The sequence below is a fragment of the Triticum aestivum genome, chromosome 3A (genome assembly GCF_018294505.1).
Source record: "Triticum aestivum cultivar Chinese Spring chromosome 3A, IWGSC CS RefSeq v2.1, whole genome shotgun sequence".
NCBI classification, from domain to species: Eukaryota; Viridiplantae; Streptophyta; class Magnoliopsida; order Poales; family Poaceae; genus Triticum; species Triticum aestivum.
Window position 1 is genome coordinate 645139707 of NC_057800.1, and position 72089 is coordinate 645211795.

At 44.5% G+C, this 72089-nt stretch overlaps 1 protein-coding gene and 1 long non-coding RNA gene across 3 annotated transcripts; both read left to right on the forward strand.

The window, feature by feature from the left end:
• The first annotated feature begins 22861 nt into the window (after window positions 1-22861).
• On the forward strand, window positions 22862-27694 carry LOC123062860 (uncharacterized). Of its 2 annotated transcripts, none has more exons than XR_006429920.1 (3): window positions 22862-24884; window positions 24988-27139; window positions 27322-27694. It is a non-coding gene; the product is annotated as an uncharacterized lncRNA (long non-coding RNA). The 2 variants fall into 2 exon arrangements; XR_006429921.1 differs by having other exon boundaries at window positions 22862-24708; window positions 24815-27139.
• An 8167-nt stretch (window positions 27695-35861) lies between these two features.
• Window positions 35862-41334, forward strand: LOC123062861 (probable inactive receptor kinase At2g26730). The gene is made up of 2 exons (XM_044486544.1): window positions 35862-37401; window positions 40209-41334. Exons 1-2 carry the CDS (start codon window positions 35985-35987, stop codon window positions 40889-40891), a joined length of 2100 nt encoding a protein of 699 aa, XP_044342479.1. The 5' UTR covers window positions 35862-35984; the 3' UTR covers window positions 40892-41334.
• The last annotated feature ends 30755 nt before the right edge of the window (window positions 41335-72089 follow it).

The following is a 72089-nucleotide window of genomic DNA, read 5'->3' on the forward strand; positions in this document are numbered from 1 at the left end:
AGATAAACCATTCTTGTGTGATCCTTGTGTAATGTTAGTGTCCTTCACTAGTTTGGACAACTTTAAACTTACTAATTTTCTCATTTCAGAGATGAAACTAAACTTATCTCTAGAAGTAAGAGGATTGGGTCATGTCTGGATTTAAGAAATCGCCTGTTATTCCAATCTACAGGTAGCTGCAACTCCAGATGCTATGCTGGGATATTTGGATTTCTCCCTTGCAGGAGATGGCGATCTTCCCCTCCGTCAGAAATTTCCAGTTCCCTTGATGGTGGTAATGGTATGCCTAAGATCCTTCTAGAGAAACTGAGCTTTTTTAGATCTTTCAAACTGCACTAGCATAAAAAAAAGGTGCTGTTCATGCTCTGAAACTTTTTCTTGTGGCTAGAATGAATGCCAGCTATTTAAAGCACCCTAATGTAAGTCCAGCTTTGAGTTCCCCTGTTGACCTTGGTTAGTTTCAGGCTACAGCATGAGGGTGTTGCATACTCTCCCTCTTTGTAGTATGCTGTTGAAGGAGAACCAGTGTGAACCTTATTGGACACCAATAACAGAAAATGGAGCAAAGGTCATATCATTTATCGTTGGTCCTGAGCATTTCTCATTTTCCTGTAATCATCATGTCCTTTATTTATTCATGATGCTTATTACACGATTTGGCGCAAACAGATTACCGGTGACATTCTCTTATGTCCTGCAGGCGACTCAGCGGGCCAGGCTAGCTCTTCCTCCTTCGTTATTCGTTATACTGCTACCGGGCAGCCTGCTCCTGGTGCTCCCATCATGGTGGTGTACGCCCAGCCTGCATGATCCATGATGCTGAACGTCTTTTGCTTCTTCTTTTCTTTTGCGTAAAAGCTACTCCCTCCGTAAATAAATATTAGAGCGTTTAGTCGTTTAGATCATTAGTTTATAGTCTAAACACTCTTATACTCCGTATTTTTTTACAGAAGGAGTACTACTCTGTCCCATGATATAAGAACATTTTTTATTCTTTGTTAGTTTAGAAAATGTTATTATATTATGAGACGAAGGGAGTATGTCAGACGTCTTGACGAACGAAGCTTGCAACTTGCAAGCGTTGGGGATCGAACAAGTCTCCGGCCAGCAGCGACGACTCGCTTGCCGCTAGCGTTCGTGCGCTACGCCTACGCGGTGCATCCGCGATTGGCCGTTCTCTGCCACTGACATCCATAGATAGATAGATATCCGCTCCCCTTGCTTACTTACAAGCTGTGCGGATTTCTTGCTAGATAAGCTTTCTTCATGCTTATGAAATCCATTGTTACATGTTTATTTTGCTGAAATTCTGCCAACATCCACCAACACTCTACTTAGAGCATCCTTGAAAGCACCCCCCCCCCACCCCCCCACCACCCCAAAAAATCGGCCTTATCTGTCCGGACGGACAATCGAGACAAAAATAGGCAGCCAAACATGGAGAGGGCACCTACTGCACGATGTGCATATGAACTTGCGTTTCAAAAGGTGTATTTTAAACATGTTTTAAATGTCAAAAGAAAATTTCACGCATATATCTTTGCAGTATATGTGCGCAGCACAAAGTTCCGTGAGGAAAATCTCTTTTAGTTTTGCCTCGCAAAAAAGAAAAATTCCAATGCTTCTAAATAGTGTTTTAGGACATTTTTTTGGTCTTTTTTGCACAAGCCAAAGGAATACTTATTTTTCCGCAAAACTTTCTGTGTGCGCACATAATGTGAAGATGTATGCGTGAGACTTTTTTTAGAATTTTTTAGCATTTAGAGAAAAGTTTTCCAAAGTGAGTTCATATTGCCTATGGGTTCATGCATACACTTCTTGCCAAACTGCCTCAAGCCCAGCTTAAATATGGAACAAATATGCGGCTATCCGGCACATTGGCCCGAACAAGGTCGACCATATGCATGTACAAGTAAATATCCTTGCCGCGTCACCCAGAAAGCCACTTCGGACTGTCAAACATTGTAATATGTAGTACCGTACGTGTTGTAACGTGACATGAAACATCTTGGGCATGGAGGTAGGGTAGTTAGGCTGGTATCTTATTTTCTGTAATCCTGGCTAGCCTCTCCCTCTCGACTTCCTTCCCAAGATGTAACTCCTGTCGATCTCAACTGTATGCGCTTTCCAAGGAGGTGTTCCTCTGGCCAATATAACACGTACGGCGTCCCCTCGATAGGATAAGATGCTTTCAGCTCTCGCACATGGTATACAGAGCCTTCTTCTTCCTATCATCTAGCTTTCCTGATCTCCATTAGTGCCCTAGCCATGTCTTCCTCCGGTTTCTCCCAGCCAAACCTCAATGGTCAGGTTACAGAGAGACTCACCCGCACCAATTACATCTTGTGGCGAGCCCAAATCATGTCACAAATGTGATCCCGTCCCCCGCGTCGCCTCCACGGCGGCACGGGCGGATCTAGATCGAGCGCCGCCTCCAACCCTCTCTGGCCCCCTACCTCCCCTCGCCGCGGCCGAAGGAGGCCGCCGGGCTAAGCCCGGGCGGCGGACGGCGGCGGGGCCTCTCTGCTGCGGCAGGATCTCGCGGTGGGGGAGGCTCGCCTCCTGGTGGCGCGGCGCGGCGGCTATGGGGTGTGGCGTCCACAAGGCTGCGTCTCCGGCGGGTGGTGGCCACGGCGACGTCGTCGGCAGGCTCCGGGGCTGCGGTCCTGCAGATCCTTCTAGGTGAGTCGGGGCGGGGTGGCGGCTCCGCTTCCCTGCCTTCTGGTCGTTCCTCCGATCCAGTTCTTGCTGGTGGTCTTGGTGCTGCGTCAAGGGGGCGCCTGATCCGGCTGCTCTTCGGCCGGATCTGGTCCGTCCGTGTCTGCCGGAGGGTTGGTCCTCGTGGCCTCGGCTGCGGCAGCTGGGCGAAAGTGCGTTGTGGTGGACCTTGTGTGGCGATGGCGTGGTGGCTGTGCAGGGTGTGCGCGGGTCAGCGGAGGTGCGGGCCGGCTTCGGCCGGCTGCGCGAGGTTGTTCATCGGGTCTACTCCGAGCGCAAGCTTTGCCCGGCTATGGCCGGCAGGCGGTGGCGGCGTTTTTGGGCGCCGTTTCCCTTCTTGAAGGCACCGTCGTGGAGTTCTTTGACCCGGTCCATCCTCGGATCTCGTTCTTCATGCGAAAGCCTAGACCCATCCGGGTCGGGCAACGACGTCGTCTCAATGGCGTTTCCCTCTTTAGGGCGTTGCTTTGAAGATCGGTGATTCTTCCCCGCCCTTCTCTTGGGCTGGACGTGCACGGCTCACGGTTGGCAGGTGCCCAACTGGTGATGCGAGTGGTTGGTGTTGCGACGCGTGTGGCGACGATGATGATGGCATGTGGAGCTAGGTCGCGGCCTGTCCTTCTGATGTCGGCGGTCCGGTCCGCCAACGAGTTTGCCTATGCTTGTTTCTCACTGTGACAGAGAAGTCGGAACTGCATGCGGCGGGGCCCCTGCGGCAACGATGACTCCATGAGGGTGGTTTGAGCGGACGGTGCTCTTCGGAGGTTGTGCTGGGCTAGGTCGGTGCGAGGCGTGCAACTTTCTCCAGTGAAGCATTTCAACAAAATCGGAGCTGCCGGTCCTTGACGTCGGCGGTCGATTGTTTGGCTAGGGCTGACAAGGTCGTCGTGTGTCGTTCGTTCGAAGGGGTCTGGACAGATCGTTTGCGGCAGAGTCGGAGTCGCTTGCTCGGGGAGAGGTGATGACGATGACAATGCATGCAGCCTCGACGGTGCCCTCTTCTCGGCGGTGTGTGTCGTCTTGTTGGTGCCAGGTCGGCCGGGGTGCCCTTTCTTGTGGGCGTGTTGTACGGTTTTCGCCCAGTTTTCCTTTAATTAACCGGACAACTCTCTTCTTCTTAATCAATGAAAATGGCAAACCTTTTGCCTCGTTTCAAAAAAAATCATGTCACAGATGCAAGCACTTGGTTTTGTTCCTTCAAAGCCTGACACCTCGTTATTTATTTATAACAAGTCAAATACATCCATATTTGTTCTCATATATGTTGATGATATCATTGTCACAAGCTCATCTGATGAGGCAATAGCAGGACTCATGAAGGATTTGAGTACAAAGTTTGCTCTCAAGGATCTAGGGGTTCTACATTATTTCCTAGGGATTGAGGTGAAGTAGCATAAGGATGGACTTCATCTTTCTCAGGAGAAATATGTAGCAGCTCTGGTAAAATAAGGCTGGTTTGCAAGGTTGTAAACTCACACCCACTCCTTTATCCAGTACATAAAAAGTATCTCTGACCGAAGGAGAACTTCCGAGTCCAGAGAATAGCATCAAATACAGAAGTTTAGTAGCTGCACTCTAGTATTTGACACTCACTAGACCTAATATCTCTTTTGCTGTTAACAAAGTATGCCGGTTCCTTCATGCACCCACTACAGTTCATTTGGCTCGGATTGGGCATCATGTTTCATTTGACTTGAGCCATTCGTATAGTCAGATATGTGAAAATACCTTGAGCATTGGTTTGAATTTCAGCAAGTCATCTTCTACTCTTATCAGTGCCTTTTCTGACTCGGATTGGGCATTGAGGGAGTCCTGGATTGGGGTGTGTCCGGATAGCCGGACTATACCTTCGGCCGGACTCTTGGACTATGAAGATACAAGATTGAAGACTTCGTCCCGTGTCCGGAAGGGACTTTTCTTGGCGTGGAAGGCAAGCTTGGCGATATGGATATGTAGATCTCCTACCATTGTAACCGACTCTGTGTAACCCTAGCCCTCTCCGGTGTCTATATAAACCAGAGGGTTTTAGTTCGTAGGACAAACAACAATCATACCATAGGCTAGCCTCTAGGGTTTAGCCTCTCTGATCTCGTGGTAGATCTACTCTTGTACTACCCATATCATCAATATCAATCAAGCAGGACGTAGGGTTTTACCTTCATCAAGAGGGCCCGAACCTGGGTAAAACATTGTGTCCCCTGCCTCCTGTTACCATCCGGTCTAGACGCACAGTTCGGGACCCCCTACCCGAGATCCGCCGGTTTTGACACCGACATTGGTGCTTTCATTGAGAGTTCCTCTATGTCGTCACTTTTAGGCCCGATGGCTTCTCCGATCATCAACATCGATGCGATCCAGGGTGAGACTTTTCTTCCCGGACAGATCTTCGTATTCGGCGGCTTTGCACTGCGGGCCAATTCGCTTGGCCATCTGGAGCAGATCGAAAGCTATGCCCCTGACCATGAGGTCAGATTTGGAAGTTTGAACTACACGTCCGACATCCGCGGAGACTTGATCTTCGACGGATTCGAGCCATAGCCGAGCGCGCCGCACTGTCACGATGGGCATGATCTAGCTCTGCCACCCAACAGTGCCCTGGAGGCCGCACCCGCATCAGCTTCGACCCTTAATTCGGAGCCAATTGCACCAATCGAGGATGGGTGGTTGGACACCGCCTCGGGGGCTGCAATCTCTATGGCGATCAAGCTGAACACCAGCCCTATTCTCTACGAAGCCCGTGACTCCAAGGAGTCGGACTCCTCTCCAGACTCCGAGCCCTCCGCGCCCCTACCGATCGAACCCGATTGGGCGCCGATCATGGAGTTCACCGCCGCGGACATCTTTCAGCACTCGCCCTTCGGCGATATTCTAAATTCACTAAAGTCTCTCTCCTTGTCAAGAGAGCCCTGGCCGGACTATGGTCAGCAGGGTTGGGATGCGGATGATGAAGAAATTCAAAGCCCACCCACCACCCACTTCGTAGCCACTGTCGATGATTTAACCGACATGCTCGACTTCAAACCTCGAAGACATCGACGGTATGGACGCCGATGCAGGAGACGATTAAGAACCAGCGCCTATAGGGCACTGGAAAGCCACCTCGTCGTATGATATATACATGGTGGACACCCCAAAAGAAGGCAATGGCGATGGAACAGCGGAGGATGACCCCTCCAAGAAGCAGCCTAAGCGCCGGCGTCAGCGGCGCCGCTCTAAATCCCGCCAAAGCAAAAACGGTGATTCTGGCACGGGAGATAATAACACCCCGGACAGTGCCGAAGACAACCACCTCCAGCAAGATTCAGCACAGGAGGATGGAGAAGCCAGCCCTCATGAGAGAGCGGCAGACAGAGAGGTCGAGGACGATAATTATATGCCTCCCTCCGAAGACGAGGCAAGCCTCGACGACGACGAATTTGTCGTGCCGGAGGATCCCGTCGAACAAGAGTGTTTCAAACGCAGGCTTATGGCCACGGCGAGCAGCCTCAAGAAAAAACAGCAACAGCTTAGAGCTGATCAAGATTTGCTAGCCGACAGATGGACTGAAGTCCTTGCGGCCGAAGAGTATGAACTCGAACGCCCCTCCAAGAGCTACCCAAAGCGCAGGTTGCTACCCCAATTAGAGGAGGAAGCACCTAAACCTACATCACCAGCGCATGATGCGGCCGACCGGCCACCCCGTGGCCGCGACAGAGAGGCCTCTCGGCCCTCCACTCAAGCCGCACCCCGGCGCCGCTCAAAAAATACCAAGGCACGGGAAAATGCGCCAGACCTGCGAGATATATTGGAGGACAAGGCAAGGCAAACAAGATCGATCTACGGATCGCGTGGGCGCCCCACGGCACGAGACGGTAATCGTCACTCCGGATACAGTAAATCCGGCCGGGCCGAACACAGTAGACAAAGCTCGTTTGAGCTGCGTCGTGATATAGCCCAATACAGAGGCGCCGCACACCCACTATGCTTCACAGATGAAGTAATGGATCATCAAATCCCCGAGGGTTTCAAACCCGTGAACATCGAATCATACGATGGCACAACAGATCCTGCGGTATGGATCGAGGACTATCTCCTTCATATCCACATGGCCCGCGGTGATGACCTACACGCCATCAAATACCTCCCACTCAAGCTTAAAGGACCAGCTCGGCATTGGCTTAACAGCTTGCCAGCAGAATCAATTGGTTGTTGGGAGGACCTGGAAGCCGCATTCCTCGACAATTTCCAGGGCACTTATGTGCGACCACCAGACGCCGATGACCTAAGCCACATAATTCAGCAGCCAGAGGAATCGGCCAGACAATTCTGGACACGGTTCCTAACCAAGAAAAATCAAATCGTCGACTGTCCGGACGCAGAGGCCCTAGCAGCCTTCAAGCATAACATCCGCGACGAGTGGCTTGCACGGCACCTAGGACAGGAAAAGCCGAAATCTATGGCAGCCCTCACGACACTTATGACCCGCTTTTGCGCGGGAGAAGACAGCTGGCTAGCTCGCAGCAATAACATGACCAAGAGCCCTGGTAATTCGGATACCAAGGACAGCAGTGGCAGGTCGCGTCGCAACAAGCAAAAGCGCCGCATTAACGGCGACAATGCTGAGGATACGACAGTTAATGCCGGATTCAGAGGCTCTAAACCCGGTCAGCGGAAAAAGCCATTCAAAAGAAATACTCCGGGCCCGTCCAGTTTGGACCGAATACTCGACCGCTCATGCCAGATACATGGCACCCCCGAAAAACCAGCCAATCACACCAACAGGGATTGTTGGGTGTTCAAGCAGGCAGGCAAGTTAAATGCCGAAAGCAGAGACAAGGGGCTGCATAGCGATGACGAGGAGGAGCCCCGGCCGCCGAACAACAGTGGACAGAAAGGTTTTCCCCCACAAGTGCGGACGGTGAACATGATATACGCAACCCACGTCCCCAAGAGGGAGCGGAAGCGTGCGCTAAGGGACGTATACGCGATGGAGCCAGTCGCCCCAAAGTTCAACCCATGGTCTTCCTGCCCGATCACTTTTGATCGAAGGGACCACCCCACTAGCATCCGTCATGGCGGATTCGCCGCATTGGTTCTAGACCCAATTATTGACGGATTTCACCTCACTAGAGTCCTTATGGACGGCGGCAGCAGCCTGAACCTGCTTTACCAGGATACAGTGCGGAAAATGGGCATCGATCCCTCGAGGATTAAACCCACTAAAACGACCTTTAAAGGCGTCATACCAGGTGTAGAGGCCAACTGTACAGGCTCAGTTACACTTGAAGTGGTCTTCGGATCTCCGGATAATTTCCGAAGCGAGGAGTTAATCTTCGACATAGTCCCGTTCCGCAGTGGCTATCACGCACTGCTCGGGCGAACCGCATTTGCCAAGTTCAATGCGGTGCCGCACTACGCATACCTCAAGCTCAAGATGCCAGGCCCTCGAGGAGTCATCACGGTCAATGGAAACACCGAACGCTCTCTCCGAACGGAGGAGCATACGGCGGCTATCGCAGCGGAAGTACAAAGCAGCCTCTCAAGGCAATTCTCCAGTCCGGCCATTAAACGTCTGGACACCGTCAAGCGCGCCCGGAGTAACCTACAACAAGACCGCCTGGCACGTTCCGAGCAAGCGTAGCAATGCGGCCCCAACCCCAGCCCTCGCGAACTTGCGAAACCAGTGTTGCGCGTACATAACTACGCTCTGGAAATACCATGGGCACAGGGGGAGGGGCACCATCACGGCACGCCCGAAACGCGGCTTAAACCGCACTAGGGGCTGCCGATTTCTTAATTTTCTCTTATTTTCAGGACTCCATTCTTCGGAAGGCTTGTCCGGCAGTACAATTGCCGCACAAACGATACAACCAGGGAAGCAGAAAGCTACGCCGCACTATGGAACTCTAAGGTGGTCTCTATAACGAGCAGTATACCTGTTTCACATACCATTCCGCAGCTCGCCCCTGGAAAGGACATGTTAAATAGTCCCATCTTTTGCTTATTGCACTATTTGTATCGTTCTGCTTTGATCGCAGCTTTTTTAAATAAACAATGCATAGCTTCCGTCTATTATTGCATTACTCTTTTTTACGAATATATGTTCATTAATGACATGTTGCACCCGTACACTTTGGTACGGCCAATACGCCAGGGGCTTAAGTACCCCACAATACGGTGTGAGAAGTCCGAACACTTTCACAAGTGCGGCACCCCGAACTTATAGCATTATATGCATCGGCTCCGAATCATGTCTTGGGTCAATAGTTGGGTTTGCCCGGCTCCTATGTTTTGGTACCTTACGTTCCGTTATATCGGCTAAGGTAGCACTAGGAGAACTACTGCGATTGTGCCCCAGTTGAGCTGGGCTAAGCACCTCAGTAGAGAAAGCTAAAACTGACCGTCATGATGAGGCGAGAGCTGGTCGCTGTTCGAGAGGTTTTCGAGTCCCTAAAGACTTATGCCGCTTAGAGCGAGGAGTCGGCTTTGTCCGGCCTAGGCGTGGATAGCGCCCCGAACTCGGTCTTCCGAACACTAGGGGCTTCGCCGAAATTTAAAATTATAGAATTCTATGGCTAAGTGAGAGTGTTCAAGCATTATAGTCCGATTGCCTTGTTCGTTGTGTTGAGCGCCTCCCTCGAAGGACCCAAGAATGGGAAAAAGAGCGCTCATGTTTATCCCGAACACCCCAGCACTCGTGGCATGGGGGCAGAAGCCGACGACTCGCCATCTCTCAAATTTGATAAACGGCCGCACAGAAGGTAATATTTTAAATTCAAAAGCGTTGCTTAGCGCATATGAACAAGTTTTCAGCGTACAGGATCACAAATGCGAGTTTACTCAAAAATTACATCTTTGGAGCATTCATCCGCTATAAGGCGGGCACCCTTCAGGACGCCCTCATAATACGCTTCCGGGACGCGATGCTCCTTGCCCGGCGGCGGCCCGTCCTTCACCAGCTTCTCCGCATCCATCTTGCCCCAGTGCACTTTAGCACGGGCAAGCGCCCTACGGGCACCTTCGATGCAGACGGAGCGCTTGATTACTTCAAGCCGTGGACAGGCATCCACCAGCCGCCTCACCAGCCCGAAGTAGCTCCCAGGCAGAGCCTCTCCAGGCCAAAGCCGAACTATGAGGCCCTTTATGGCCTGTTCGGCCACCTTGTGGAGCTCGACCATTTGCTTCAGCTGGTCGCTCAAAGGCACCAGGTGTCCGGCCTCAGCATACTGAGACCAGAACACCTTCTCCGTCGAGCTCCCCTCCTCGGCTCGGTAGTAGGCGGCGGCATCAGACGCACTGCGGGGCAAATCTGCGAATGCTCCTGGAGAGCTCCGGACTCGGGTAAGTAACAAGTAATTCACTTTCACGTGCTTGCTTTGCATAATGAATGCCTTACCCGCCGCTATCTTCTTCATCGCTTCAATTTCTTGGAGGGCTTTCTGGGCTTCGGCCTTGGCAGACTTCGCGCTTTCGAGGGCTGCCGCAAGCTCGGACGCTTGCGTCTTTGAGTCAAGCTCCAAACTCTCGTGTTTTTTCACGAGAGCCTGGAGCTCTTTCTGCACCTCCTCCACCCGCGCCTCCTGCTTCCCTCTCTCTGTGCGCTCCGCGGCCGCTCTGTTTTCGGCCTCGGACAGCGCTTTCTTAAGGGTTGCCACCTCGGTCGTGGCCCCTATAATAGCACGTTGATCCTGTCATTTTTTGCAACCACATCTTCTCTATATACTTGCGCAAGGTATTACTTACCTTCCTTCTCCTCGAGTTGCCTCTTGGCATGGCCGAGCTCGTTCTCGGACCGCGCGAGGTTTTGCTTCAGCGTATCCACCTCCGCAGTCAGTGCGGCGGAGGCCAGCAGCGAAGCCTGCATACGCATATTGACTTGATTATGTTAGACTCCTGCGAATGTTATTAGATCCTCTATTCGGCTTTTCTTTCCGAACGCTGAACAGAGCATCAGGGGCTACTGTCTATGCGGTAATATTTTTACATATTCTTTACTTACCTCAAAGCCTGTTAGAAGGCTGGCACAGGCTTCAGTCAGTCCGCTCTTGGCGGACTGAACCTTCTGGATCACCGCACTCATAATAGTGCGGTGCTCCTCGTCGATGGAGGCGCCGTTAAGCACCTCCAGCAAATTGTCCGGTGCCTCCGGTTGGATGGAGGTCACCGGCTCGTTAGGCTTGCTCCTCTTGGAAGGAGGCTGCCTACCGGAGTCCGGAACCGTTGAAGGTTCCGGCGCGGTGTCCGGCTCAAGGCCGGACTCGGAGCCCTTGGGGGTTTTATCCCCTTTGCGCCTGGAGTCCGGGAGGTCGCCTTGCGGCGCCTCCAGGACCACCTCCTCCTGGCTTGGAACCTGTTGGGACAGCACCTCGGCGTCGTCCGTAGGGTGGGGGGAGGTAGCCGTCGGAAGCGAATTCACATCCGACGAATCCAGGGAACCGCTCGACGACACGTCGAGCCGGTCTTTGGGTGGACTGCATAAACATGTTCGACGTAAGGAAAAGCTGTGCAATGGAGGAATACTATGAATCACTCTGGTATCCGGATACTTACGATTTCGCCAGGGGCTTGGCCCTGAGCGGCCACTCCTCTTCGCCGTCGTCGGCGTTGGTGGAGTAGTCCGGAGGAAGGGTTTTCCCCTTCTTGGACCCTTCGGCCTCCCCAGTTGGGGCGGCCTTCCTTTTCTTCCCTTCCCCCGCTGGAGGGGGAGAGGTCTCTTCTTCCTCCTCCTCGTCTTCACGGGAGGAGTGCGTCTTGGAGTCGTCGGATGATGAATCCGACACCTCCAGGCGCCGGGCACTCTTTCGAGTCCCCGTGGCCTTCTTCTTGGCCTTCTTCTCCGGCACCACATAGGGTGCCGGAACCAGCAGCTTCGCCAAGCGAGCGTCCGCTGGGCCTTCGGGCAAAGGAGCCGGACAGTTGATCTGTCCGGACGTCTCCTGCCAATCCTGTCAAAGGTAAGGGAGCTTAGATCCCGCATGGAGTCAAACTATGAAAAACTAATACCCTGTAAAAGGTAAAAACAGCTTACCGCACTAGCGTGACGCTGCGTGCTGAATCCGCGATCCTCGGTAGCGGATGCGGGGGCCTCGGCGCCCTTGAAAAGCACCTTCCAGGCATCTTCGTACGTCGTGTCGAAGAGCCTGCTCAGAGTTCGGTGCTGCGCCGGGTCGAACTCCCACAGGTTGAAAGCCCGTTGTTGACACGGGAGGATCCGGCGGATGAGCATAACCTGGACTACGTTGACAAGTTTGAGCTTCTTGTCCACCAGGGTTTGGACGCATGTTTGGAGTCCGGTCAGCTCTCCTTTTTTACCCCACGACAGGCCCGTCTCTTTCCAGGAGGTGAGCCGCGTAGGGGGTCCGGATCGGAACTCGGGGGCTGCGACCCATTCAGGGTCGCGCGGCTCGGTGATGTAAAACCACCCCGATTGCCACCCCTTTAGGGACTCCACGAAGGAGCCCTCGAGCCATAGGACGTTGGGCATCTTGCCCACCATGGCGCCTCCGCACTCCGCCTGGGTGCCGCGCACCACCTTCGGCTTGACATTGAAAGTCTTGAGCCATAGGCCGAAATGGGGGCGGATGCAGAGGAAAGCCTCGCACACGACGATAAACGCCGAGATGTTGAGGACAAAGTTCGGGGCCAGATCGTGGAAATCCAGGCCATAGTAGAACATGAGCCCCCGGACAAATGGGTGGAGAGGGAAGCCCAGTCCGCGGAGGAAATGGGGGAGGAACACCACCCTCTCATGGGGCCTAGGGGTGGGGATGAGCTGCCCCTCTTCGGGAAGCCGGTGCGCAATGTCGTTAGACAAGTATCCGGCCTTCCTCAGTTTTTTGATGTGTCCCTCCGTGACGGAGGAGACCATCCACTTGCCTCCCGCTCCGGACATGGCTGGAGAAGGTTGAGGTGGGGTGTGCGGACTTGGGCGCTGGAGCTCGAGTGCGCGGAAATGGATAGGCAAAGGAGGAAGAAGGCGTGGATGAAAAGGTGGATCCTTATCCCCTTATATGGGTGGACGCGACTATGCGTCCCCACCAGCCTGGTAAAACTCGCTTATCTCCCAAGCGCCGTAATCAATGGCGCGGTTGGGTTACCCACGCCCGTATTGATGAGAATCCCGGAATAAGGGGACACGATCTCTGCTTTGACAAGACGTGCCAAGGAAACCGCCTCGCTAAACGCGCTGAGGTGGGACAGTAAAACGATTCGAATAAAGACTTGGCCGTGGTGTGATGTCACGCTACGGAATACGTCAGCAGATTAGATTTGTGTAAATATTATTCTCTCTATGGCAATATGTGGAAACTTATTTTGCAGAGCCGGACACTACCTTTGTGTTCAAAATCTTCTATGAAGTACTTGGAGGAGGAACCCGCCTTGCAATGCCGAAGACAATCTGCGCGCCGGACTCGTCGTCATTGAAGCCTGGTTCAGGGGCTACTGAGGGAGTCCTGGATTAGGGGGTGTCCGGATAGCCGGACTATACCTTCGGCCGGACTCCTGGACTATGAAGATACAAGATTGAAGACTTCGTCCCGTGTCCGGAAGGGACTTTCCTTGGCGTGGAAGGCAAGCTTGGCGATACGGATATGTAGATCTCCTACCATTGTAACCGACTCTGTGTAACCCTAGCCCTCTCCGGTGTCTATATAAACCGGAGGGTTTTAGTCCGTAGGACAAACAACAATCATACCATAGGCTAGCTTCTAGGGTTTAGCCTCTCTGATCTCGTGGTAGATCTACTCTTGTACTACCCATATCATCAATATCAATCAAGCAGGACGTAGGGTTTTACCTCCATCAAGAGGGCCCGAACCTGGGTAAAACATTGTGTCCCCTGCCTCCTGTTACCATCCGTCCTAGACGCACAGTTCGGGACCCCCTACCCGAGATCCGCCGGTTTTGACACCGACAGGCATGATGTTTGGAAGACAGACGCTCCACGTGTGGGCTTGCAGTATTCTTGGTCCCAATCTAATATCCTGGTGTGCAAGAAAGCAAGCTACTATTTCTAGGTCTAGCACAAAGGCGGAATACAAGACACTGGCCAATGCAACAACAGAGATAATATGGGTGCAATCCATCCGGAAGGAGCTAGGTATAAAAGAACCAGAGCCCCATGCTTGTGGTGTGATAATCTCATTGCTACCTATTTGTCCGCAAATCCAGTTTTTCATGCAAGAACAAAACACATCGAGATAGACTTCCGTTTTGTCAAAGAATGAGTTTCAAATAAACTCTTAGATATTCTGTTCATCCACTCTAAAGACCAAGTTGCAGATGGGTTTACCAAAGCTCTACCTATAAGAAGTTTTGAAGACTTAGAGCATAATCTCAACTTGATGAAGTTGTGATTAAGGGAGGGTGTCAAACATTGTAATATGTAGTACCGTACATGTTGTAATGTGACATGAAACATCTTGGGCGTGGAGGTTAGGTAGTTAGGTCGGTATCTTATCTTCTGTAATCCTAGCTAACCTCTCTTTCTAGACTTCCTTCCCAAGATGTAATTCATGTCGATCTCAACAGTATGCGCTTTCCAGGGAGGTGGACCCCTGGCCCATATAACACGTACGACGTCCCCTCAATAGGGTAAGACGCTTTCAGCTCTCGCACACGAACTTATCTAGGATCAAATGTGCCTGGTTTGAGAAGATTAGGTACTAAATATCTACGGTCTTTTTCTCATGGGACAAACAATGAACTATGCAACAAGAAATATACTTTTCTTGTTTATAATGCAACTATTTTATTAATGAACAAACTCCTATGCAAAATGACCACATCATAATTAAATTTTGAAACTTCTCTAAATTCTTGATGCCATTTTGCGCTTGGAGTTTAAATTGACGAGATGTGATTATTTCAAGGGAAAAGTATATTTTTCATCCCTCAACTCTTTCAAGAGTATAGAAATGGTCCTCAACTCTTTCGTGCCACTTTGAATTATTTTTGACTCAAACTATGTGAGACTCGTCTGTCAGATGTGGGAGAAATAATGAATAGACATGCAAGCAAAATACACTGCACCCAATGAAATTGAACTGAGGACCTCGCGTTGGGTACGCACACCACTAGACATGCTTTCTGGTGTCAAAAAGTCCATGGTGGAATGACTTTTTGACCATTGACCATTTCTATACTTTTGAAAGAGTTGAGGGGTGAAAAAAATCACTCAACTCAACATGGTGGGCATGCTTTCTAGTGTCAAAAGGCCACCTAAAGAAATGTCCATGGCGGGACTGACTTTGAAAGAGTTGAGGACCATTTCTACGTGACAAAAAAACACTTCAATAAAAAGTCCATGGGTTGAGGGATGTCGGCCTCTAAAATGAAGTTAAGGGACTAAACTTTGTTGGATCTTGAGTTGAGGGATCCTTTCTATATTTTCGAAAGAGTTGAGGACTGGAAAATATACTTTTACCTTATTTGAATATTTAAGAGATTTTTTTTAGAACTAAACCAAGTACAGCTCAATGTGTAAGGTTTATTTAGTTCGCAAAAATCTCATGATGGAGATCGCCGGAGGATTAAAGAGGGGAGGCGCGGCCTCTAGTAATATGTAGTATAAGCTATAAAAAGAACATCACTACTCATTCTGGTTCACATATGGTTCGAAGTTTGAAATTTTGGAACCGCGACACTTATCATCAGAGTATCAACTTCAGTCTCAATTATGCGAAAACCAGCATGAAAAATCTTTCAAGGGAAGTAACAGTACACCTGCACCTTAAGCTGGATTCATGCCCAAGTTGCTCCACAAAATCCCTTATCCGCGATGGTGACCAAGTTTGTACTTTACATTTGTCATAAATTTACATCATCATTAATATACAAGGAGAAGTGCTCTTAAAAGGATAGTTATCACTAAATTGCTACCATCACTGAACAAACACTGCATAATCAGAAAAATGTGAATTCTACACATGCGGAGCCTAAATGTAAATTCTTTTCTTGGTTCATGCTTCATGGAAAAACCATGACAGTAGACATGCTAGATGTTTGGGTGGCCACACGGCCCGAGATGTCAGTTTTGCCTGCAAGAGTCAGAAACCGCAATGCACCTTTTCAAGGACTCGGAGCAATATAAAGGAATGGACAGGTGAAACCATCCCGGAATCCCAACAAATTCTGCCCCTTCAGAGAGATTGGATGGTGGGGCTCGATGCTAACATCTATGTCTAAGAAGAAACAACAGGGAAACACAATGCTCCTCCGCACACTTTGAAATAATTGTCCCATTTTTAGGGAAACACACCTCACTCATTTTGAGGTAGCAGTCCTCACTTTCGAGGACATCAAACTACCCACAATGAGAGTAACATAGGTGGTAACATGACATATATCGAGGCAAAATAGATGATGTAGCAAGTAATAATTAATGAAGAAAGAGAGGTATGTGGTAACATAGCTAGTTAGGTGGTGTTTGGTTAGACTGTGGATTTCTAAAAGCACCTGCAGAAAATCTGATGTGGGAAAGCAGTTGCAGAAAATCTGTTGTGAGAAAGTTGTAGGTCGTTTGGCAAACTAGTTGTATGAGATACAACTGCGGAGATAAATGTCTGAAATACCCCAAAGAGCTGAAAGATTGGTTGTGCGTTGTTTAACAATTGTTACTTTAGATTTTAGAGCACTAATAAAAACCAAATTAAATAATTATCCAACTCTTACAATCAACTTGATATGTTGGCATGATGGAAGAGTAGCATCTTATTATATGGATCAATACGTAGCACACAAATGGAAATAGCAAACAACTTATTACAGAATTAACTAGCAACCCAACCAAAATATTTCATCTCTGATCAATACCTACATCAGTACCTTACAACACTTGTATTTTTAGAAGGAAAAGCCCGTCAACTAGATTACTAGGAGCGGCGTGAAATATTATATACACTTCTAGACATATCACAAAATAGCTCAACATCTATCTTATATTCCTAAATGGCAGAAACAACATTCACTAAAACTGGGCATCATGCACATACTGCTGCCATGCAAATTGTACATACGAATATTTACATTCATTCACAAAAAAAGTAATACAAAATAGATGCACTATGGCCATACAAATTGTACACATCAACACACAATAAAACACAATAATCTGGGGCTAATCAGGCCATAATCTACTGCCATACATCATAGAAATATCACAACTATCTAGGTCTGCAACCAAATCCAAACAAATCTGGAGAAGAACACATGTACTTGGGCAGGTTGGGGTGATGTAAGAGGTCGTGATACAGCTCTGGTGGGTGTAGAGGAGAGCGTGACGGAGAAGAGGAAGACCGCCCCCATCCCTTAGCAGCGGTCGCTAGCAGCTGCTCTTCGATTGGCGATGTGCACGAACTAGAGAGGTCGGTGAGGGGGCGGCGGAGGAGCTTGCAGGTCGGGCGACAAAGCTGGATGGAGGCAGTCGGCGGACAGCAGCGCCGTGCCGTATTGACCAAAGAATTAGTTATTTTTTCTGTGGGCATAATGACTTTCGGCAAGTTCCTGTCAAAAACTTGGCGCCTCCGTACATTCTTTTTCTTCTATATGAAAGGGTTATGCTATTTGTTGGTTGATTGAAAAGGAAAATTTGAGAGGGGAACTTTTTACTAAGAGAACATTGAGAAATTATAGCCAAAAAATCGAGCTAGATCGACACACTCCACGACTAAGAAATTTATGGAATATAGCTAGTTTTAATCATCTTGGGTCAACAGGTACCCTATCGGCATGAAGCAGATAACTATAAACACAATCAGTGCCATGTGCCAAGGATTCTGCAATCCAGGTTCAAGATGCTTGTGCCTCGCCATGAAGAGATATACCACCAAAGCCACGCCGGCCAGCGGAGTAAAACACTGAAAAGAAAAGAAAAGGAGGAGAACCTAGAGGTGAGTACATATATCGATTAGCGAATTGAAGATACTCCCTCCCTTCATATAATATATGGTGTGTACTAATTTTTAAAAGTATAAATTTATAATTTTTGATCAACTTTATAGAAAAATATATTAACAACTGGAATACCATATCAATACCGCATGCAAAATATTTTCCTATGATATATATATATATATATATATATATATATATATATATATATATATATATATATTTGATATTATAGTATTGATAAATTTCTCTATATTGCAGATATAGATAATTTTCAAACTTTGTGAAGCTTGAGTTTTGCAAAAAAAAAAAAGCAATACACACTATATTACGGGACAGAAGGAGTACTAGAATTACAATTCGTTAATTAAAAAGAGCACAATTCTATTATTTTATTTATTTTGGAAGTAATCGATACCGTTGCTCGCTTTAGTTACCCAGCAAAAAAAAAGGTGAAATTCCACTAAAATATATAAGCACCAAAATATGTTGAATCGATCAGTTCATATATACTCCCTCCGTCTCAAAATAAATGTCTCAACTTTGTACTAACTCTAGTACAAAAGTATACTAAGATTGAAACACTTATTTTGGGACGGAGTGAGTACTAGGTACGCAGTAGGACAGAAATAAATAGTAGTACAACTACAACAAGGTTCAAAATCAGCTAAGAATGCAGAATCTCTCCCAAGTTACAACATTATTGGCTGCGTTGTTCTAAATTTGGCCTCCCCAAAACCCATCATACATATTACTCCATTTGTATCAAAATATAAGACTTTTTTTATACTAAAAGAAGTATTATTTTTTCACGAACACCATCATACATATATTTACGAGTTGAACGCAAAATAAAACCCTCTTGACAGTGTAATATATAGAAAAACCACACAATCTGCATCCGACCTGACAGCCACATGAACGATTTTATGTTCCCCAATCAATTCGTTGCCCTAAGTTTTTTTAGACGGACTCGCAAGCTTTATTAAGACGTCACAACATTTACATGAACGAAGAGAAGATCTCCGGGTTGGCCTAACCAGATATGGAGACCAACCCCTAAAATAATACCATTCTTTGCGAGATTGTGAGTCTCAACATTCAAGGTTCTATACTCATGACTAAAAATACTAGAAACAGAACCTAGAGAACGTTCCTGAAATTCTGTAATCACAGCTCCATATGCCCTAAGTTGATCACTTAAACATGTTTATGCTCTAAATTTGATCACTTTCTGAGTTTTTGGCCCAACTAATGGCGAATTTCATTCAAAATACGGTGATCTAAACGCTTTTATATTTATTTACGGAGGAATATTTTGGGACGAAGGGAGTAATATAAAATGGTTTTGGAAGCTGGGTAGCAATACGTCGTATTAAGTACGTACCCTTATGAAGATCCTGCAAAAGGCTCTCAAGTTTGCACGTGCGGTGGAAGAATAATCTTCTGTCTGGCTCTGCCTGTGCAGCAGGAGGTCTTGTTTGATCTGAGGCTGCCGATACCTCCTTGGGCTGGGTGGTCTGCCTAATGGCCAGGGGCAAACAACCGGCGACATGATGGACCGAGCAAGCAAGGCTAAGCCGGCGGCGGATCGGATCAAGCCAGCAAAGCTAAGGGAGGCCTAGCTGCGTACGTGCTCCTGAGTCGTGACCTATCTATCTGTATGAGACCCAATAGCTTTTTTAGGGCTGTTGATAAACGTTTCCTTTAGGCTTTGTTCGGTTACACCCCTCCACAAGAGGATTGGAGGGGATTTGGGGAGGTTTTGACTTGTAAAGGATTAAATCCACTTCAATCCCTGTCAAATCCCTCTCAACCGAACACAGCCTTAGGGATCGTCAGGAAACGATTGCAATCAAAACCGCTAGCGTTCGGCCGCCTGCGCGGCCGTCGGACCCGAGTTTGATCTGACGGCCGCAACAACTCGCCGTGTAGTCCAACTTGGCAACTTGACCCTTGTTACAATCCAAACGAGTGCAACAACGGACTCTGTTGCAGAGCTACCAGGGCAAACGGTGGTCTCAACACAAGGCTTGTTACAAAGGCGTGAAATAGTTCACAACGGCTGCAAACAAGGTCTGTGTTGCAAAGTAACAGAGCATAACATGGTGCAGGTGCTTGTTACAAAGATTAATTGGAGCTGGCGCGATGGTAGATTGGACGGCTGTCTCACTCGCCACCTAATGGGTGCCGAGACTGCCGACCCATTTATGTCTTCACATGGCCGACTTGCAGCGTCCGCCAATCTTCATACAGCCAGAGACAATTCGATCATAAAAGCATCGCTAATAATATAGTCAGATGACAATCCCTAAAAAAATGGTATAGTCAGATGACAAGTAAAGTTTTAGTTGACACTTGAAATGTCGGTCCTGTAATTATGTCTAAGGATCTGTTGTTGTCAACCTCTTATATATGGAAAACGCTTTCTATCATCAGATCAATTACCATGCTCGCACTCGCCGTCTCTCCCACACGACCGTGTCATGTGTGGGGGCCGCCAACCGCGAGTGGTTTCCTTTTCCTCAATCTTCTCTTGAAACGAATGGATAAGGTTGCAAGGGTGAGGGGATGAGGTTGCAGACGAGGTCGGGCACGAATGCCACTACCCCCCAGCGCTCCCTCCACCGCGTCTGCTCCTGTCGCCTCATTGTCGACGACGACAAGCTTGACTTTGGGGCCCTCTACCTCCTCCTCTGTTTGAACCTGAGCTCTAGCCCATCCATGGTCGTTGACCAATGCCATCCCTCCATCACGTCAACTCCTGCCTCCTCGTTGCTGGCGCCGGCGACCTTGACTCCAGGACCCTGTGCCTCCTCCTTGGTTCAACCTCGAGCTAGAGCCCCATCCATGACCGCTAGACTCCTCAACCACCGACAACCACCACCACTTCGCCCCGGCTAACTCTGTTCATCGCCAACAATTACCGCAACATCATCCATGTTGCAAAAATTTCTTCCGCAAGATCACCTATGTTTCAAAAAGGTGAAGGCAAAAAATAAACTCTGAAACATCACCTCTGTTTCAAAGATTTTTTTTTTTGCAACATTATCTCGGTTCCAAAGGTTTCTGCAACAAGACCTCTGTTGCAAACACCCAAGCACAACATGACCTTCTCTTCCAAACCTCATCAATTGAATCTGACGGCTATCCTGTGTTGAATCGAACGGCTCGTGGCCCAGCCGATCTTTACTCCTAATGTCTCAGTTGGTAGTCTCCGCCGGTTAATTTTTGTCCCACCTTCCCTGGTTTATTTTCGTCGCACCAGAGAAAAAGGGTGGAAAAAAAAAGGGTGGAAAAAAAAAGCTACGAAAATTAACCTACGAAAAAAACCAGCTATCGCTCGCTGCTCCGTCCCTCGGCCCCGCCGCTCGAGCGAGAACCACCGAGGCTCCCCTCGACTCCCCTCGATCTGTTTGCCCCAGCCGCCATAGCAGAGCACTTCGCCGCCGCCAAGATGCGAGGGGAGCCGCCGCGATCCTCCTCTGCACGCATCGCCACCTGCGACGCTGCATAACCACGGTCTCCACTGGCACCGCGATGGCTGTGCCCTCCACCCAGATCCGTCCGCCATTGGCCCTGCATTGTCCCTCCCGATGGGATCCAGCCTCCACCACTGCGCACGGTGCGACGGGATCCACCACGGACGAGGGAAAGGCCGCGCGCAGGCGTCGTGATGTGGTCGTCACGTGGCGCGGCACGATCCAGGCTCTGGAATGGGTCGACGATCTTGAGTTCGCCATAGTGCCGCCCAGAGGCCCCCTTTGTGAGGCCGCCTGCGCAGACGCTTGGTGCACCGCGGCTGGATCTCCATCTCCACCAACAACAGGGACAACGCCAGAGACCAGGTAATCTTGTGAATACGATGGCACTGTCATGTACATGGTGCACGGTTCAGTGTTGAGCTCACTTGCAGCTGCATGCTCATGCAACCATGGATGTCAGGCACGGACGTTGTTCAGTGCCAGGAAGTGAGCATCACCATGACGAGGCACAGCCTTGGGGCAGCGCTGAACGCATTTGACATCACTGAGAATGGCTACAGCTGCACGGCCGCCGCAGCGCGTTCACTTTTGCCCTGCACGGCGGCAGCACCGGCTTCAAGAAGCGGTTTAACACTGCCACGGCCACCGGCCTCTGTGTTCTGTCGCGTCCGCAACGCTCGAGACATTGTCTGCAACGTTGATGAAGATGAAGGAGATGGAAATTTCAGATAGGACAACATAAAAAATATTCAGGCATGTCTTTACCACTACAAAATATTCAGTCACTGCCCTTGTGCCAATTCTTTTCTGCTTTATCCATGAATCAGTCTGTGCTTCCCCCAAATTAATGCATTTGAAGTTTTGAACTAAAGCTTAGTTGATGTAGGGAAGTGAATTGTAGACGTATTTTTAAATTTATATTTAGTACTAGAATTATGTTTTCAATTCAGTTTCACATCATCGTGTCACTAGAAATTTCAACATGGTATGCTTGTTCGTTTAGACTAGACAACTTTATGAAATTGCGGCATCGGCATCAGTATGCTGCCATTGATCGTATTGCCAAACTTTTTGTACATCATCTGACACAACATCATATAGTCAATATGATTCCCTATGCACACTGCCCATTAATTAACTGAATTACTAGAATGTTCATTGTTTTCTTCCATGTGTATCCCTTGGGGTGTGGTTCTTATGAGCACTTATTTAGAGGTTTATGGAGTCCTCCTAGAGTTTGAGAAATTTTAATGAGAATTGGTTTGACAGAAACGGGAGGGGCCATTAGGACAATTTTTACGTAGAAGAGATCTCGGGCAGACTGGAACATATGGACCAAAACTGGGGCAAGAGTTCAGTAGCTTTGCTGTTGTTGTTCTAGAACTCTTTATGTCGTGAAATATCTAGGAAAATTGCATTGGTGCACTTTGTAAGTTTGTATAATGTGGGGTCCTCGGACCGAGGCAATATTGTAAAAAAACACGCCTTAAGGTTTGCATCGTTTGTATTAAGGTTGTTCCTTATTTCTAACGAACATGCTTTAGAGGTGTTTTTACAGATGTGCTCCTGCTTCTATCTACTGATCAAATGACTTTCTATTTCATTGTTTTCTGCCAATATATTATTCAGCAGTAATGACTGATAAGAATAAGATAAGCCAGCCGTGAGTGTGAAGTAGCAAGATAGTTTGAAAATTCAGAATCTTCATTGCAAGTACACGAACTGATGTTTTTTGCCCACGCATTGCTCAATGATAATTTATACCATGTCTTTAATTTACTAGATGAACTGCACACCTGAACGCAACACTAATGGAAAGATTCAGCATCTTGGTCGGCTGCTCACGGTGGGGCTTGTGGCTGGTGGTTGCGGCAGTGGCAGAGCAGTGTCCGAGAGCGTGGCGCAAGCAGTGGCCCCTGCTATGTGGGCTGATGGGAGCACACCGTCCAAGCAGCGCTTCAAGTCTGACAATGTCCGCTCTACACCAAGGTACGTGGGCACTCGTCCAAAGATCTAACATCTTCACCGACTAGGACTAAGGTATGTGTTTTCTTCTGCCCGTGTGATGTGGTGATAATTTGTTATGCATATGTTTGTAGATGTTAGTCAGTATTTGGGAGATATGAGGTAGTTTGCTAGATAAGAAATAGAACAAGAACAAGAAGGAGCTTTAGTTGGGCCATGTCATTGTGAACTTGGAGCACAGAAATTTATAGGAGGTGGTTGTCGTAAAACTAGGTGCTTAAGATCTGCGGAACTATAACATTTTTTGAGTCTAAGTAAAACAAATTTACTTTCTGGGTCTAACTATGTTAATAATTTCTTGCGTGAATAGATGGGCCAAGCCGAGCAGGCCATCACTTTTCTGAAAACTATATCGCCATTTATTTAGCCAGTACAATGTTTATTTTCTGAAAACTATATTGCTGTTGTAGGTTATCTGATTAAAATTACATCCCCTTCTTGTGTTTTATGAGTTGATTTCTACCATGTACTGTAACGGCCGTGCAGTGACCTTTTCGAAGCGAGATGTTTTTTGTCATGAATTTAAACTTGAATTGCTAACACGCTGGTACTTTTATCTGATGAGCATTTGACATGATTTTGTAGTTTGTGAGGGTTGAAGCCAAAAGAAGAACAACATACAATGAGGTGTTCTCCAAAGTTCAAACACATGTATCCTTCACTAATTGGCCATGATAAATCATCCCCAAATGCCAAGTTTAAATATCAATGGAGTTTTGCTATAATTTTTGATGGCTTTATCTAAACTGTAACTATGCAGTCTGCTTAAGAAACAAAAAAATAAGGAGTATCCTGAATGCCACTGCAAAAAAATTATCCTGTGGAGCTGATGCTGAAAGGCATAAAATTCAATACTTCTATTACATTGTTGCCATGCCATTTTTTTTGCTGATACATAACACGTCTTTCAAATATATATGCTTGGGAACTGATTTATTTTCTTCCGGCTTGATTCATCAACTACCTCAACCAGCTACTGTCTATTACAGGTTGCAGATGAAATTTATTCAGAGCTGAAGTCCATGGCACATATTGGTCAAGGGGTTTGTATAATATGCACTTCTTTGTTCCCTTTCCACTTTTTTCTTGGAATTAAGAAGCATCGCTCCCAATTCCATTTAGCACGGAACTGATACAAAGAGTGCCGGCCCACCAAATGTCATGGTTCCAGAAATTTTATTACAAACATCCACATGTTATAGAACCTCTAACCAGCACCGCCACCTTACTGTCTTTGCAACAACGACAATGGAACACAACAACCTCGCACTGGCCGGATCCTCCGTGCCATGTCCATCCAATGCCGCTCTGCTTCGCTCTCCATGTCATCACCAGCCACCCTCCCTGTGCAGTGACGACCTGCTGGTCGCGGTGCTGCTTTGCATCCTTTATGATGGTGCATCTGGAACATATGCGGAATGATGCATCCATGGTCAAGCTTCGATAGACTTGCTAAAGTTAAAGCTCATGATGAACTTATGCAGACAATGTCTCTGATGTTCAAGAGAGAACACTGTAAATGAGGACAATGTCATGAGCTGCAAATCTGTAAATGATGTTGAAGAGAGAGCTATAAATGTCTCTGCAACAACGGACCTGCAGCCTGTAGGTAATTGGTCTTGTGTCTTCCAGCTACAATAAAAAGAGTCTAAGCAATAAAGGTCCTACTAATCAATTAAGTTGGCCGTTTGCTTGCTTCTTGTGCCTACAACAAGCTCGCTGGATTGTTTTATCGTAGTATGAAAGCTTGTAAGCGCGAGATTGAGGTCCTACTAATAAATTAAGGTGGATGCTTGCTTGCTTTTTTTCCTCAGTATTGCAAGCTTTACTGTGAATTAAAAGGAATTGAGTTCCTCTAAGCACAATTTAATTATTGGTGAGCATTCAGGTGAGTGATCAGCTTATGCTCCACCGATGCAGGCATCCAGAGGTTCGACTGCGTTGGCAGGAGCTCGGTTGGTTTACTTATATGCTTTTTTTTCTGCAACATTGGGTTATTTGGGTAGTTCATGCATGTTCGTCCTCTTTATATGGTTTTTCTCATAATGCGCGCCCCGAAGTAGGTTCTTTTAGTTGCTACAGATTTTAGTTTTTTCTGCTTACTGTCATGTCCACTTTCTTATCTGATTAAGCAACTAATATATTAATATCTGTGCAAAGTTCTACCATTTTTGCACTCACTTATGGGGCCATCTATGTAGAGTTTGTTCTGCTATTCTCCAACTTAAATAAAGAATGCAGTCTCATGTCATTGTCTTTGCTAATACAGTTTGTAATGCAATCCAATTGTAGTGTCATGTTCCAGCTCCTTTTATTTTCATCGTGATGTGCAAGGTTGTTCATGTGCTCTTCTTGCCATGCACTAATCAAAGTGTACATGTAGATGCTAAAAATTGCTTATCATCAAATTACTTGACTTATGTACTGCTTGGATTTGTTTAATTAAAGAGATGTCTCTTTAAATTGACTATATTTACTTGTCACACATCATTTGGGTCTTTTGCATTGCCAAGAGTTGTTACCTGAAACTTCATACATTGTAATTTCTTGTTATCCTTCTGTGCATGGAGTCATCTTGTGGGTAGTACAATCCAGGTCGACAATGCTGAGATAATCATCATTTTAATTATGACAGATTACCAAGTTTAATATTTCAGTTCTCCGAAACATAATCTGATTATGACAGCTTATCAAATTTAATATTCTACACATGGTGAACTTCATCAAATTAGGATACCTACTTGTTTTATCATTCTATCAGCAACCTAAGCTGATACTATAAGATATTGAACCCACTTGTAGTTCAGACCTTGCACGATTCTGATGGGGAAGAAAAAAGTGACTTGTCCCTATGGGCTATGGAGACAATGGATCTCCTCTGTATGAAGGTGATGTTGGTTCGACAAATGGATATCTCTACCTTTTGTTTTGTGAAGAGTTGTGTCTGAAACCTGGTGAAACGACAGGGAAATAGAATACAGGGTCTATAATGAAAAGATGTTTTATTTTGAGCACGATGCAGAACTTGTTCTCAGTATACTATGCCATTTTTCATATGTTGACATGTGATTCCAAATAAGTTCTATTGGTTTAGAAAAATGTAATCCTGCAAAAGAAATATTCCACATTTTAATTTTAAATTTAATATATATTGTATATGAGCTTATTTTAATTTTTTATTTAATATATGTTTATATGTTTACTTTTTTTAAGATCAATATAAAAACCATTGGCTTTGGATGTTGCTTTGAAAATGTCAATTGACTAAGTTACTGACATAACTATGATGTACTGAAACTAATCGAGTTTTATACTTTTATACAAGGAAAATGATTCCTTTTGGGCTGTTGACGGAAGCTTGCGCCAGTCGCCTGTGAATCGTTCGATCACGTCTCATCTACCAGTTCTCCCTAACGCACACATCCAGGCGATTCAATCCCCTCCTTCATCCTTACCTCATGAGGAAACCGCCAGCCACTTGTTCTCTCCCGTTCCTCTCATCTCTCAAGCTTCGTTTTGTCCCTCTCTCACATCACCTTTTTTCTCCTTTTCATCCAGCGTCACTGCTGGACGTAGTTGCTAGTATGAATGTGGGGGCAGGCGACGAGTCGGCTGCAAGTGCGAGCGCAGTGTTGTGGCGACGGGCAGCAAGGACGAACGCGTGCACGAGCTGCGCTGCTGCAGGAGGTGCCGCAGCGTGATGCAACTGAGGAGCTACAACCACCAGTTAGTGAAGCTGCAACCGTCATATGGTGCCTACATTCAGATGGCCGGCAACGACGGCTGCCGGCTGCGTATGGAGACGAGCATGGCGAGACGAAAAGCTGCAACAGGCAAAGATTTTGTTGGAACCGGCGGCATGTTTTGTTGGGACCGGCAGGGCGATGTGCTACGACGGTGACGCAGGGGCGGAGACGGTGTGTTGGGACCGGCAGGGCGATGTGCTACGACGGTGACGCAGGGGCGGAGACGGTGTGTTGGGACCGGGAAGATGAATAGCTGCAACCGACAATAATCAACCAGTTACATGTTTGGAGAAGGTTTATAAAATCTCTACTTCTTGTTGCATCAAGGCATTGATATTGGACTAGAATGCATATGTTTTATAATAAAAAGACAAACCTCATGCATTTGTTTTTATTGCAACTTTTTTTGTAGTCATCAATAGTCATATGTCAAGTACTGTTTGATCATTTTTAGGGTATTGTCATTCTTTTTACAGACCACTTGCGTTGGGCAAGAGGGTTCTGCTGTGGAGACCAAGAAAAAGGATGACAGCGTTGGGGACGCCTCAACTGCCGATGATGAACGCAGCTCGGAACAAGCAAAGCTCCACGCGAGGCTCCCCTTCTTAGACCAGTACTAAGGACTGCAGTTATGTTCGACCCATGAACCGGAAGGATTGCTTGCCATTATGTGGTATAGTTGTCCTTTGAGATATATTATTGTTTGTATGAATTATGAGCTTCTCCGTGTCTAAATTTACTCAAATAGTCTTCTAGGAATCTTGTTTTTGATCCACTTTGGAGTCACAATTTGTTGCTTGACACTTTGTTGTCTAACCCTCAATTAAAGTTATTACTATATTCAAGTGATCGAATATTAGTCAGTGTATTACATTTTTTATTTTCTTATTTATCTATGTTGTGCCTTTTGGTATTATGTCATCATAGTGGAATTTCAAATATGTTAGTGATTACATCTGATGTTCCTGCACATTTTACGGTTTCTCTTATGTATTTTTCACACGTCGTTTTTTTATTTGGCGCATCACCTGGCAAGTACCTATCTCTACTACTATTATAAAGAGGAGTATGTAGGTCGTTTCGTTTCCTCCCTTGTCCCTCACTGCTAGCCTGCCATGGCAGCGTCCACTGAAGAAAAATGAATTAAATAAGTGACCAAGGGTAGAATTAGCACTAAGGAAGGCAGTTGCCGCCCTTGTCCCTCCCTGCCATGGCAACATCGACCAATGGCTTACTTAGAACACGAGTTTGTGGATTTTGTGATAAGAGTTAGTGTTGAGAGGAGCGAGATGGGGTTTGTCTGTTCGGGTATGGTTGTTTGAGTGGAATAATTTCTCTAATTTAGAAATTGCATGAGCGAGCGGTTCATAATTATTTTATCAAGTCATACAATTTTTTGGTTAGGATAGAAGGGTAATTTCATTCATCGGTTGCCTCAAGATTTAATAATGTACATGTTGGAATATCAGTTGCATGCAAAACAACAGATACCATATTTTGTTTCATGGTAATGCATGCCATTCAACTAAGTGTTATAACGTGGCAATGGCGGTGGAGACATCGGATCTTTCTTCTTGGCTTGGGGTGCGTCATGGCGGCGCACGCCTCGTCTCCCTTGATGGCGGTGGCGGATCGAAACATAGGGAGCAGATCAGGGTGGAGATTGGGGCGGTTGGCGTGGGACATCTCCTTGACCTTCTGTGGGGAAGTAGGTGTGAGGGAGGGCGCCATGGCGAAGGTAAGGTGGGCATCATCCGGCTTTAAAAGAGATGGCTCAAGTGAGAAATGTCTTTTATGACTGAAAACCGAGCGACATGGGGAGGGTGCGTCATTGGATGGGGGTTTTGTGTTGGGACTGCATGAGAAAACATAGCGGATAGTTCGAACAATCACATTTCTCCTCCACATATTGGCTCGATTTGGGGAACTCGGAGTGCCCAGACGGTTGGAGTTTTAGGAGCCCGTTGGGCGCCCGTTTGATGCCCGAACAAGCCCAAACATACGTGGGAGAAATGAACTTCGACTTTGGAGACAACATTAATCTTTTGTTTAATTCATATATATATATATGCATTGTAGCCCGTAGTCCATAGCAACGCACGGTCGATGATGAGGGGTGTTTGGAGTAAGTATCATGTATCAATATTTAATCTGGGATGTACATTATTATTCTTCTTACCATCCAATGGTTAGGAAGGAATGAGTTTGTAGCTCGGCAGCTGATTCAATGGGTTTAAGTCTTAAGAAACTTCAGTGCATACTTAACATGGAGGACAATGATTGCTTCAACACCGCCGTGCGTATACTGGCATGTGAAGAGGGAGTATTGTTCACGGACCCTCATATACACTACATGGATCTAAGATTTTGTGTAAGTTATCGTAACTCTTCATTCTATGTGGTATTAGTATCAGCATGTTGACGCAATATTTATTTTGTTTACTTAGTCCATGATGCTAGAGGCAACACGAGGTCAGAAGTTTTGCGAGAAGGAAACTATCCAGTCGCTGGCAACATTATTTGATAGCTGGCCTGGGATGGACAACAACATCTCATCGTGCAACATGGTAAGTAAAATATTTTGTCTATTATTATCATGATTTATTGTTGTTTCTAATAGCTCCACTGTAGATTTATCTTTCCTATGCATCCATTGGCCGATACATCTTGTATGTCATCGACAAAGAGGCATGTCGTCTATATATTATGGACTCTATTCAAACATCACAATTGTCAAAGGATAAAAATTTGAGGCATGCACTGAAATTTAAAAGTTTTGCAAGGGATTTCAAAGAAGCGCTCGAAATAAAGCTGCATGGTTGGAATTCTGATATATCTAAATGACAATGTTTATTTCCGTTTGGTATTTCAACGAGTATAGACGGGTAATGAATTCATAATAAAAACATTTATTTTTGTTATCATTATATTATTTATATTATTAATTTAAAAAATTGCAGAAATGTGTCTGGCTATTTTGTTTTTTATTTTATGCTCTGATGGAACGGTAAAGAATTGGCCAAGCCGGTTTGCACGGTGAGTATTGTCTGTTGCATGTTCTAAGACCTTCGGCGTGAAATTTTCATACTAACTACATATATTATTTGTGCAGGACGGGTTTGAGTTGAGAAAGCAGTTTTTATTATACTTGCTAAAACATCGTGGGAATTAAGCTAAATGCAACTTTCTTGATATTGTGAAAGAATATCTTAAGCGCACCATCTAGATATTGATAGTTTTGTTATAGATGTTCCCGCAAAAAAAAAGTTTTGTTATAGATGTTAAGGTCGAACATCGCTCAGTTTGTTACATGGGCATGTCGTTATTTTTTCTTTTTGTTATCATTTTACATTGCAAAAACGGAGAAAGTACTTAAATAATTGTGTTTGTGTTATATTATTTGTACGTGTGATATTTAACATGTAACTCGTGCAAACTATTTCAAGAGCCCGTGGTAACGCACGGGCAGTCTACTGGTCCTTTTAAAAGATCAGTCAGGTGACGCGTAGCACGACCCATGAATATTTACCATGCTCGGCCCGATTGCTTTTTCTTGTTTGAGGCCGCCAATGACGAGACCTCCTATACGTCGCTCGCTGCGCCCAACAGCAATGGGGCACATAGGGCGAGCCAACCGGTCGACCAAGCAGCGTGTCATTCAAATCAGTGAGAAAATCCCAAAAAGAAATTATGTGCGCGATAGGGATCGAACCGAGATCCTCCTGCTAGCAGATGATCGCGCCTATGCAGTGAGATAAGACGAGTAAAAAAACAGATCTAAAACATGTTTTGAAATTTGAAACATGGTTTTCAAAATATATATTTTTGAAACATGGATGCTTTCAAATTTATGAACATTTTTAAAGAAAAACTCAATTTTTTGGAAAAAAACAAACATTTTTTAATCTGTGAACAATTTTCGAACAAAGGGGACGTTTTTCTGAAATTTTGAACCGCGAACATTTTTTGACAAAATGAACATTTTTTAAAATGCAAAAAAAATTGAACAAAATTTTAAAAGGCTGACATTTTATGGATCTATGAACAATTTTTAAAATCCTGAACAGTTCTTTAAAGTGTGAATATTTTATTTGAAATTTCCAAACATTTTCTCAAAACACAAAATTTTGAAGTCAGGATTTTTTTTGAAAATGTGATTTTTTTCTGAAAACATGATTTTTTTTAATATGTGAACGGCACAAGAATATGCTTCAAAACTTTGGAGCAATATTAGTAAACGTGAACATTTTTGTAAAATACAAACATATTTTTGAATTTTTAAATAATTCTTTGAAACTCGGCCTAATTTTGAACTTTTTAGAAAAATCTAGAACATTTTTTTGAAAACAAGAATATTGTTTCAAAGAATGGTAATATTTTTCAAATTTTTAAGAAATTTCACCAAGAACAAAATTTAAAGTTCCAACATTTTTTAAAACACAAAAACCATTTGATGGTTTGAAAATTTGAAGAAAAATATAGTATATTAACTTAAGATATCCAGCTAAGAGAGACTAGGAAGGAACTAAGTTAAATGTCATGTGTTATATATATTAAATGTCATATGTTGAGTTTAACAATCATTTGGCATCACAGTGTGTACTTTGCATTTGGTCTTGAATAATATCAGTTAGCTCAACTCTCATGAAATGCGCCCAAGTTTGATATATAAAATGTTTGCTTGTGTAAGAAGGAAACTTTGTGCTTCTTATCACTTTTTTTATATATATTCAGTGTTCATAAGAATGTACAGCTCAAATTGAAAATACCACCAACTTGCATCCCTCACCCAAACTCTCTTCAAATCAACCAAATTCGTCAAAATTTATGCACTTAGTCTTCGATTTTGAAAACCATCTTAGAGTAAACAAACTACGATGTCGTTTGTTTCTACTACTCCCTCTATTCCAAATTAGTCGTCGCTGAAATGTATGTATCTAGAACTAAAATACATCTAGACACATCCATACGTGCGACAAGTAATTAGGAGCGGAGGGAGTACAACACATTTATTTTTTTCTTTTGTCTTCATGCGCTTGCTTGCAAACACGTGGATGTATGCTGCTATATATCGATCATCAGTAACGGAAGAACCAATAGAAGCTACTCCCTCCGTTCCTAAATATTTGTCTTTCTAGAGATTTCAACAAATGACTACATACGAAACAAAATGAGTGAATCTATACTCTAAAATATGTCTATATACATCCGTATGTGATAATCCATTTGAAGTCTCAAAAAGACAAATATTTATGAACAGAGGAAGTACAAGGTAAGTGTTTGAAATGATACTTGATACAGACTAGCAGACAATGAAAACAAAGGAAAAGTCAGAAACAAATTGTCAGCCATCACCTTAGAATTCTTCTTCTTCAATTCGAAGTTGACGAATAAGGCGATGAACTCACTTGGATGGCCTCACTTAACTATATACTATTGTAAACCCCATTCCACATATAAATAGATGTGTATGATTTCTAACAACTTCTAGTCGATTTACACTAAGATCCACATACTTAATGCTTAAAACTTTACAAGTTCAATGCCCTTTGGTTTGTTAAAGTTCCTTTACAAAAAGTATTAATCGGGCTTATGTTTCAAAAACTGATTTCACTCATTTTGAAAAATAGATTTTGCACATTTTTCAAAAAGCACTGAATCTATTATTTTGAAAACTATCAGTTTCATATGTTCGAAGTAATAAGTCACCGAAACAATTAGTTTCGCAAAATGATTTCAATTGTTTACAATAACTATATTAACAATAAATATATTATTTCAATTGATTTTAAAAAGTTATCTCAATTATTTCAAACAACATATTTCAACCCTTTCGAGAGATAAGTTTCGCTCATTTCAATTTACCGAGTTCACTTATTTCAAGAAACTGATTTCACTTAAATAAGTGAAATGATTTTTTGAAATTAGTTACTTAAAATGATTGAAAAACTGATTTCACTCATTTCAAAAAAAAATCACATATATTTTTAAAGCATCAAGTCTACTTTTTAAAAACTTCAATTTCATATTCTTGAAATAATTGGTTTCACACACTGAAACAATAATTTTCAAAGAATGATTTCAACTATTTCTAGCAATTAATTTCACTCTTTATAAAATAACTGATTTCAGTTCTTTCAAACAACATATTTCAACCCTTTCGAGTGGCAGATTTCACTCATTTCAATTAACTGAGTTGACTTATTTCAAGAAACCGATTTCACTTAAATGAGTGAAATAAGTTTTGAAATTAGTTACTTAAAATGACTGAAAATCTGATTTCACTCATTTTGAAAAACAGATTTCACATATTTTTTAGAAGCATCGAGTCTACTTTGTTGAAAACTTCAATTTCATATTTTTGAAATAATTAGTTTCGCACACTGAAACAATAAGTTTCACAAAATGATTTCAACTATTTCTAACAGTTAATTTCACTCTTTATTAAATAACCGATTTTAGTTCTTTCAAACAACATGTTTCAACCCTTTCGAGAGGCAGATTTCAGTCATTTCAATCTGCTAACCTCACTAATTTCAAAAAAGTGATTTGAAATAAGCAGTTTCATACAGCGAAATAGATTGAGTGCAATAAGTGCATTCAGACTTTAAATTTTATGTTTAAAATATATCCAAGATTGGTCTTGTTCGAAAGGTGTTGGCGCGAGGAGTACAAATATATAAAAGTTTCAAACATGAGATTATGGTTTAGAAGATATAAATGATTTAAACGGGTTAAGATGGAATAAAGCCCATTGACTTGTTTGGGAGGTAGACAGAGGAGAGATGATGTTGCGTGTGTACGTTTTCTTGACAAAATATGGGCCCCATGATTTGACCAAAAATCACCGATACAATAAACAGGCTACTAAAATACGTACAATGATATACATATGCTCGTGGTCCCATCCCGAGGCCCCCGCTCCCGCAGGGGCGACTCGGGCGGCGTAACCCTAGCCCGCCGTCGGCCCTCTCCCCCACCTCTCCTCTCCCTCGTCGCCACCGGAGGTGGCCGCCGGTGAAGGTGGCGGCGAGGATCTGGCCGCCCCGTTCTTCCTCGGGGGGCTTTGGATCCGTGGCGACGGCCTCGGCTGGTGGATCGACGCCGGGTCTACGGTGACCGGTGCTCGTTGGTGCTGACCGTTCTTCCTCGGCCGCGGGGGGCGGTGAGGCGGCGGCAGGTAGCGGCTGTGGTGCGGGTGTCTCGGTGGCGCCCGATCTAGATCTGAAGGCCTCCGTCTACTTCAACCAGGGCTGTCTCCGATGGTCCTGCTTTGGGCGGCCTTTGTCGCCGGAGTTGTACCTGTTTGGCGGCTGGAGGTGGGAGGTGGCTCCGGAGAAATCCGAGGCCAGCAGTGCTGGCCAAGACGGCGGCGACACCCGAGGGCGCCGTACCCTTCTTGTAGGCGTCGTCCAGGTTGCCTCCTTCCCCTCTTCCTTCCACCCAGCTCGTATGCCGGGCGAAAGCCTAAATCCTTACCGGATCGAGCGACAGCGGCGCTCCGGGCGTCGTCACCCTCTTGGGGGTGTCGTTCGTGGTGAGCTTGGGGCGGATGTGATGCTTTGGTTGCTTGGCGGCGGTTGGTGGCATGGTCGGAGTTTGTCTGGTGGCGGTGCGTTGGCGCTCTGCCGCCTATGTGCTCAGCCTCGGAGTCCTTCTTCCACGATGCTTGGTCTTCAGCAGCCCCGCCGGACTCGGCGGAGCGGTGCTTCATCCTACTCATTGATGGCGACGTATCTCGGTGGCGTGGCGCAGTGGAGATTCGGCGTCCGCTGTGTGGCAATGGACTCGCGCAGGAGGACGAAACTGTTTGGTGTCGTGGTGACGTAGTGGCCAGACAAGGTAGAAGCCTCAATATTTGCTCTGAAGACGGACCTGTGGAAGATGGCGGCGACGACACATGAGTGCGTCGGACCGGTTTGTACCCCATACGCGGTATGTGGCTCGGCTGGGGCTTCCGGCTTTTGATGTTAGGTTTAAGTAAGTGGTCTGGGTAGTGGCCCAGCTAGCACCCCTTCATCATTTTGATGTTAGGATTAGATGAGTGGTCTGGGTAGTGGCCCAGCTAGCACGTCTTCATCATTTGGATATGAGTAGCGACAAATATTGCCAAGATGACGGATTCAGACATATTGTTGTAATACTTTGTAAGGTCCTCAAAAATAATCAATAAAGATGCAGAGGGCGGGGGGCATCCTCTTTTTCTAAAAAAAAATCTCTTTACATGTGGCAGCATATCATTGGTGCCAAAAATATTGGGTACATACTGTTGCCGTGTCGACCACCCCTCCGTATTCCGTTTTCGTTGACGATAATGAAAACTGGGAGCGTGATGCTTGTCAATTCGAAAAAGAAGAAGAGTACCAGGTGGCACTTGTGGTAAGCAATGCAAACCTGATAAATGTTACACGTGTGGTCCTGATGATTTTTTTTGACAACTTTAGTTATGAAGCATGTTAATTTTCTGTTTGCATGACAAGTTTGAATTTTTTTGAGATTTGTTCTTTTTTGAATGGCAACTTTAGTACCTCCTCCGTAAAATAATATAAGAGCATCTAAAATACTGTTTTAGTGATTTAAACGCTTTTATATTAGTTTATAGAGGGAGTACTATAAAAAACGGCATGTCCGTATTACTTCGTGTCACAAGTGTAGCACTTATCATCTGGAAAAGAAAAAGAAGATGAGTAAAAACACCTTCCCATTTGCAATCATGCCGCGGGCAAAATAAGATGGAAAAATGATGGCATAAACGGTATTGTAGGCGGCTCACTCCATCGTGTCTCGGCGACATGCGGAGTAGAGTGGACATGATGCCAAATGCCATGCATATGCATGCATGCATATGATCCACCGCTTACTTACGATCCAAGCCAAGCCCGGATCCGAGGAGAATGTTCCAACGGCTAATGCTCTGCCTCCATGGCGCGCACGTGCAAATGGCGGCAGCGCCACTCTCTCTGTCTCCACTCTGTCGGCAACAGAGTCAGCCTATAACCACATGAAACTCCAGATCCTGTGCCAAGCCAGGCAACCCAACCTGTACATAAGACACTTGACATAGCTCGCTCCCATCCACACACCCTCAACCTGTGGCAGTCGGTGTAGCTCGCTCGCGAGCCAAGCAAGCGCCTCTCAAATGCCGAGGCCGCGTTCTTCCCAGCCGTGGCCGCAGCACACCATCAGACTTGCCAAGCGGCGGCGCACGCGCACACAGATGGCCGCGATCCCACCACGAACGCCGGTGCTGCTGCTGGCGCTGGCCGTCGCCGCTCTCGGCTGCCACGCCGTGGAGCCGCCGAAGCAAGAGCGGACGGCGCTGCAGTCCTTCCTCGCCGCCTTGCCGCACGAGCGCGATCTGGGCTGGAACTCGCCGTCCGCGCCCTCGGCGTGCCTCTGGCCCGGCGTCACCTGCGACGCGAGCAACGCCACGGTCGTCGCCGTCCGCCTCCCCGGCGTCGGCCTCGCCGGCGCCCTCCCCGCCGGCAAGCTCGGCCAGCTCCGGGGCCTCCATACGCTCTCCCTCCGCAACAACCGCCTCTTCGGCGCCATCCCCGCCGACTTCTTCGCGCTGCCCCTGCTCCGCTCGCTCTACCTCCAGGGGAACCGTCTCTCCGGCTCCATCCCGCCCGATGTCGCCGGGCTCGCGGCGCTCCGGCACCTCGCGCTCTACGACAACCACCTGTCCGGTGAGATACCGGCCGCATTCGCCGGCCTGAGGGAGCTGCGGTTGCTTAGGCTCGACGGCAACCGCCTCTCCGGTGGCCTTCAGAGCCTGAGCGGCTTCCAGCGGCTCGAGGTGTTTAATGTCTCGGACAACCAGCTCGCCGGCGCCGTCCCGGATTCCCTCGAGCGCTTCCCGCCAGAGTCATTCGCCGGCAACCTCCGGCTCTGCGGCGAACCCCTCGACAAGCCATGCCCGTCCCCCGGCGGCGGCGTCGTCCCGCCGGTGCAAGAGAAGAAGAGGAAGCGGCTCTCCGGCACGGCGGTCGCGGCCATCGCCGTGGGCGCCGCTGCTGGCGCGCTGCTCGTTCTCATCCTGCTCGTGCTCTGCTTTGTCCGCAGCCGCCGGGACGACGCGGCAGCCAGCGGCGACGACAGGAACAAGGCGCCCACGCCGGCAACGCCGGTGAGAGGGCACACGCTGACGCCGTCGACGGTGTCAGGCGAGATGACCGACCTGACGTCTTCAAAGGAGATACCCTCGGCAGCGGGCGGCGGCGCGGCGGAGATGATGAGGAGCCGGCTGGTGTTCATGGGCGGCGGCGGCTACAGCTTCGACCTGGAGGACCTGCTGCGGGCGTCGGCGGAGGTGCTGGGGAACGGCGTCGCGGGGCCGACGTACAGGGCGACGCTGGAGGACGGGACGACGGTGGCGGTGAAGCGGCTGAAGAACGTGGCGGCGGAGCGACAGGAGTTCGCGTCCGCCGTGGAGACGTTGGGCCGGGTGCAGCACCGCAACCTGCTCCCCGTGCGCGGCTACTACTTCTCCAGCGACGAGAAGCTCCTCGTCGCCGACTTCCTCCCCGAGGGCAGCCTCTCCGCCGCGCTCCACGGTCAGTCCCCTGCTCTATCCGGCCATCCCCTCTCACCACATCCGTAGCTCACAGTGGCCCGCGCTCGTCAGTGACAGTGCCATTAGTTACTGCACTGATCGCTGCTAGCTAGCTCGTTTTAACCGCCATTGCCGTGGTTTGCATCGATCGAAGGAATGAGGTGAAACTCCGGTCGATTACTCAGGACAGCGACGTTCCCTTGCGCGTTTGTCCGGCATTTTTCCTGGTTCCAGTCGTACGATGGGATTGAAAGGTGGCAATCATAGCGATTGCATTTGGCTAGCGTTGCTGAGGGTACAGAAAAATCTTGGTAGCTCCAAATCATTCGAAAGGGACGCACAGATGAACGTATGGCTCCGCAGCCGTCGGTTATCCGTGATGGCTCCCTCCAGAGATTCCTTTTTCTTTGTCCAGTCTGGTCTACCGGGATTAGCGGGATTTTTATTTATAAAACCTGGTCAAAGTTTGAAAACTTTGAATTGCAGCCTGCTGCTTGATTATAGCCTAATAATATGTCTTTTCTTCAACCTGTTTTCAACGAACGGTAGCATACAAATGTTTGCTAGCATACAAATATAAATATGCCAAAGTTCTTCCTAGGCGAGCATATATGTACCGGGTAAAGATCCACATTCAAAACTTTTTGGAGATTCTGCAACCTTGCATGTTATGCCATAAAAGAATAAAGATCCACATTCAAAACTTTTTGAAGATTCTGCAACTTTGTATGTTATGCCATAAAAGAAGCAACGCATGAGAATATGCATGGTTCATGTCAGCTTCCTGTCATTGTGTCAAAAAAGAGAAATAGAGGGCGCAGAGAAGGACGTCGCATTCACGATTTCTATTCTTCCTCTGCGCATACGTAAAGCAGCCTTTTTTATTTCTAAGCGATACTTTAAATCAATCATAACTTCTAAATCAAAATTCAGTTTTTATATTTGTACACACATTTGAATTCCCGGCGGCAAGACCTTTTGAACAAGATCAATTTTGGATACATTTCAAAAGTCATTTAACTTTTACTATTTCAGTTTCACATTGACAGTTGTGATTGTGAAATTTGTGTTTCATATTTCTATATCCCATTAGTTTAAAAATATGTATAAATAATTAAAATCAATGTTTTGTTTAAATATATATTATAAATATCTAAAAACATGATTTTTTTATAAATGTTCTAAAATTGAGAATAAATGCATGCTATTGAAATGGATATGGTACTGAAAGTGCTATGGTATTTCAAAACAAAGTGAACTACTAATCGAAATGGATCTGGTATTGAAATGCAACTGCTAACAAAGTGATTTAGCACTGAAGCTTATGGTAACAAAGTGATCTGGTACTGGAATGCCTCTAGTGTCGAAATGCATTTGGTAGTGAAATTTATCATTTGTATTTCACTTTTATGTTATTGAAATGTATATTTAAAATAGTATTGAAATTGAAATATGTGCATGTTATTGAAATGAATATGGTACTGAAAGTTGTATGGTAATTGAAATGCATCTGGTATTGAAATTCATATGCTGACAAACTAATCTGATAGTGAAGCATCCGTTATTGAAATGCATAAAGTAAAAAAGTGATTCGGTAACTGAAATGCATTTGGTAACTAAGTTATTGAAATGTATGACATAAGTGATATATGAAATTTATTTCAATTTCAATCAACAAAAGAAACAGTTAAAAATTATACTCATTTCAATTCCAATCAATTTTGTGAAACAACAAAAATTAAATGAGTTTAAAATAAATTTAATATTGATCTTATTTGAAAGACCTTGTCATCGGGATTTCAAATATATATACCAAAAGCCAAATTTTAGTTTGAAAGATATGAATCATATAAGGAAACACTAAGAAAAATTAATGCTAGTATTTTCAATGGGGGGAGAATGGAGAATGGTAGAGTCATGCGTGCACATTAGGTCCTTCTCTATCACAAAAAGGTGATGGAACCTATGATGTGACATGAAATTGCTATTCCAGATAAGAGGCAAAGCAAATACATAGACTACCGCATGCATATGAGTCCAAAATGCACGGATCTAAAAACGAATGAAAGACAGATTCTTAGTCAGTACATACATGCTCCACTAGAAAATGCAATTTCATACAAGTATGTGTACACACACACACACACACACACACACACACACACACACACACACATGGATTTTGATTAGTTCGTGTTTCATTACTTCGTGTTTATTGGTCCCTTTGAATTTTGATCCAAATTTTGACGAAATTATGGTTTATTCGGCACAAAAAGTATATTATTGATTTTTTTTCCGAATATGAATCCAACTACCCTATACTTTTTGTTGCATATAACTCCTATTTTTTGGCAGCTGAACATTTAGACTTCTTTTACGTTCTGCTGCACATGGATGCCGGTCTGTTGTTATTCCGTTACCTTGATGATAGTGGAACTTGGTCCCAAATTTATAAGTCATGTTTTACTAGCCTAAAGTTTAGTCAAAATTTAGCGCCTATAAAAAAAATTATGAAGTTACACTTAGCAAACTTTAACCAAGTTCATCTACAACATCAAACATATAAAATATTAACATATATCTCATGATTTATCTAGTGATATGTATTAGGTATTCTAAATGTAAATATTTTTCTCTACATACTAATCAAAGTTTGCAAGTTTTGAATTTTCTAAAAAAAAAATCTATAGACACTACATTTTGCAATGGAGGGAGTATGTTTTTGTACTGCATATTGCAGTTTCACTATGCATGCATGATGCATGTCTCTATATGAAAATTCTCACAGTGCATTTTATTTTCCTACAGGTAGCAGCGGCTCCGGCCGGAGACCGATGGACTGGAACACGCGGAAGCGGGCCGCGCTGTCGGCAGCGCGCGGGGTGGCGCACCTGCACGCGGCACACAACCTCACCCATGGAAACTTGAAGTCGTCTAACCTGCTACTCCGGCACGGCGACCCGGAAGGCGCTGCGCTTTCCGACTACTCCCTCCAGCACCTCTTCTCCCCACCACCGTCGTCCGTGCAGGGCAGTGTCGGTGGGTACCGCGCGCCGGAGCTCGTGGATGCGCGTCGGCCGACATTCAAGTCGGACATATACTCGCTCGGAGTGCTCTTCCTTGAGATCCTCACCGGCAGGTCCCCCACGGCGGCGTCGACCGGTGTGGGTGATAGTGGTGTGTCGTCGGACCTGCCGCGATGGGTACAGTCGGTGGTAAGGGAGGAGTGGACGGCGGAGGTGTTCGACGAGGAGCTGGTGAGCCTGGATGGGGGCAGTGCCGAGGAGGAGATGGTGGCGCTGCTGCAGGTGGCTATGGCGTGTGCGGCCACGGCGCCGGACGCGCGGCCAGACGCCTCGGAGGTCGTGAGGATGGTCGAGGAGATCGGCGTCAGGCACGGGCGGGCCACGACAGAGGATAGAGTGCAGGGTGCATCCGAGGAGGAGGAGCAGTCATGGGGCACGCCGACGGGCACCGGAGCAACGTCGTGATCCACCAACAACAGACAATGTGTTTGGAGTTTGGATATATGCAAAGACAGTGGTTGAGATGGTTAGGTGGACAGTGGTATCCCCAACCCATCAGGGTTTAAATCCTGGTGCTCGCATTATTACTGGATTTATTTCATGATTTCCGGCGATGCGCTTTCAGTGGGAGGAGACGTTTCCATCGACAACAAGGCGCCTACGGTGACTTCGTAAATCTCAAGATGATATGCCGGCTCAGTCTCTCGGAAATGCTCATAGGGGTAGGGTGTGCGTGTGTGCGTTCATACGGATGAATGTATGCGCGTGTATATGAGCGCTTGTGTCTGTACTGATGCTCAAAAAAATGTGGAAGGTTCTCGTGTGTACCTGAGCTCAACAGAAAAATGAGGGAACCACGTGAGCTCAAATGTTATTAACTTTTTTCGATCAAATCAGATTTCTTCCATTCATAGGGATGCAAAGACCATCAGGGCGTTTGAGTAACCAAACATGTCGACCAGCATCAAGAGTAATAGCTAGCCTAGCTAAACTATGAGCCTTCATATTGCATATGGGTTGTTCGCGGTGAAGATTGAAGAATAATAATTGTATTGATTGGGGCCTCAATGGGCTGTTTATATAAAACTAGCATATATGCCCGTGTGTTGCAACGGAAAAAAAATTAACATATCCACCAAATTTTTTACTGTTGAAATTAAATTATATGCAGTTGTACCCACGACATAGGTGTCGCTAGGCGTAAGCTTTGATTGACTCCGAAGAAGAAGGTTGTTGCAATACTGGCATCCGAAATCACAACAATGGTGGTCGAGCTTTGCAGCATGCGGTCCGTCTTACAGCAACAACGGTAGTCCAGCTTTAGAGCATTGCGTACTTCTTGTAGCAGCATTAACGGGGCTTGCAATGTCGTGTGTCTTGTTTGTTGGAGCGACGCTCGATCGAAACTGCATGTAGATCAACCAGATATTTCTTTGGTAAATATGCAGAAAATTCTCATTTGACATAGCAAAATCGCTGAGAAATAAAAACATTGACAGTATGAAAAAGCAGCACCGAAAAGATACTCAGTAAAATGCGCTAGCGAAGTCACACAACGGCTTTGATTCTCTTTCACCGGGTTACACACAAGCCAACCAAGCAATCATTTAATTAGAGTGAGTCAGCACAGTGCATGTCCTTCCGCTTTTTATTAGATTAATTAGAGTCAATCTGCGAGCAGTGCATGTCCTTTCTTTATTTTAATGGGGGGCTCAATTCCTATTGGCGGGTGCAGTCATTGGGTAACTAAAATTATGCCATATCGACTGTGTTAATCATTGGGCAGATTTTTTGGTTTGTAAAGTAATTTATGAGGCTTCTGTTATAAATTGGTCTGGTTCTCCAAGCTCAAAAGTATGGCAAAATTCCTCCACTTCCGCCGGTAGTTGTGATCATCACCAACATCACCAGACAAACAACTCCCGGAGTTCGCCTTTACCGATCAATGGCCGTAAGGAGGGAGGAGCCGCACGAAAAGCAAGCCAAAAAAATTGATGTAGATCTCGCAAGGGAAATACATCGACAGGGTCGGCCTGCACACGGTGCGGCTGCTCACGTGATGCCAGCCGGAGACTGTTTCAAATCCGTCCAGACTTTGCGCTCAACCATGCCAGCATCGTGTAGATTCATACAGATGTGGTGTCGTTATTGGATTTAAGACATGTGATATTTTTCTTTTCCAGGCATGTTTACTATATTTTCAACCAAAATAGTTTGAATAATGTTGCCCTATTTTTTTTGTTACTTGTAAAGTTGTTTGAGTGGAATTCTCCCGTGTTTTTAAGAAATGTTCATATTTGGTACCTACTCGCTCTTATATTTTAAACTCCTAGATATTGTGAGAATATTATGGATAATAAATGGTGAATATTACAATCAAATATTACTTTTGCATATCATGAGAATATTGTGGATAAATAGGATTTTCAATATTTCTGTAGTCTTAAAGCATTGCAGTTACAGACCACAGATAAGGAAGGGGAGGATGGGAGGGAGGATAAGTGACGACATTTTTGATGCTATGTTAAAATAGAGAACGTGGACCGAGTGAATGGTCTTGAATCATTCTTAGAGATGTGGTATTCTCTTTCTACCATTGTAACGCACGGGCATATTTCCCAATGGGGTAGACTTTTTTGTGTTTATTGACCGCCAACGTCTCATAACAACATTCGAAAGGTAGCACCGAAATATGTCCATCAATTGCTATGGAAGAAACAAAAAACACTTCACTCTCCTATCCCAGTAAGCATGTAATGATTTAAGCCTAAACATGGCCTATAACATAAGCAAAAACCTAAATGTACGCTTTTGTGATGTTTTCTACCACAAGAATCAACTTTAGGGGTAAAATTGGAATTTACTCTTTCATTTATGATACACTTCAATTATTCCCGCCATGAATAAGAATTATGTACTTTCAGCATAACCATCTTTGCAAAAATGCTACACCTCTGCATAACTATTCAACAATTAATATTATAGAAGAGATGTGAGCTTGCATGTGTAGTTGTTGAGTTCCTCCTTCGCATACCTAGCGTGATATGCAAATTAGTCTAAGTGAATGTCGGTTTTCTTCTGCACCGAAAGTAGTATGAAAATAAAAGATTTTGACCTTGGAGATGAACAGAAAAGGTAACATGAATGCTATTAGGGTATGCATTGCGTTGAGGATCCCAATTCTTGCAAAATGTCTCTCTAGCACTCTTCGAGTTATGCAAAAACACATATGAAGTCAGATAGAAATAAATCAACAGCTAAAAAATCAAAATAGTAGGAATACGATATTCCTTTTTCATACATGGAAAAAAAACCCAATTCTTGCAAAATATCTCTCTAGCACTCTTCGAGTTATGCAAAAACACATATGAAGTCAGATAGAAATAAATCAACAACTAAAAAAATCAGAATAGTAGGAATACGATATTCCTTTTTCATACATGAAAAAAAAAACCAATTCTTGCAAAATATCTCTCTAGCACTCTTGGAGTTATGCAAAAACACATATGAAGTCAGATAGAAATAAATCAACAGCTAAAAAAATCAGAATAGTAGGAATACGATATTCCTTTTTCATACATGGGAAAAACCCTCTTTCCTCCTCCTTGTAGAATAGTAACTTCCTGTGTAACCAATTTAGCTATGGAAAACTGATTTCGCAAGGTGCATGTACTCGTCCCGTTGGCTTACATGCGAGTTCTCAGTAGCAATAAATCGAGCCATCTACTCTCCGCCGGATCGGTGCAGCTGTGTAAACATAATACGTAAGTAGCGTGCGTGTGTATTCATCATTATGCTAACACAGATCAATCAAGCTAGCCGGCAACTTGTATTTTGCTGTTGCGGCTGTTGCGAGGGGCTTAAATAGATTCGATTCCGACTGCCTCTTTGACACTTTCCTTCCTTTCACTAATATCAATTCTGTTTACTTCCTTTAAGGACCATCACAGATAGGATTCAATTTTGCTTCCTTCCTTAATTTCACGAACATGATTCATCTTCTTACTCTCTTTCCAATCATGTGGAGGAACGGACCGGCTTATTCTCCTTTCCTTCCTTATATTCTCTTTCATTCCTTATTTTATCTAAACATGACAAATTATTTCCTTCCTTTTTGATTTCTAACAAGGCTCCTTGATATCCAGAAAATTCAAAGACGTATTTAAGTTGAGAGGATTGCATGTAAGGGACTGAGGTGGGACTAATATACAGGTCAGGCTTCCTTTACAACGCATAGTTCATGGTACCTTAGCTGGTATTGATAGTATTTGTTTGCCACTAGGTCACGTGTTCAAATCACAAAATCAGCAATTACATTTTGCCTCCTCCAGACTGCACTGGGCCATCCTTGTTCAACTGGGCCGTCAGGTTTCATTGGGTCGCATGGGCCAGAACAATTTGACCAGACATCGGTCAGGAAGGATCGATCGTGCCTGGGAAACCGATCGTGGGTGCTTGACTAAAAAGAGCCAATATCTGGAAACTTTACTTTAGTACCACCTCGTGTATATGTTTTAAATTCGAAATGAAAGCGTAAACTTACGGAAAAAAACGTATTGTGACGGTGAACACACGGAGTCAATCCGTGCTTTATTACTATATATATATATATATATATATATATATATATAAGGGAAAGATACAAGTCTTGGAGTCCAAGAATAATAGAGATAGATTGCAAGTTAAACTATCAAAACTATTTGAACGGCGTCATTTTTGGTTGGTAGCCTTTTGTAAGAACTACACCCCTGACGAGCCCAGCCCCCGCGTCGCCTAACCCTAGGCGACACGGTCGGCTTCCCCCATAGCACGCCGCCAGCCCCACCTACCCTTCCCTCCCCTCGCCGCCATCGAAGGCCACCTCCAGGCAAAGCCTGTGTTGTGGCGGCGGCGGCGGGGCCTCTCGCCCATGGCTGCGACACCGCGACGCCTAATCCGCCCCAACCACACAGTCGGGATCTGAAGATCCGCTTCCCGTCCGGCTCCGACGTCCTCCGGCGGCCGGAAGCGTCCCCTCGTGATGCGGCTCCATCCCCCCCCCCCAAGTCGAGCTCAGTTTGTGTCTCCCTTCATGCGGCAGCCATGGAGTCATGGTGGTGCCCGGTGGCGGCAGCTGCCTCCTACAGCGCCGGCAGGGACCTCGGTTGCGTGCTGAGAACCCACAAGTATAGGGGATCGCAACAGTTTTCGAAGATAGAGTATTCAACCCAAATTTATAGATTCGACATAAGGGGAGCCAAAGAATATTTCTAAGTATTAACAGTTGAGTTGTCAATTCAACCAAACCTGAAGATTAAATATCTACAGCAAAGTGATCAGTTGCACAGTAGTATGATAGTTTGATAGCAGTGGTAACGGTAACGGTAGTAACAATGGTAGCAGTAATTTTGTAGCAGTTGTGACAGTAGTAACTTAGCAAGAATAATATGTGAAAAACTCGTAGGCATTGGATCGATGACTTTGTTGGATGATATTCATATAATAGTCATAACCTAGGGCGACACATAACTAGCTCCAGTTCATAAATATAATGTAGGCATGTATTCCGTAAATAGTCATACGTGCTTATGGAAAAGAACTTGCATGACATCTTTTATCCTACCCTCCCGTGGCAGCGGGGTCCATAAGGAAACTAAGGAATATTATGCCTCCTTTTAATAGAGAACCGAAACAAAGCATTAACACATAGTGAATACATGAACTCCTCAAAAGTCCCAAACTATGGTCATCGCCGGAAAGTATCGCAATTACTGTCACCCTGGGGTTTACGGATCCTAACACGTAATAGGTGCATATGACTTGCAAGATTGGATCTAGAACATAGATATAATTGTGAAAATATAAACGATTCAGAACTGAAATCATGGCACTCGGGCCCTAGTGACAAGCATTAAGCATAGCAAAGTGATAGCAACATCAATCTTAGAACATAGTGGATACTAGGGATCAAGCCCTAACAAAACTAACTCGATTACATGATGAATCCCATCCAACTCCTCACCGACCAGCGAGCCTACGAAGGAATTACTCACTCCCGGTGGGGAGCATCATGGAATTGGTGATGTAAGATGGTTGGTGATGACGAAGACAGAAGATCCCCCTCTCCGGAGCACCGAATGGGCTCCAGATCTGGCCTCCCGACGAAGAACAGGAGGTGGCAGCGGCTCCGTATCGTAAAACGCGATGAAACTTCCTATCTTATTTTTTTCTGGAAAAATGAAAAATAGGATTTTACAGTGTCGGAATTAGGGTCATAGGGGCCTCGAGGGCCCCACCACCCACTAGGGTGCGCTAGAGGGGGGTGGCGCGCCCTGGTTTCTTGTGGGCAGCCAGCCGCCCCTCCAGTGGGTCTTGGTTCCAATATTTATCATTTATTCCAAAGTAATTCTCCGAAAAGTTTTGTCCAAATCCGAGAACTTTTATTTCTGCACAAAAACAACACCATGGTAGTTTTGCTAAAAATAGCGCCAGTCCAGATTAGTTTCATTCAAATCATGCAGATTAGATTCTAAAGCAAGAGCAAAAGCGTTAGGAAAAGTAGATACGAGGGAGATGTATCACCTACCCCCTTGGCGCGCCATGGTGTCTCATGGGGCCCATGGGGACCCCCTCACTTAGTCCACCTGCCCATCGCTTCTTCTTTCTCTAGAAAAAATCATGGTAACTCTTGTTCTCGTGTTCTTGCCCCGAAACCTGAGATTTTTTATCTCTTTGCTTGGAGCTCCGTTTTTGAAACAGTTTTGGGGGATTGCTCCTTGGTATGTGACTCCTCCATTGGTCCAATTAGTTTTTGTTCTAATGGTTTATATTTTGGTTATTTTGCTACTGTTGGTGACCATGAAAATGAGCTTGCATGTTGAATTCATTTGGTTCTAAGTAGTTTGAATGCCTGATATAGCCTCTAGACACTTGTCTGAGTTGTTGCTATCAACTTTGAGATCGGTTGAACTTTTATTTGTGGCAAAGTAATTCAGAACATTTCCAGAGAGATGAACATGTTTAGGAGAGGTTCTTCGAACCGAGGCTCCAAGGGAGTTTCGGGTGGAGCACCCGGTCTCAACCTCCCTCGTAGAACGGAGGTACGGTCGTGTGAATGGCCATGCGACACCTTCATGAGTGAGGCCGGTTCCCGACACGAGTTCAAGCAATTCATGGCGAACGCTGACTTAACCAACTTTACTGTGGATAAGTGTGATTAATACCTACTTCTCACAAAATCATTTGTACAATACTTCATGCCTAGACTAGACATTCCCATGGTTTGCTTTTCACCTATATGATCAACCCTTTGAAATACCATTTGATAGGTTTCGTGAAATATGCATGATTCCGTCTAAGGGTGAGTTGGGTGAACCTCAACCTGATGAGTTTGAGGATTGCATGTGGGAGAATTTAGAGGAGTTTCTAAGTCTAGAGTTACTAGTCTGCATTTTGCTGTTGTGCATTACTTTGGTTTATTTATAGGAAAACGTTTGACTACTAGACATGAGGGTGGTACACTCAGTGCCCCTAACCTTGCCATTTTATGTTGTGCACTTTTCAGTGATAGAACCTACAGTCTGGGAGCTATTATTGCACGTCGCTTCACACTAATAGAACTAGGAGTAGTTGATACGTCTCCAACGTATCTATAATTTTTGGTTGTTCCATGCTGTTATATTATCATTCTTGGATGTTTTATAATCATTTTATAGTCATTTTTTGGTACTAACCTATTGACATAGTGCCAAGTGCTAGTTGTTGTTTTCTGCATGTTTTTTACATCGCAGGAAATCAATACCAAACAGAGTCCAAACGCAGTGACACTTTTTGGAGATTTTTTTGGACCAGAAGACAACCAATGGGCCGAAGAAGCACCTGGGGGGTGCTGATGGGGAACGTAGCATGCAATTGTTTTAAAAAAATCCTATGATCACGCAAGATCTATCTAGGAGATGCATAGCAATGAGAGGGGGAGAGTGTGTCCACGTACCCTCGTAGACCGAAAGCGGAAGCGTTAGGTTAACATGGTTGATGTACTCGAACGTCTTCGCAGTCCAACCGATCAAGTACCGAATGTAGGGCACCTCCGATTTCAACACATGTTCAGCTCGATGACGTCCCTCGAACTCTTGATCCAGTAGAGGGTCGAGGGAGAGTAAGCACTACGATGCTATGACTGGAGGAGTAAACTATGGAGGTGATGGTGATGTGATCCGCGCAGGGCTTCGCCTAAGCACTACGACGCTATGACCGGAGGAGTAAACTATGGAGGAGGGCACCGCACACGGCTAAGAGAACAATTGATGTGCTATGGGGTGCCCCCTGCCCCCATATATAAAGGAGGGGGGAGGAGGCGGCCGGCCAGGAGGCGCGCCATGGGGGGGGGGTGTCCTACTAGGACTCCACTCCTAGTAGGATTCGCCCGCCCCCCTTTCCTTTCTTCACTAGAGGGGAAAAGGAAGGAGTATGAGAGGGAGATGTAAAGGGGGGCGCCGCTCCCTCCCCTAGTCCAATTCGGACTGCCATGGGGGAGGGGGGGGGGCGCGGCCACCCCTTGCATCCCTCCTCTCTCTCCACTAAGGCCCATCTAGGCCCAATACTTCCCCGGGGGGGGGGGGTCCCGGTAACCCCTCGGTACTCCGGTAAAATACCCGAACCACTCACAACCATTCCGATGTCCGAATACTACCTTCCAATATATGAATCTTTACCTCTCGACCATTTCGAGACTCCTCGTCATGTCTGTGATCTTATCTGGGACTCCATACAAACTTCGGTCACCAAAAACACATAACTCATAATACAAATCATCACCGAACGTTAAGCGTGCGGACCCTACGGGTTCGAGATCTATGTAGACATGACCGAGACACATCTCCGGTCAGTAACCAATAGCGGAACCTAGATGCTCATATTGGTTCCTACATATTCTATGAAGATCTTTATCGGTCAAACCGTAATAACAACATACGTTATTCCCTTTGTCATCAGTATGTTACTTACCCGAGATTCGATCGTCGGTATCATCATACCTAGTTCAATCTCGTTATCGATAAGTCTCTTTACTCATTACGTAGTGCATCATCCCGTAACTAACTCATTAGCCACATTGCTTGCAAGACTTATAGTGATGTGCATTACCGAGAGGGCCCAGAGATACCTCTCCAATACTCGGAGTGACAAATCCTAATCTTGATCTATGCCAACCCAACAAACACCTTCGGAGATACCTGTAGAGCATCTTTATAATCACCTAGTTATGTTGTGACGTTTGATAGCACACAAGGTGTTCCTCCAATATTCAGGAGTTGCATAATCACATACTCAGAGGAATATGTATAAGTCATGAAGAAAGCAATAGCAATAAAACTTAACGATCATTATGCTAAGCTAACAGATGGGTCTTGTCCATCACATCATTCTCTAATGATGTGATCCCGTTCATGAAATGACAACACATGTCTATGGTCAGGAAACTTAACCATCTTTGATTAACGAGCTAGTCAAGTAGAGGCATACTAGGGACACTTTGTATCATCTATGTATTCACACATGTACTAAGTTTCCGGTTAATACAATTCTAGCATGAACAATAAACATTTATCATGATATAAGGAAATATAAATAACAACTTTATTATTGCCTCTAGGGCATATTTCCTTTAGTCTCCCACTTACACTAGAGTCAATAATTTGGATTACATAGTAATGATTCTAACACCCATGGAGTCTTGGTGCTGATCATGTTTTGCTCGTGGAAGAGGCTTAGTCAACGGGTCTGCAACATTCAGATCCATATGTATTTTGCAAATCTCTATGTCTCCCTCCTTGCCTTGATCGCGGATGGAATTGGAGCATCTCTTGATGTGTTTGGTCTTGTGAAATCTGGATTCCTTCGCTAAGGCAATTGCTCCAGTATTGTCACAAAAGATTTTCATTAGACCCGATGCACTAGGTATTACACGTAGATCGGATATGAACTCCTTCATCCAGACTCCTTCATTTGATGCTTCCGAAGCAGCTATGTACTCCACTTCACACGTAGATCCCGCCACGACGCTCTGCTTGGAACTGCACCAATTTACAGCTCCACCATTCAATATAAGTATGTATCCGGTTTGCGACATTGAGTCACCCGGATTAGTGTCAAAGCTTGCATCGACGTAACCATTTACGACAAGCTCTTTGTCAACATATCCTTAGTCCTTTTTCAGGTATTTCAGGATGTTCTTGACCGCTGTCCATTAATCCACTCCTGGATTACTTTGGTACCTCCCTGCTAAACTTATTGCAAGGCACACATCAGGTCTGGTACACATCATTGCATACATGATAGAACCTATGGCTGAGGCATAGGGAATGACTTTCATTTTCTCTCTATCTTCTGCAGTGGTCGGGCATTGAGTCTGACTCAACTTCACACCTTGTAACATAGGCAAGAACCCTTTCTTTAACTAATCCATTTTGAACTTTTTCAAAACTTTATAAAGGTATGTGCTTTGTGAAAGTCCAATTAAGCGTCTTGATCTATCTCTATAGATCTTGATGCCCAATATATAAGCAGCTTCATAGAGGTCTTTCATTGAAAAATTCTTATTCAAGTATCCTTTTATGCTATCCAGAAATTCTGTATTATTTTCAATCAACAATATGTTATCCATATATAATATCAGAAATGCTATAGAGCTCCCACTCACTTTCTTGTAAATACAGGCTTCTCCAAAAGTCTGTATAAAACCATATGCTTTGATCACATTATCAAAGCGTATATTCCAACTCCGAGAGGCTTGCACCAGTCCATAAATGGATCGCAGGAGCTTTCACACTTTGTTAGCACCTTTAGGATCGATAAAACCTTCTGGTTGCATCATGTACAACTGTTATTTAAGAAATCCATGAAGGAATGTGGTTTTGACATCCATTTGCCAAATTTCATAATGCGGCAATTGCTAACATGATTTGATAGACTTAAGCATTGCTATGGGTGAGAAGGTCTCATCGTAGTCAACTCCTTAAACTTGTCAAAAACCTTTTGCAACAAGTCAAGCTTTGTAGACAGTAATATTACCGTTAGCGTTAGTCTTCTTCTTGAAGATCCATTTATTCTCTATGGCTTGCCGATCATCGGCGAAGTCAACCAAAGTCCATACTTTGTTCTCATACATGGATCTCATCTCAGATTTCATGGCCTCAAGCCATTTCGCGGAATATGGGCTCATCATCGCTTCCTCATAGTTCGTAGGTTCGTCATGATCTAGTAACATGACTTCCAGAACAGGATTACCATACCACTCTGGTGCGGACCGTACTCTGGTTGACCTACGAGGTTCGGTAGTAACTTGATCTGAAGTTTCATGATCATCATCATTATCTTCCTCACTAATTGGTGTAGGAATCACTGGAACTGATTTCTGTGATGAACTACTTTCCAATTAGGGTGAAAGTACAATTACCTCATCAAGTTCTACTTTCCTCCCACTCACTTCTTTCAAGAGAAACTCCTTCTCTAAAAAGGATCCATTCTTAGCAATGAATATCTTGCCTTCGGATCTATGATAGAAGGTGTACCCAATAGTTTCCTTTGGGTATTCTATGAAGATGCATTTCTCCGATTTGGGTTCAAGCTTATCAGGTTGAAGCTTTTTCACATAAGCATCGCAGCCCCAAACTTTAAGAAACGATAGCTTAGGTTTCTTGCCAAACCACAGTTCATATGGTGTCGTCTCAACGGATTTAGATGGTGCCCTATTTAACATGAATGCAGCCATCTCTAAAGCATAACCCCAAAATGATAGTGGTAAATCGGTAAGAGACATCATAGATCGCACCATATCTAATAAAGTACGGTTACGATGTTCGGACACACCATTACGCTGTGGTGTTTCAGGTGGCGCGAGTTGCGAAACTATTCCACATTGTTTCAAATGAAGACCAAACTCGTAACTCAAATATTCACCTCCATGATCAGATCGTAGAAACTTTATTTTCTTGTTACGATGATATTCCACTTCACTCTGAAATTCTTTGAACTTTTCAAATGTTTAAACTTATTTTCCATGAAGTAGATATACCCATATATGCTCAAATCATCTGTGAAGGTCAGAAAATAACGATACCCGCCGTGAGCCTCAACACTCATCGGACCGCATACATCAGTATGTATTATTTCCAATAAGTCAGTGGTTCGCTCCATTGTTTCGGAGAACGGAGTCTTAGTCATCTTGCCCATGAGGCATGGTTTGCAAGCATCAAGTGATTCCAAAAGCCCATCAGCATGGAGTTTCTTCATGCGCTTTATACCAATATGACCTAAACGACAGTGACCCAAATAAGTTGCACTATCATTATTAACTTTGCATCTTTTAGCTTCAATATTATGAATATGTGTATCACTACGACCGAGATTCAACAAAAATAGACCACTTATCAAGGGTGCATGACCATAAAAGATATTACTCACATAAATAGAACAACCAGTATTCTCTTATTTAAATGAATAATCGTCTTGCATCAAACAAGATCCACATATAATGTTCATGCTCAACGCTGGCACCAAAATAACAATTATTCAGGTCTAAAACTAATCCCGAAGGTAGATGTAGAGGTAGCGTGCTGACGGCGATCACATCGACCTTGGAACCATTTCCGATGTGCATCATCACCTCGTCCTTAGCCAATATTCGTTTAATCTGTAGCCCCTGTTTCGAGTTGCAAATATGAGCAACAGAACCAGTATCAAATACCCAGGCGCTACTACGAGTATTAGTAAGGTACACATCAATAACATGTATATCAAATATACCTTTCACTTTGCCATCCTTCTTATCCGCCAAATATATACTTGGGGCAATTCCGCTTCTAGTGACCAGTCCCTTGAGCAGCAACTTGCTTGTTGTTCTTCTTGAAGTTCCCCTCCTTCCCTTTGCCTTTTTTCTTGAAACTAGTGGTCTTGTTAACAATCAACACTTGATGCTCCTTCTTGATTTCTATCTCCGCAGCCTTTAGCATTGCGAAGAGCTCGGGAATTGTCTTTTCCATCCCTAGCATATTATAGTTCATCATGAAGCCTTTATAGCTTGGTGGCAGTGATTGGAGAACTCTGTCAATGACACTATCATCAGGAATATTAACTCTCAGCCGAGTCAAGTGGTTATGGTACCCAGACATTCTGGGTATGTGTTCACTGACAGAACTGTTCTCCTCCATCTTGCAGCTATAGAACTTGTTGGAGACTTCATATCTCTCAACTCGGGCATTTGCTTAAAATATTAACTTCAACTCTTGGAACATCTCATATGCTCCATGACATTCAAAACGTCTTTGAAGTCCCGAGTCTAAGCCGTAAAGCATGGCACACTGAACTATCAAGTAGTCATCAGCTTTAGTCTGCCAGACATTCATAACATCCGGAGTTGCTCCTGCAGCGGGTCTTGCACCTAGCGGTGCTTCTAGGATGTAATTCTTCTGTGCAGCAATGAGGATAATCCTCAAGTTACGGGCCCAGTCCGTGTAGTTGCTACCATCATCTTTCAACTTAGCTTTCTCTAGGAACACATTAAAATTCAAGGGAACGGTAGCACGGGCCATTGATCTACAACAACATAGATATGCAAAAAACTATCAGGACTAAGTTCATGATAAATTAAAGTTCAATTAATCATATTACTTAAGAACTCCCACTTAGATAGACATAACTCTAGTCATCTAAATGATCACGTGATCCATATCAACTAAACCATGTCCGATCATCACGTGAGATGGAGTAGTTTTCAATGGTGAACATCTCTATGTTGATCATATCTACTATATGATTCACGTTCGACCTTTCGGTCTTAGTGTTCTGAGGCCATATCTGCATATACTAGGCTCGTCAAGTTTAACCCGAGTATTTTGCACGTGCAAGACTAGTTTGCACCCGTTGTATCCGAACGTAGAGCTTATCACACCCGATCATCTCGTGGTGTCTCGGCACGACGAACTGTAGCAATGGTGCATACTTCGGGAGAACACGCATACCTTGAAATTTAGTGAGGGATCATCTTATAATGCTACTGCCATACTAAGCAAAATAAGATGCATAAAAAGATAAACATCACATGCAATCAAAATATGTGACATGATATGGCCATCATGATCTTGTGCCTTTGATCTCCATCTCCAATGCACCGTCATGATCTCCATCGTCACATGCTTGACACCTTGATCTCCATCGTTGTGTCGTTGTCGTCTCACCAACTATTGCTTCTACGACTATCGCTACCACTTAGTGATAAAGTAAAGCAATTACATGGCGATTGCATTTCATACAATAAAGCGACAACCATAAGGCTCCTACCAGTTGCCGATAACTTAATGCTTGTCACTAGGGCCCGAGTGCCATGATTTCAGATATGAACCTATTATGTTTTCATGAATATATGTGAGTTCTTGATCCTATCTTGCAAGTCTATAGTCACCTACTATGTGTTATGATCTGGCAACCCCGAAGTGACAATAATCGGGACCACTCCCGGTGATGACCGTAGTTTGAGGAGTTCATGTATTCACTATGTGTTAATGCTTTGGTCCGGTACTCTATTAAAAGGAGGCCTTAATATCCCTTACTTTCCGCTAGGACCCCGCTGCCACGGGAGCGTAGGACAAAAGATGTCATGCAAGTTCTTTTCCATAAGCACGTATGACTATATTCGGAATACATGCCTACATTACATTGATGAATTGGAGCTAGTTCTGTGTCACCCTAGGTTATGACTGTTACATGATGAACCGCATCCGGCATAATTCTCTATCACCGATCCATTGCCTACGAGCTTTCCATATATTGTTCTTCGCTTATTTACTTTTCCGTTGCTATTGTTACAATCACTACAAAATACCAAAAACATTACTTTTGTTATCATTACCTTTTGCTACCGTTACCACTACTATCATATTACTTTGCTACTAAATACTTTGCTGCAGATATTAAGTTTCCACGTGTGGTTGAATTGACAACTCAGCTGCTAATACTTGAGAATATTCTTTGGCTCCCCTTGTGTCGAATCAATAAATTTGGGTTGAATACTCTACCCTCGAAAACTGTTGCGACCCCCTATACTTGTGGGTTATCAAGACTATTTTCTGGCGCCGTTGCCGGGGAGCATAGCTCTATTCTTTGAGTCACTTGGGATTTATATCTGCTTATCATTATGAAGAACTTAAAATATCCAAGAACCAAGATTTATCCCTCAACTACGAGGGGAGGTAAGGAACTGCCATCTAGCTCTGCACTTGATTCACCTTCTGTTTTGAGTAAGCTTGCGACACCTAAACCCGCTTCTGCTATTGATTCTGATATGTCGCATGTTATTGATGATGCCACTTCTGCTATGCATGATACTTATGATGAAACTACTTCTATGCTTGATACTACTATGCCACTTGGTGAATTTCTTGATGAAGAACTTGCTAGGGCTTGGCGGCCTATCACGTCGCATGTTATTGATGATGCACCTAGCCCTAGCAAGTCTCCGTCGTATCAACTCCCCCAAGCTTAAACCTTTGCTTGTCCTCAAGCAATTCAGTTGATAAACTGAAAGTGATAAAGAAGAACTTTTACAAACCATGTTTGCTCTTGTTGTTGTAAATATGTAAAGCCAGCATTCAAGTTTTCAGCAAAGATTATGAACTAACCATATACACAATAACATTTAGGTCTCATGTTTACTCATATCAATGGCATAATCAACTAGCGAGCAATAATAATAAATCTCGGATGACAACACTTTCTCAAAACAATAATAATATGGTATAACAAGATGGTATCTCGCTAGCCCTTTCTGAGACCGCAAAACATAAATGTAGAGCACCTTTAAAGATCAAGGACTGACTAGACATTGTAATTCATGGTAAAAAAGATCCAATCAAGTCATACTCCATGTAAACTAACAGTAATGAATGCAAATGACAGCGGTGCTCTCCAACTGGTGCTTTTTAATAAGAGGATGATGACTCAACATAAAAGTAAATAGATAGGCCCTTCGCAGAGGGAAGCAGGGATTTGTAGAGGTGCTAGAGCTCAGTCTTAAAATAGAGATGAATAATATTTTGAGCCGCATACTTTTATTGTCAACATAACAACCAAGAGATGGCGATATCTTCCATGCTACACACATTATAGGCGGTTCCCAAACAGAATGGTAAAGTTTATACTCCCCCTCCACCAACAAGCATCAATCCATGGCTTGCTCGAAACAACGAGTGCCTCCAACTAACAAGAGTCCTAGGGGGAGTTTTGTTTGCAATTATTTTGATTTAGTTTGCATAAATCATGGGAGTGGGCATCCCGGTGACCAGCCATTTTCTCATGAGTGAGGAGCGGAGTCCACTCCTCTTGAGAATAACCCGCCTAACATGGAAGATGCGGACAGCCCTAGTTGATACATGAGCTATTCGAGCATACAAAACAGAATGAATATTTGAAGGTTTAGAGGTTGGCACATACAAATTTACTTGGAACAGCAGGTAGATACCGTATATAGGTAGGTATGGTGGACTCATATGGCATAACTTTGGGGTTTATGGAATTGGATGCACAAGCAGTATTCCCGCTTAGTACAAGTGAAGGCTAGCAAAAGACTGGGAAGCGACCAGCTAGAGAGCGACAACAACCATGAACATGCATTAAAGTCAATGAACATTGAGTGCAAGCATGAGTAGGATATAATCCACCATGAACATAAATATCGTGAAGGCTATGTTGATTTTGTTTCAACTACATGCGTGAACATGTGCCAAGTCAAGTCACTTAAATCATTCAGAGGAGGATACCACCCTATCATACCACATCACAACCATTTTAATAGCATGTTGGCACGCAAGGTAAACCATTATAGGCTCCTAGCTAATTAAGCATGGCACAAGAAACTATGATCTCTAGTTGTCATTGCAAACATGTTTATTCATACTAGGCTGGATCAGGAACGATGAACTAATCATATTTACAAAAAACAAGAGAGGTCAAGTTCATACCAGCTTTTCTCATCTCAGTCAGTCCATCATATATCGTCATAATTGCCTTTCACTTGCACGACCGAACGATGTGGATAATAATAATAGTGCACATGCATTGGACTAAGCTGGAATCTGCAAGCATTCAATAAACAGGAGAAGACAAGGCAATATGGGCCCTTTTGTCAGATCACCAATAATGCATATAAGAGCCACTTTAACAATTTAATTATGGTCTTCTCCTATCGACCCCCAAAGAAAAGAAAAGAATAAAACTATTTACACGGGAACGCTCCCAACAAGCAAAAGAAGAACAAGAAATCTTTTTGGGTTTTCTTTTTAATTACTACTACAAACATAGGAATTAAAGCTAGCTAAAAGCTACAACTATTGTTTTTGGTTTTTCTTAAGGTTTATCAAACACACAAGTAGAAAGCATAAAAAGGAAATAAACTAGTATGGATGATACAATGAAAAAGTATGAGCACCGACAACTAGCAATGAGTGTGTGAACATGAATGTAATGTCGGTGGGAAATACGTACTCCCCCAAGCTTAGGCTTTAGGCCTAAGTTGGTCTAATGCCACGGATGGCCTGGCGGATATCCAAAGTTGTAGTTGGGGTCGTACTGAGATGCAGCAGTCATTGCATGGTGGGCTGCAACTTGGAGGCGAGCTATCTCAGCCCTCCTCTTATACTCTTTTGCCTCCTCTCTGGTTATAAAATATCTCCCTTTTGCCTGAAAGTCAAAGAAAGTAGAAGCAGGGAGAGCGACGTGATAGGTGCGTCGTCTATCAAAGATTAGTCGGTACTGGAGGAACTGATCGTTCCTCTCAACAAAATGATGATGAACCACAGCCTCATAATCCAAATAAGCAGGGGGCAACTCAATATCATCCTCACGAATGGTTATACCAAGAAAATTAGCTATACGGGTTGCATAAATTCCACCGAAGAAATCTCCATTAAATCTATTATGATGCAACCTACGTGCAACAATGGCTCCCAAATTATAAGACTTATCTCCAAACACAACACTCCTAAGAATAGTGAGGTCAGGGACACACATATGACATGCTTCATCTTTACCTTTTATGCACCTACCTATGAAGAGAGCAAAATAATGTATAGCAGGAAAATGAATGCTCCCTATGGTAGCTTGTGCTATATCTCTAGATTCCCCCACAGTTATACTAGCAAGAAAATCTCTAAATTCAGATTTGCGAGGTTCACTAGCACTACCCCATTGTGGAAGTTTGCAAGCAGTGGTAAAGTCCTCTAAGTCCATAGTATAAGAATTTGCATAAAGATCAAACATGACAGTTTGAGAATTGCGTGAAGATGAAAATTCAAACCTCCTCACAAAGGAACTAGTGAGATAGTGGTACTGACAACACTTTTTTGCCTCGAAGCTCACAAGATCAGCATTACACAAATATGCGTTAAATTCTTTCTTAATTCCTGCTCGACCCATGAAGTCCTCTGAAGGCCATTCACAAGGCCGCACTGGAGCGTCCCTTGGTGGCTCATCATCATCATCACGCATTGCAAGCATGGGCCCTTGATTCCTTGAAGGACCTCCTTGGTACATCTTCCTAAACACATTTCTTCTTCTGAAAAATTTCTGAAATTTTTTGTAACTTCAAATAAAAGTGAACCAAGCTCAACAATATGGATACATAGCAACTACCCCTACAAGTGCCTAGAGCCTATATCATGCATTAGAACTACTTGGAACCATATAAATTTGACATGCAAGCTCAATAACATGGTCACCTAGGCAGCACAAATTTGCAATGAATAAAGCACTAGAACAAAAACTAATTGGACCAATGGAGGAGTCACATACCAAGGAACAATCCCCCAAAGCAGTTTTGTGAGAGGTGCTTTGAGCAAGGAGATCGAAAATCACAGCAAAATGAGCCAGAACTCGTGCTTGAGCTGGATGGTGATTTTTTTGGGGAGGAAGAAGAAGTGTGTGGGTGCAGGAATAAGTGGAGGGGAGCCACCATGGGCCCACGAGGCAGGGGGCGCGCCTAGGGAGTGGGCGTGCCGTGGACCCTCATGGCCAGGTGCTTGCTCCCCCTGCTATGTTCTCAGTGCCAGATATTCTCAAATATTCCAGAAAAAATTATATTTAAATTTCAGGGCATTTGGTGAACTTTTATTTTCGGGGTATTTTTATATTGCACGGATAATCAGAAAACCGACAGAAATTAGTATTTTGCTTTATTTAATATAAATAACAGAAAGTAAAAAGAGGGTACAGAGAGTTGTGTTTTCTAAATTCGTCCATCTCAGGCTCATCAAAAGGAATCCACTAACAAGGTTGATCAGGTCTTGTTAACGAACTCATTCCGAATAACATGGAACCGGAGAATTTTCGAATAACACTAGGTTGCCTCGATGGGGATATGCACATTCCCAACAATAATAATATCATATTTCTTCTTGACAGTAGGAAGAGGAAATTCAAAGCCTCCAAAAATAATCGATGGAATTTTTCCAATAGAATTGATACTGTGAACTTGAGGTTGTTTCCTCGGAAAGTGTACCGTATGCTCATTACCATTAACATGAAAAGTGACATTGCCTTTGGTGCAATCAATAACAGCCCCTACGGTATTCAAAAAGGGTCTTTCAAGAATAATAGACATACTATCATCCTCGGGAATATCAAGAATAACAAAGTCCGTTAAAATAGTAATGTTTGCAACCACAACAGGCACATCCTCACAAATACCGACAGGTATAGCAGTTGATTATCAGCCATTTGCAAAGATATTTTAGTAGGTGTCAACTTATTCAAATCAAGTATACGATATAAAGAGAGAGGCATAACACTAACACCGGCTCCAAGATCACATAAAGCAATTTTAACATAGTTTCTTTTAATGGAGCATGGTATAGTGGGTACTCTTGGATCTCCAAGTTTCTTTGGTATTCCACTCTTAAAAGTGTAATTAGCAAGCATGGTGGAAATTTCAGCTTCTGGTATCTTTCTTTTATTAGTAATCATATCTTTCATGTACTTAGCATAAGGATTCAGTTTAAGCATATCAGTCAAACGCATACGCAAAAAGATAGGTCTAACCATTTCAGCAAAGCGCTCAAAATCCTCATCATCCTTTTTCTTGGATGACTTAGGAGGAAAAGGCATGGGTTTCTGAACCCAAGGCTCTCTTTCCTTACCGTGCTTCCTAGCAATAAAGTCTCTTTTATCATAACGTTGATTCTTTGATTGTGGGTTATCAAGATCAACAGCAGGTTCAATTTCTATATCATTATCATTACTGGGTTGGGCATCAACATGAACATCATCATTAACATTATCACTAGTTTCATGTTCATTACCAGATTGTGTTTCAGCATCAGAAATAGAAATATCATTGGGATTCTCAGGTGTGTCAATAACAGGTTCACTAGAAGTATGCAAAGTCCTATCATTTTTCTTTTTCTTCCTTTTAGAAGGACTAGGTGCATCTATATTATTTCTCTGAGAATCTTGCTCAATTCTCTTAGGATGGCCCTCAGGATACAAAGGTTCCTGAGTCATTTTACCACCTCTAGTCATAACTCTAACAACATTATCATTTTTCTTACTATTTAATTTATTGAGCAAATCATTCTGAGCTTTAAGTACTTGTTCTACTTGAGTGATAACCATAGAAGCATGTTTACTAATGAGTTTAAGTTCACCTTTAACTCTAGACATATAATCACCCAATTGTTCAATCATATAAGCATTTTGTTTCAATTGTCTACCAAAATAAGCATTGAAGTCTTCTTGCTTAACCATAAAGTTATCAAACTCATCCAAACATTGGCTGGCAAACTTAGTAGGAGGGATTTCAGCTTTATCATATCTATAGAGAGAATTTACCTTTACTACCTGTGTCGAGTTATCAAGACCATGTGTTTCTTCAATAGGTGATGGATTAAACCATATATTTCTTCAACAGACGGTAAACTAAGACCATTATTTCTTCAATAGGAGGCAAATTCTTAACATCTTCAGCTTTAATACCCTTTTCTTTCATGGATTTCTTTGCCTCTTGCATATCTTCATGACTGGGAAATAGAAAACCTCTTTTATTCGGAGTTGGTTTAGGAATAGGCTCAGGAAGTGTCCAATTATTTTCATTTGTCAACATATTGTTTAATAGAATTTCAGCTTCATCCAGTGTTCTTTCCCTAAAAACAGAACCAGCACAACTATCCAGGTAGTCTCTGGAAGCATCGGTTAGTCCATTATAAAAGAGATCAAGTATTTCATTTTTCATAAGAGGATGATCAGGCAAAGCATTAAGTAATTGGAGAAGCCTCCCCCGATCTTGTGGGAGACTCTCTTCTTCAATTTTCACAAAATTATATATATCCCTTAAGGCAGCTTGTTTCTTATGAGCAGGGAAATATTTAGCAGAGAAGTAATAAATCATATCCTGGGGACTACGCACACAACCAGGATCAAGAGAATTAAACCATATCTTAGCATCACCCTTTAATGAGAACGGAAATATTTTAAGGATATAAAAGTAGTGAGTTCTCTCATCATTAGTGAACAGGGTGGCTATATCATTTAATTTAGTAAGATGTGCCACAACAGTTTCAGATTCATAGCCATAAAAAGGATCAGATTCAACCAAAGTAATTATATCAGGATCAATAGAGAATTCATAATCCTTATCAGTAACAAAGATATGTGAAGTAGCATAAGCAGGATCATATTTCATTCTAGCATTTAGAGTTTTTTGTTTAAGCTTAGCTAATAATTTCTTAAGATCACTTCTATCATTGCAAGCAAGACAGTCTCTTTTAGTTTCTTCATCCATAACATAGCCCTCAGGCACAACAGGCAATTCATATTTATTGGGAGAGCCTTCATCATCACTTTCATCAATATTATCAGTTTCAATAATTTCATTCTCTCTAGCCCTAGCAAGTTGTTCATCAAGAAATTCACCAAGTGGCACAGTAGTATCAAGCATAGAAGTAGTTTCATCATAAGTATCATGCATAGCAGAAGTGGCATCATCAATAACATGCGACATATCAGAATTAATAGCAGAAGCAGGTTTAGGTGTCGCAAGCTTACTCAAAACAGAAGGTGAGTCAAGTGCAGAGCTAGATGGCAGTTCCTTACCTCCCCTCGTAGTTGAGGGATAAATCTTGGTTCTTGGATCTTTCAAGTTCTTCATAATGATAAACAGATATAAATCCCAAGTGACATAAAGAATAGAGCTATGCTCCCCGGCAACAGTGCCAGAAAATAGTCTTGATAACCCACAAGTATAGGGGATCGCAACAGTTTTCAAGGTAGAGTATTCAACCCAAATTTATTGATTCGACACAAGGGGAGCCAAAGAATATTCTCAAGTATTAGCAGCTGAGTTGTCAATTCAACCACACCTGGATAACTTAATATCTACAGCAAAGTGTTTGGTAGCAAAGTAATATGATAGTAGTGGTAACGGTAACAAAAGGTAACGATAGCAAAAGTAATATTTTTGGTATTTTATAGTGATGATAACAATAGCAACGGAAAAGTAAATAAGCGAAGAACAATATGTGAAAAGCTTGTAGGCAATGGATCAGTGATGGAGAATTATGCCAGATGTGGTTCATCATGTAACAGTCATAACCTAGGGTGACACAGAACTAGCTCCAGTACATCAATGTAATGTAGGCATGTATTTCGAATATAGTCATACATGCTTATGGAAAAGAACTTGCATGACATCTTTTGTCCTACCCTACCGTGGCAGTGGGGTCCTAGTGGAAACTAAGGGATATTAAGGCTTCCTTTTAATAGAGTACCGGACCAAAGCATTAACACATAGTGAATACATGAACTCCTCAAACTACGGTCATCACCGGGAGTGGTCCCGATTATTGTCACTTCGGGGTTGCCGGATCATAACACATAGTAGGTGACTATAGACTTGCAAGATAGGATAAGAACTCACATATATTCATGAAAACATAATAGGTTCAGATCTGAAATCATGGCACTCGGGCCCTAGTGACAAGAATTAAGCATAGCAAAGTCATAGCAACATCAATCTCAGAACATAGTGGATACTTGGGATCAAACCCTAACAAAACCAACTCGATTACATGATAAATCTCATCCAACCCATCACCGTACAGCAAGCCTACGATGGAATTACTCACGCACGGCGGTGAGCATCATGAAATTGGTGATGGAGGATGGTTGATGATGACGACGGCGACAGATTCCCCTCTTCGGAGCCCTGAACGGACTCCAGATCAGCCCTCCCGAGAGAGTTTAGGGCTTGGCGGCGGCTCCGTATCGTAAAACGCGATGAATCCTTCTTCTTTATTTTTTTCTACCCGAACACGAATATATGGAGTTGGAGTTGAGGTCGGTGGAGCACTAGGGGGCCCACGAGGCAGGGGGCGTGCCCAAGGGGCAGGCGCGCCCCCCACCCACATGGATAGGGTGTGGCCCCCTGGCCTTGATTCTTTGCCTGTATTTTTTATTATTTCCAAAAATAATCTCCGTGGAGTTTCAGGTCATTCCGACAACTTTTGTTTCTGCACATAAATAACACCATGGCAATTCTGCTGAAAACAGCGTCAGTCCGGGTTAGTTCCATTCAAATCATGCAAGTTAGAGTCCAAAACAAGGGAAAAAGTGTTTGGAAAAGTAGATATGATGGAGACGTATCAATCTACTGCTATTACTCCACACATCGAGCACTATCCAACGTGCATCTAGTGTATTAAGTTCATGGAGAAACGAAGTAATGCAATAAGAACAATGACATGATGTAGACAAGATCTATCTATGTAGAGATAGAGCCCATCGTTTTATCCTTAGTAGCAACGATACATATGTGTCGTTTCCCTTTCTGTCACTGGGATTAAGCATCGTAAGATCGAACCCACTACAAAGCACCTCTTCCCATTGCAAGATAAATATATCAAGTTGGCCAAACAAAACCCAAATATCAGAGAAGAAATATGAGGCTATAAGCAATCATGCATATAAGAGATCAAAGAAACTCAAATAACTTTCATGGATATAAAAAGATAGATCTGATCATAAACTCAAAGTTCATCGATCCCAACAAACACACTGCAAAAGAGTTACATCATATGGATCTCCAAGAGACCACTGTATTGAGAATCAAGAGAGAGGGGTGAAGCCATATAGCTACTAACTATAGACCTGAAGGTCTACAAATAACTACTCACGCATCATCGGAGAGGCACCAATGGAGGTGGTGAACCCCATCCGAGATGGTGTCCAGATTGGATCTGGTGGTTCTGGACTCTGTGGCGGCTGGATGAATATTTCGTCGACTCCCTAGGGTTTTGGTATTTTTGGGGTATTTATAGAGCAAAGAGATAGTCCGGGGGGCACCCAAGATGGGCACAACCCACCAGGGCACGCCTGGGCCTCCTGGCGCGCCCTGGTGGGTTCTCCCCTCCTCGGGACTACCCCTAGGTGCAACCAGGGCCCAACATGTTCCTTCCGGTCCATAAAAAATCTTCGTAAAGTTTTGTGGCATTTGAACTCCGTCTGATATTGATTTTCTGCGATGTAAAAAACATGGAAAAAACAAGAACTGGCACTTGGCACTATTTCAATAGGTTAGTACCAAAAAATGATATAAAATGACTATAAAATGATTATAAAACATCCAAGATTGATAATATAACAGCATGGAAGTGTTGGGGAACGCAGTAATTTCAAAACATTTCCTACACACACGCAAGATCTATCATGGTGATGCATAGCAACGAGAGGGGAAGAGTGTTGTCCACGTACCCTCGTAGACCGTAAGCAGAAGCGTTATGACAACGCGGTTGATGTAGTCGTACGTATTCACTATCCAACCGATCCTAGTACCAAAAGTATGGCACCTCCGCGATCTGCACACGTTCGGCTTGGTGACGTCCCACGGACTCTCGATCCAGCTGAGTGTCGAAGGAGAGGTTCGTCAGCACGACGGTGTGATGACGTTGATGACGAAGCTACCGGCGCAGGGCTTCGCCTAAGCACTACGGTGATATGACCGGGGTGGATTATGGTGGAGGGGGGCACCGCACACGGCTAAGGGGTCAATGATCAACTTGTGTGTCTATGGGGTGCCCCTGACCCCGTATATAAAGGAGCAAGGGGGAGGCCGGCCGGCCCTTGGGGGCGCGCCAAGGAGGGGAGGAGTCCTCCTCCTAGTAGGAGTAGGACTCCCCTTTCCTAGTCCTACTAGGAGGAGGAAGGGAGAAGGAAGGAGAGGGAGAGAAGAGAAGGAAAGGGGGGCACCGCCCCCTTCCCTAGTCTAATTCACACTAGAGGGGGAGGGGCGCGTGGCCCTGCCTTGGCTGGCCCTCTCTCTCTCTCCACTAAGGCCCATGTTGGCCCATTAGTCCCGCCGGGGGTTCGGATAACCCCCCCCCCCCCCCCCCGGCACTCCGATAATTATCCGGTGACCCCCGAAACTCATCCGGTGTCCGAATATAGTCATCCCATATATCAATCTTTATGTCTTGACCATTTCGAGACTCCTCATTATGTCTGTGTTCACATCCGGGACTCCGAACTATCTTCGGTACATCAAAACACATAAACGCATAATACCGATCGTCACCGAACGTTAAGCGTGCGGACCCTACGGGTTCGAGAACTATGTAGACATGACCGAGACACGTCTCCGGTCAATAACCAATAGCGGAACCTGGATGTTCATATTGGCTCCCACATATTCTACGGAGATCTTTATAGGTCAAACCACATAATGATATACGTTGTTCCCTTTGTCATCGGTATGTTACTTGCGCAAGATTAGAACGTCGGTATCTCAATACCTAGTTCAATCTCGTTACCGGCAAGTCTATTTACTTGTTCCGTAATGCATCATCCCATAACTAACTCATTAGTCACATTGCTTGCAAGGCTTATAGTGATGTGCATTACCGAGAGGGCCCAGAGATACCTCTCTGATACTCGGAGTTACAAATCCTAATCTCGATCTATGCCAACTCAACAAACACCATCAGAGACACCTGTAGAGCATCTTTATAGTCACCCAGTTACGTTGTGACATTTGATAGCTGATGTCCACTACACAACCTTCTTCTTGTAGACGTTGTTGGGCCTCCAAGTGCAGAGGTTTGTAGGACAGTAGAAAATTTCCCTCAAGTGGATGACCTAAGGTTTATCAATCCGTAGGAGGCGTAGGATGAAGATGGTCTCTCTCAAGCAACCCTGCCACCAAATAACAAAGAGTCTCTTGTGTCCCCAACACACCCAATACAATGGTAAATTGTATAGGTGCACTAGTTCGGCGAAGAGATGGTGATACAAGTGCAATATGGGTAGTAGATAATAGTTTTTGTAATATGAAAATATAAAAACAGCAAGGTAACTAATGATAAAAGTGAGCGTAAACGGTATTGCAATGATAGGAAATAAGGCCTAGGGTTCATACTTTTGCTAGTGTAAGTTCCCTCAACAATACTAACACAATTGGATCACATAACTATCCCTCAACATGCAACAAAGAGTTACTCCAAAGTCGCTAATAGTGGAGAACGAACAAAGAGATTATGTTAGGGTACGAAACCACCTCAAAGTTATTCTTTCCAATCAATCTGTTGGGCTATTCCTATAAGTGTCACAAACAGCCCTAGAGTTCGTACTAGAATAACACCTTAAGACACAAATCAACCAAAACCCTAATGTCACCTAGATACTCCAATGTCACCTCAAGTATCCGTGGGTATGATTATACGATATGCATCACACAATCTCAGATTCATCTATTCAACCAACACAAAGGACCTCAAAGAGTGCCCCAAAGTTCTACCAGAGAATCACGACGAAAACGTGTGCCAACCCCTATGCATAGGTTCATGGGCGAAACTCGCAAGTTGATCACCAAAACATACATCAAGTGAATCACGTGATATCCCATTGTCACCACAGATATCCACGGCAAGACATACATCAAGTGTTCTCAAATCTTTAAAGACTCAATCCGATAAGATAACTTCAAAGGGGAAACTCAATTCATTACAAGAGAGTAGAGGGGGAAGAAACATCATAGGATCCAAATATAATAGCAAAGCTCGCGATACATCAAGATCGTATCACCTCAAGAACGAGAGAGAGAGAGAGAGAGGGAGAGAGAGAGAGAGAGAGATCAAACACATAGCTACTGGTACATACCCTCAGCCCCGAGGGAGAACTACTCCCTCCTCGTCATGGAGAGCACCAGGATGATGAAGATGGACACCGGAGAGGGATTTCCCCCTCCGGTAGGGTGCCGGAGCGGGTCTAGATTGGCTTTCGGTGGCTACGGAGGCTTCGGGCGGCGGAACTCCTGATCTATTGTGTTCACGGATGTTTTTAGGGTATATGGAGATTGTTGGGGAACGTTGCAGAAAACAAAAATTTTCCTACTCGTTTCACCAAGATCATCTAGGAGTTCATCTAGCAACGAGTGATTAGATGCATCTACATACCTTTGTAGATCGCGCACGGAAGCGTTCAAAAGAACGGTGATGATGTAGTCGTACTCGACGTGATCCAAATCACCGATGACCAGCGCCGAACGGACGGCACCTCCGCGTTCAACACACGTACGGGACGGGAGACGTCTCCTCCTTCTTGATCCAGCAAGGGGGAAGGAGAGGTTGATGAAGATCCAGCAGCACGACGGCGTGGTGGTGGATGCAGGGCGTCACAGCAGCAGGGCTTCACCGAGACTACGAGGGAGAGACGTAACGGGGGGAGGTGGAGGCGCCAGGGGCTGGTATAAAATCCCTCCTCTCCCCCCCACTATATATAGGGGTGGAAGGGGGGGCGCCGGCCCTAGTAGATGGCATCTACTAGGGGGGGCGGCGGCCAAGGGGAGGTTTCCCTCCTCCCCAAGGCACCTAGGGGTGCCTTCCACCACATGGACTCTTCCATGGTGGAAACCCTAGGCGCATGGGCCTATAGGGGCTGGTGCCCTTGGCCCATCTAGGCCAAAGCGCACCCCCTACAGCCCATGTGGCCCCCCGGGACAGGTGGCCCCACCCGGTGGACCCCCGAGACCCTTCCGGTGGTCCCGGTACAATACCGATAACCCCGAAACTTGTCCCGATGCCCGAAATAGCACTTCCTATATATAATTCTTTACCTCCGGACCATTCCGGAACTCCTCGTGACATCCGGGATCTCATCCGGGACTCCGAACAACATTCGGGTTTCTGCATATACATATCTTCATAACCCTAGCGTCACCGAACCTTAAGTGTGTAGACCCTACGGGTTCGGGAGACAAGCAGACATGACCAAGACGACTCTCCGGTCAATAACCAACAGCGGGATCTGGATACCCATGTTGGCTCCCACATGCTCCACGATGATCTCATCGGATGAACCACGATGTCGAGGATTTAATCAATCCCGTACGCTATTCCCTTTGTCTATCGATATGTTACTTGCCCGAGATTCGATCGTCGGTATCCCAATACCTCGTTCAATCTCGTTACCGGCAAGTCACTTTACTCGTACCGTAATGCATGATCCCGTGACCAGACACTTGGTCACTCTGAGCTCATTATGATGATGCATTACCGAGTGGGCCCAGTGATACCTCTCCGTCATACGGAGTGACAAATCCCAGTCTTGATCCATGTCACCCAACAGACACTTTCGGAGATACCCGTAGTCTACCTTTATAGTCACCCAGTTACGTTGTGACGTTTGGCATACCCAAAGCACTCCTACGGTATCTGGGAGTTACACGATCTCATGGTCTAAGGAAAAGATACTTTGACATTGGAAAACTCTAGCAAACGAACTATACGATCTTGTGCTATGTTTAGGATTGGGTCTTGTCCATCACATCATTCTCCCAATGATGTGATCTCGTTATCAATGACATCCAGTGTCCATAGTCAGGAAACCATGACTATCTGTTGATCAACGAGCTAGTCAACTAGAGGCTCACTAGGGACATGTCGGTGTCTGTTATTCACACATGTATTACGATTTCCGGATAACACAATTATAGCATGAATAAAGACAATTATCATGAACAAGGAAATATAATAATAATGCTTTTATTATTGCCTCTAGGGCATATTTCCAACAGTCTCCCACTTGCACTAGAGTCAATAATCTAGTTACATTGTGATGAATCGAACACCCATAGAATTCTGGTGTTGATCATGTTTTGCTCTAGGGAGAGGTTTAGTCAACGGATCTGCTATATTCAGGTCCGTATGTACTTTACAAATCTCTATGTCTCCATCTTGAACATTTTCACGAATGGAGTTGAAGCGACGCTTGATGTGCCTTGTCTTCTTGTGAAACCTGGGCTCCTTGGCAAGTGCAATAGCTCCAGTGTTGTCACAGAAGAGCTTGATCGGCCCCGACGCATTGGGTATGACTCCTAGGTCGGTGATGAACTCCTTCACCCATATTGCTTCATGTGCTGCCTCCGAGGCTGCCATGTACTCCGCTTCACATGTAGATCCCGCCACGACGCTTTGCTTGCAACTGCACCAGCTTACTGCCCCACCATTCAAAATATACACGTATCCGGTTTGTGACTTAGAGTCATCCAGATCTGTGTCGAAGCTAGCGTCGACGTAACCCTTTACGACGAGCTCTTCGTCACCTCCATAAACGAGAAACATTTCCTTAGTCCTTTTCAGGTACTTCAGGATATTCTTGACCGCTGTCCAGTGTTCCTTGCCGGGATTACTTTGGTACCTTCCTACCAAACTGACGGCAAGGTTAACATCAGGTCTGGTACACAGCATGGCATACATAATAGAACCTATGGCTGAGGCATAGGGGATGACGCTCATCTCTTCTATATCTTCTGCCGTGGTCGGACATTGAGCTGAGCTCAATTTCACACCTTGTAACACAGGCAAGAACCCCTTCTTGGATTGATCCATATTGAACTTCTTCAATATCTTATCAAGGTATGTGCTTTGTGAAAGACCTATGAGGCGTCTTGATCTATCTCTATAGATTTGGATGCCTAATATATAAGCAGCTTCTCCAAGGTCCTTCATTGAAAAACTTTTATTCAAGTAGGCCTTGATGCTGTCCAAGAGTTCTATATCATTTCCCATCAAAAGTATGTCATCTACATATAATATGAGAAATGCTACAGAGCTCCCACTCACTTTCTTGTAAACGCAGGCTTCTCCATAAGTCTGTGTAAACCCAAACGCTTTGATCATCTCATCAAAGCGAATGTTCCAACTCCGAGATGCTTGCACCAGCCCATAAATCGAGCGTTGGAGCTTGCACACTTTGTCAGCATTCTTAGGATCGACAAAACCTTCCGGCTGCATCATATACAATTCTTCCTTAAGGAAACCATTAAGGAATGTCGTTTTGACGTCCATTTGCCATATTTCGTAATCATAGAATGTGGCAATTGCTAACATGATTCGGACGGACTTCAGCTTCGCTACCGGCGAGAAAGTCTCATCGTAGTCAACCCCTTGAACTTGTCGATAACCCTTAGTGACAAGCCGAGCTTTATAGATGGTCACATTACCATCCGCGTCTGTCTTCTTCTTAAAGATCCATTTATTTTCTATGGCTCGCCGCTCAACGGGCAAGTCAGTCAAAGTCCATACTTTGTTTTCATACATGGATCCTATCTCGGATTTCATGGCTTCCAGCCATTTGTCGGAATCCGGGCCCGCCATCGCTTCTTCATAGTTCGAAGGTTCACCGTTGTCTAACAGCATGATTTCCAAGACAGGGTTGCCGTACCACTCTGGTGCGGAACGTGTCCTTGTGGACCTTCGAATTTCAGTAGGGGCTTGATCAGAAGTATCTTGATCATTGTGATTAACTTCCTCTCTAGTCGGTGCAGGCACCTCAGGAACATTTTCTTGAGTTGCGCCATTTTCTGGTTCAAGAGGTAATACTTCATCAAGCTCTACTTTCCTCCCACTTACTTCTTTCGAGAGAAACTCTTTCTCCAGAAAGGACCCATTCTTGGCAACAAAGATCTTGCCTTCGGATCTGAGGTAGAAGGTGTACCCAATAGTTTCTTTTGGGTATCCTATGAAGACGCATTTTTCCGACTTGGGTTCGAGCTTTTCAGGTTGAAGTTTCTTGACATAAGCATCGCATCCCCAAACTTTTAGAAACGACAGCTTAGGTTTCTTCCCAAACCATAATTCATACGGTGTCGTCTCAACGGATTTCAACGGAGCCCTATTTAAAGTGAATGCGGCAGTCTCTAAAGCATAGCCCCAAAAAGAAAGCGGTAAATCGGTAAGAGACATCATAGATCGCACCATATCTAACAGAGTGCGATTACGATGTTCGGACACACCATTACGCTGAGGTGTTCCAGGCGGCGTGAGTTGTGAAACTATTCCACATTTTCTTAAGTGTGCCCCAAACTCGTGACTCAAGTATTCTCCTCCACGATCTGATCGTAGAAACTTGATTTTCCTGTCACGTTGATTTTCAACCTCACTCTGAAATTCCTTGAAATTTTCAAAGGTTTCAGACTTGTGTTTCATTAAGTAGATATACCCATACCTACTTAAATCATCAGTGAGGGTGAGAACATAACGATAGCCACCGCGAGCCTCAACACTCATTGGACCGCACACATCAGTATGTATGATTTCCAATAAGTCGGTTGCTCGCTCCATTGTTCCTGAGAACGGAGTCTTGGTCATTTTAC

Excerpts from the sequence above, each read along its gene's own strand:
- LOC123062861 (XM_044486544.1), top strand. The coding sequence starts at position 35,985 with ATGCCGAGGCCGCGTTCTTCCCAGCCGTGGCCGCAGCACACCATCAGA. Across the intron at positions 37,402-40,208 it reads CCTCTCCGCCGCGCTCCACG|GTAGCAGCGGCTCCGGCCGG; the intron begins GTCAGTCCCCTG and ends ATTTTCCTACAG.